The sequence below is a fragment of the Pseudophryne corroboree genome (genome assembly GCF_028390025.1).
Source record: "Pseudophryne corroboree isolate aPseCor3 chromosome 3 unlocalized genomic scaffold, aPseCor3.hap2 SUPER_3_unloc_49, whole genome shotgun sequence".
Taxonomy (NCBI): Eukaryota; Metazoa; Chordata; class Amphibia; order Anura; family Myobatrachidae; genus Pseudophryne; species Pseudophryne corroboree.
This window is the reverse complement of record NW_026967540.1, coordinates 928582-994000: the sequence shown is the minus strand read 5'-3', so window position 1 is coordinate 994000 and position 65419 is coordinate 928582. Positions and strand designations below refer to the sequence as shown.

Here is a 65419-nt window from a genome sequence, read left to right as displayed (position 1 = left end):
GGAGGGCCATGTGAGATGTGGTGGCACGTCAGACTGGTGCTCTGAAAACCAATAGAAGCCTTTCAGCCACTGTTCCGCCACTGAGAGCAAACCTAAAGTTTAACACTAATGTGACAGCTGTTTTTATGGTAATTATTTTGGGCAATAGAGTAGTACCTGCAGTATAGTGGGGTCCCTTGTCAGGGGCTGCAGGCTTAAATGCAATGAACTAAAACTCCACTGATTATTATTGTTAGTTAAAATAGTGAGTGCAAGACACATTTATGTATGTAGTAAGGCTACTGGGAGACCTTAGATTGAGCAATATTTGATCTGACCATTACATTCCCTAAGTCATAACCTCAGAACTGCACAGAGCAGGAACTATTATTCACAAGTAATTAGGAATGTGTTCATCATGAACAAGTCCACAATTACTATCTGAAGGTTACACAATTATTTCAAGTCTACACAATTGATATTTGAGAATAAAGCCTTTAACAGAAAACACCCCTGAAGAAGTCACTATTGACGAAACGCGTTGAGTGACACGCAATTTGGATTTAGAGTGAATTGGAGTGGATAAGAACAAGCCCGCCCATGCAAGGGTGACAACAAGTGCAAAACGCTTGTCTTATGATTATACAGATATGTACTTGTGATAAGCTTTTAATCTGTTTTACTAGAAGTTCTAGAATCAAATTTCATTGTATTTCTGAATCTTATACGAATTGTATTTGGTGAGCTCAGGTCTACTGTATAGCAGGAAATATTTCATACCTGCATCATCTAACAAAATGCATATAAATTAGGCACTCCACAAAAAACAATACTAATTATATTATATACACACATTTATATATAATCACTAATAATAAACTTCTGCTTGTTACTTTTAATAACATTATAGTGTTGTGTGTAATAACTCTCTACATGTGATATTTGTCATGGATAGCCTTGTGTTAGAAACACCCAACTGAGAACAGGGCTGATGGCGGAGGAGGGTGTAGGATAAGAGATTGCTGTAGTGACTGAGCAATGAGAATATGTGACTTCTGTAATAAGTGTTTATTACTCACCTGTGCTGATATCTGTAGGGATCTCCTCCTCCTTACACTGCTGATCACCCCTCACATACGTCTCTTCTTCTCCCTCTGTATCTTCTGCCTTTATATCAGTCACATACGTCTCTTCTTCTCCCTCTGTATCTTCTGCCTTTATATCAGTCACATACGTCTCTTCTTCTCCCTCTATATCTTCTGCCTTCATATCAGTCACATACGTCTCTTCTTCTCCCTCTATATCTTCTGCCTTTATATCAGACAAACGTTCTTCCTAAATAACCCAAAAAATAATACAATGGCATTTGCATAGTGTTAGATTAAACTGAGGTGAAACAGTATAATATCAGTGTATAAGACACATAGCTCGTCTACAGATCATATAGTGACAGTCACTTTGGTATATTGGCGAGACCCTAAACCCCACCTACCTGATCCTCCTGTGGGATCCTGTGATTCTCCTCTTTGCAGTACTGGGAATAGAGAGGATGGGGACATCTCTCTGGGGTATCTCTGTTACTGGGCCCATCTGTAGGAGACACACAGTGACTGAGTACAGTGTATATATGTGATTATCAGATAATGTGTGTATATAGGGGGCCCCCATACCTGCTCTCCCCTGTACAATACACGACAGTCTCCTCTTACCCAGTAATGTGAGGGGCCGGTGATTCTCCATCATCACGTCCTTGTACAGATCCCTGTGTTCCTCTATATACTCCCCCTCCTGCATGGAGACATAGACAGCGACATCCTGACACCTTATAGGAACCTGACACACACAGTGATACAGTCATCACCCAGACACGTCCCCTGGTGTTACTGTATAATGTCCCATTCCCAGCAGTCACCTCTCCAGTCATCAACCAGACACATCCCCCGGAGTTACTGTATAATGTCCCATTCCCAGTAGTCACCTCTCCAGTCATCACCCAGACACGTCACCTGGTGTTACTGTATAATGTCCCATTCCCAGCAGTCACCTCTCCAATCATCACCCAGACACATCCCCCGGTGTTACTGTATAATGTCTCATTCCCAGCAGTCACCTCTCCAGTCATCACCCAGACACGTCCCCCGGTGTTACTGTATAATGTCCCATTCCCAGTAGTCACCTCTCCAGTCATCACCCAGACACGTCACCTGGTGTTACTGTATAATGTCTCATTCCCAGCAGTCACCTGTCCAGTCATCACCCAGACACGTCCCCCGGTGTTACTGTATAATGCCCCATTCCCAGTAGTCACCTCTCCAGTCATCACCCAGACACGTCCCCCGGTGTTACTGTATAATGTCCCATTCCCAGCAATCATCTCTCCAGTCATCGCTCAGACACGTCCCCTGGTGTTACCGTATAATGTCCCATTCCCAGCAATCACCTCTCCAGTCATCACCCAGACACGTCCCCTGGTGTTACTGTATAATGTCCCATTCCCAGCAGTCACCCAGACACATCCCCTGGTGTTACTGTATAATGTCCCATTCCCAGCAGTCACCTCTCCAGTCATCACCCAGACACATCCCCAGGTGTTACTCTATAATGCCCCATTCCCAGCAGTCACCTCTCCAGTCATCACCCAGACAAGTCCCCCGGTGTCACTGTGTAATGTCAAGGGGTCAGCTTGCTGGGAGTAGCTTGCGTGGAATTTATTAAGTGTGGAATTAAGAAGTGTGTTATCCGAACCGTTACAAAAACAGTTGAACAAACATTGAGCACCATCAAGGAAAGGTAACTAACTTAAACAACTTATTCCTACACCACTTAACCCAAAATGATCTCACAAATGACCACAACATGTTCATCAAACTTCTGTTTCTTATTTCAATTCATGGAATTCTCACCAAATTTAACACATTCTACACTCACCCTAAAACTCACCCCTCTGTGCACATTACAGCTTCTATTCTCGACTCCCCTCTTCTTAACACTCATGAGCTTTATACTTACTTCTCTACAAGTATTTTGACAACCACAATTGGCCACCAGAATAAACAATCGCAAACATCCACCAATATTTATCTCACTCTTCTGCTTTTATTAGCTGGTGCCATATCACCAAATCCAGGCCCCAACCACCTGTCCCTCGCACACTCAGCTATCTCAAAACAACATAGAAATCCATCTAACCTCATAAATATCACGTATCTCCCATCCCATTCCAAGTCACTAAAATGTGGCTTATGGAATGCACGCTCTGTTTGTAACAAATTATCATCCATCCATGGTCCCTTCATATATCACAACTTTAATCTGCTGACTATAACAGAAACCTGGCTCACACAATCAGACACGGCCTCCCCTGCAGCACTGTCACATGGTGGTTTCCACTTCACACACACCCCCAAGGCCTGGTAATAGTAAAGGTGGTGGGGTTGGAATCTTACTGTCCCAATTTTTCACATACACTGTTCTACCTCAGGTTCCATCACTCGCATTCACATCATTTGAAGTTCACTCTATCAGGATTTCCCCACCCCCTTCTCTCTGCATGTTGCAGCTATTTATCGCCCTCCTGGGCATCCCAAACATCAATTTCTAGAAGAATCGCCTAGCTCCCACACATCTTATCCTCTGACATCTCCACCATCACTATGGTCAATTTCAATATAGCTCTTGACAGTCCACTATCTGTTCATGCCTCCAAACTCCTCTCTCTAATCTCCTCACCCAATGGTCTGACAACTCTACACACCAGGAAGGCCACTGCCTTGATCTTGTGTTCACCAGGCTCTGCTCAGTTTCTGAATTCATTAACACTCCTTTCCCTCTCTCTGATCACAACCTGATCACCTTCACAATCTCTTCTATTACTCTAAATTCTATGACACTAAAACCTAGCAAGCCTCCTCTAACCCGCAGAAATACTAACAATATACATTTTCAACAACTTTCCACTTCTCTGCAACAACTGCTCTCACCAATCTCTACATTTATCACACCTGACACTGCTGTATCCCACCTGCACAAGACCCTAGAGAGTGCCCTTGATGAAGTGGCTCCAGCTACCCATCACACCCCACGTAGGCTTAGATGCCAACCATGGTACTCTAAATCAACAAGACACCTACAAAAACTGTCACGTAAAGGAAAACATCAGTGGCGTAAATCTCAGAATCCAAGTGACTTCCTCACATATAAGACCACCTACCACTCCTATCATCAGGCCCTGGACACTGCCAAACAAACATATTTCCAATCTCTTATCTCTTCTCATGCCACCAACCCCAAGCGACTTATTAATACATATAAATCACTTCTTTACCCTCCCTCACCTCCCCCACTAGCTACTATCAGTGCACAAGAGCTTGCCTTCTACTTCAAGGATAAGATTGATAAAATCCGAGATGAAATGGTACGCTCTTCCTCAGCCAGTGACCTGCTCAATTCCCTACCTGAACCCTCTGGCACTTTCTCTTCATTTGATCTCACAAGTGAAGATGAAGTATCAACACTCTTTCCATCCTCCTACTACACTACCTCTCCTCTTGATCCTATACCCTCACAGGTCAGTAAAACTTTGTCTCCTGTGCTTATCCCAACCTTAACTAAAATCTGTAATCTCTCTCTCTCTCTCTACTGGCAGTGTTCGCAAATACGCGCTATAACGCATATTTTACCCCATAATTGCCGGTGGGGACTCAAAAATAAAAAAATGCAGGGTCCCTCAGGACGCGCTCTGACCAATGAGCAGCGCTGTCCTGTGCCGTCAATCAGTTCTGCTCTCCAACTGCAAAGGAAAGGGAGGAGACCATGGAGCATGTGATCTCCCTCCCTTCTCTCACCCTCCGCTCTGCTGTGCACCGGACCCGGATTCACTTGGGGGCTGTGGAGCCAGCCGCCTATCCTTACATAGGGACCGCGCTGGTCACAACAAACTGAGTTAACCCCCGGCTCCCCGGGCACATGTCTTCTGGCGCGTTGCCATGACAGCGTCCTAGCAACCGCCGGGACAGGAAGGAGCCCAGTCGTGTCACAGCTCTCCCGTGTATGTATGCAATCCAGAAATTCAGTGAGAGTGAGAGAAAGTGTGTGTGTGAGTGAGTGTGTGTGCGTGTGTGAGTGTGTTCCAGAAATGCTCACTTATATGGTGTGAGCATGGAATCAAGAGATGCTCAGTTATGGTATGTGTGTGTGTATTGAATCCATTTGGAAAACGGTTCATGATGGCGGATTACCTGATCACCGGGGGCACCTGCTATGTACTGGATGATCGTCTCTCTATGCAGCAGCTCACCTGGGCCGGAGATGGACTCACCAGCAAGTGAGTGACCCTGAGCCCTCTGCTCAATGAGGGGACGCGCCTGTCTGTCTGCTAAGAATGTTCCGTTAGACTCCTGGGAGGGACAGCAATTAAGATATGTGGTACCATAAGTCCCAGCATGACGTGCTAGGGGGTATGAGGGGACCAAAAGTCCCAGCATGATGTGCCAGCAGGGGTGATTGGACCATAAGTCCCATCACAACGTACCATGGGACCATAAGTCCCAGCATTATATGCCGGCCTCGGTGATGATACATTAAGTGTCAGCCTCTGGAACTTTTAGGTTCAGATGTGAAGTCATTGGTTGCCTAATAATGGGTATATGCCAGTCTTCTCCCAATATAAGCCGTATAACTCCATTATCAACTGGAATTATGTCTTCTGTAGTGGGGTCAAGTGAATGGGCTAGAAATAAAGGAAAACTTTTTTTTTGTTTAATCTCTTATTAGCATATTCCTGTGTGTATAAGTGCTCTACCTTGTCCAAAGTGTATACCGTGCTCTATCTGGCGCAATATGTATAACGTGCTCTACCTGGTGCAGTGTGTATAGGAGGTTCTACCTGGCGCAGTGTGTATAGGAGGTTCTATATGGTGCAGTATGTATAGGAGGTTCTACCTGGCGCAGTGTGTATAGGAGGTTCTACCTGGCGCAGTGTGTATAAGTGGTTCTACCTGGCGCAGTGTGTATAAGAGGTTCTACCTGGCGCAGTGTGTATAGGAGGTTCTGTATGGTGCAGTGTGTATAGGAGGTTCTACCTGGCGCAGTGTGTATAGGAGGTTCTACTTGGCGCAGTGTGTATAGGAGGTTCTACCTGGCGCAGTGTGTATAGGAGGTTCTACTTGGCGCAGTGTGTATAGGAGGTTCTACCTGGCGCAGTGTGTATAGGAGGTTCTACCTGGCGCAGTGTGTATAGGAGGTTCTATATGGTGCAGTATGTATAGGAGGTTCTACCTGGCGCAGTGTGTATAGGAGGTTCTACCTGGCGCAGTGTGTATAAGTGGTTCTACCTGGCGCAGTGTGTATAGGAGGTTCTACCTGGCGCAGTGTGTATAGGAGGTTCTGTATGGTGCAGTGTGTATAGGAGGTTCTACCTGGCGCAGTGTGTATAGGAGGTTCTACTTGGCGCAGTGTGTATAGGAGGTTCTACCTGGCGCAGTGTGTATAGGAGGTTCTACTTGGCGCAGTGTGTATAGGAGGTTCTACCTGGCGCAGTGTGTATAGGAGGTTCTACCTGGCGCAGTGTGTATAGGAGGTTCTACCTGGTGCAGTGTGTATAGGAGGTTCTATATGGTGCAGTGTGTATAGGAGGTTCTATATGGTGCAGTATGTATAGGAGGTTCTACCTGGCGCAGTGTGTATAGGAGGTTCTACCTGGCGCAGTGTGTATAGGAGGTTCTACCTGGCGCAGTGTGTATAGGAGGTTCTGTATCGTGCAGTGTGTATAGGAGGTTCTACCTGGTGCAGTGTGTATAGGAGGTTCTGTATGGTGCAGTGTGTATAGGAGGTTCTACCTGGCGCAGTGTGTATAGGAGGTTCTACCTGGCGCAGTGTGCATAAGTGGTTCTACCTGGCGCAGTGTGTATAGGAGGTTCTGTATGGTGCAGTGTGTATAGGAGGTTCTACCTGGCGCAGTGTGTATAGGAGGTTCTACCTGGCGCAGTGTGTATAGGAGGTTCTGTATCGTGCAGTGTGTATAGGAGGTTCTCCCTGGTGCAGTGTGTATAGGAGGTTCTGTATGGTGCAGTGTGTATAGGAGGTTCTACCTGGCGCAGTGTGTATAGGAGGTTCTACCTGGCACAGTGTGCATAAGTGGTTCTACCTGGCACAGTGTGTATAGGAGGTTCTACCTGGCACAGTGTGTATAGGAGGTTCTACCTGGCGCAGTGTGTATAAGTGGTTCTACCTGGCGCAGTGTGTATAGGAGGTTCTACCTGGCGCAGTGTGTATAAGTGGTTCTACCTGGCGCAGTGTGTATAGGAGGTTCTACCTGGCGCAGTGTGTATAAGTGGTTCTACCTGGCGCAGTGTGTATAGGAGGTTCTACCTGGCGCAGTGTGTATAGGAGGTTCTATATGGTGCAGTATGTATAGGAGGTTCTACCTGGCGCAGTGTGTATAGGAGGTTCTACCTGGCGCAGTGTGTATAGGAGGTTCTACCTGGCGCAGTGTGTATAGGAGGTTCTGTATGGTGCAGTGTGTATAGGAGGTTCTACCTGGCGCAGTGTGTATAGGAGGTTCTGTATGGTGCAGTGTGTATAGGAGGTTCTACCTGGCGCAGTGTGTATAGGAGGTTCTGTATGGTGCAGTGTGTATAGGAGGTTCTACCTGGCGCAGTGTGTATAGGAGGTTCTACCTGGCACAGTGTGTATAGGAGGTTCTACCTGGCACAGTGTGTATAAGTGGTTCTACCTGGTGCAGTGTGTATAGGAGGTTCTACCTGGCGCAGTGTGTATAAGTGGTTCTACCTGGCGCAGTGTGTATAAGTGGTTCTACTTGGCGCAGTGTGTATAGGAAATTCTACCTGGCGCAGTGTGTATAGGAGGTTCTACCTGGCGCAGTGTGTATAGGAGGTTCTACCTGGCGCAGTGTGTATAGGAGGTTCTGTATGGTGCAGTGTGTATAGGAGGTTCTACCTGGCGCAGTGTGTATAGGAGGTTCTGTATGGTGCAGTGTGTATAGGAGGTTCTGTATGGCGCAGTGTGTATAGGAGGTTCTACCTGGCACAGTGTGTATAAGTGGTTCTACCTGGTGCAGTGTGTATAGGAGGTTCTACCTGGCACAGTGTGTATAGGAGGTTCTGTATGGTGCAGTATGTATAGGAGGTTCTACCTGGCACAGTGTGTATAGGAGGTTCTACCTGGCACAGTGTGTATAGGAGGTTCTACCTGGCGCAGTGTGTATAAGTGGTTCTACCTGGCGCAGTGTGTATAGGAGGTTCTACCTGGCGCAGTGTGTATAAGTGGTTCTACCTGGCGCAGTGTGTATAGGAGGTTCTACCTGGCGCAGTGTGTATAAGTGGTTCTACCTGGCGCAGTGTGTATAGGAGGTTCTACCTGGCGCAGTGTGTATAAGTGGTTCTACCTGGCGCAGTGTGTATAGGAGGTTCTACTTGGCGCAGTGTGTATAGGAGGTTCTACCTGGCGCAGTGTGTATAGGAGGTTCTACCTGGCACAGTGTGTATAAGTGGTTCTACCTGGCGCAGTGTGTATAGGAGGTTCTACCTGGCGCAGTGTGTATAGGAGGTTCTACTTGGCGCAGTGTGTATAGGAGGTTCTACCTGGCGCAGTGTGTATAGGAGGTTCTACTTGGCGCAGTGTGTATAGGAGGTTCTACCTGGCGCAGTGTGTATAGGAGGTTCTACCTGGTGCAGTGTGTATAGGAGGTTCTATATGGTGCAGTATGTATAGGAGGTTCTACCTGGCGCAGTGTGTATAGGAGGTTCTACCTGGCGCAGTGTGTATAAGTGGTTCTACCTGGCGCAGTGTGTATAGGAGGTTCTACCTGGTGCAGTGTGTATAGGAGGTTCTACCTGGTGCAGTGTGTATAGGAGGTTCTACCTGGCGCAGTGTGTATAGGAGGTTCTACCTGGCGCAGTGTGTATAGGAGGTTCTACCTGGCGCAGTGTGTATAGGAGGTTCTACCTGGTGCAGTGTGTATAGGAGGTTCTACCTGGCGCAGTGTGTATAGGAGGTTCTACCTGGCGCAGTGTGTATAGGAGGTTCTACCTGGCGCAGTGTGTATAAGTGGTTCTACCTGGCGCAGTGTGTATAGGAGGTTCTACCTGGCGCAGTGTGTATAGGAGGTTCTACTTGGCGCAGTGTGTATAGGAAATTCTACCTGGCGCAGTGTGTATAGGAGGTTCTACCTGGCGCAGTGTGTATAGGAGGTTCTACCTGGCGCAGTGTGTATAGGAGGTTCTGTATGGTGCAGTGTGTATAGGAGGTTCTACCTGGCGCAGTGTGTATAGGAGGTTCTGTATGGTGCAGTGTGTATAGGAGGTTCTGTATGGCGCAGTGTGTATAGGAGGTTCTGTCTGGCACAGTGTGTATAAGTGGTTCTACCTGGTGCAGTGTGTATAGGAGGTTCTACCTGGCGCAGTGTGTATAGGAGGTTCTATATGGTGCAGTATGTATAGGAGGTTCTACCTGGCGCAGTGTGTATAGGAGGTTCTACCTGGCGCAGTGTGTATAGGAGGTTCTACCTGGCGCAGTGTGTATAGGAGGTTCTACCTGGCGCAGTGTGTATAGGAGGTTCTGTATGGTGCAGTGTGTATAGGAGGTTCTAGCTGGCGCAGTGTGTATAGGAGGTTCTGTATGGTGCAGTGTGTATAGGAGGTTCTACCTGGCGCAGTGTGTATAGGAGGTTCTGTATGGTGCAGTGTGTATAGGAGGTTCTACCTGGCGCAGTGTGTATAGGAGGTTCTGTATGGTGCAGTGTGTATAGGAGGTTCTACCTGGCGCAGTGTGTATAGGAGGTTCTACCTGGCACAGTGTGTATAGGAGGTTCTACCTGGCACAGTGTGTATAAGTGGTTCTACCTGGTGCAGTGTGTATAGGAGGTTCTACCTGGCGCAGTGTGTATAGGAGGTTCTATATGGTGCAGTATGTATAGGAGGTTCTACCTGGCGCAGTGTGTATAGGAGGCTCTACCTGGCACAGTGTGTATAAGTGGTTCTACCTGGTGCAGTGTGTATAGGAGGTTCTACCTGGCGCAGTGTGTATAGGAGGTTCTATATGGTGCAGTATGTATAGGAGGTTCTACCTGGCGCAGTGTGTATAGGAGGTTCTATATGGTGCAGTATGTATAGGAGGTTCTACCTGGCGCAGTGTGTATAGGAGGTTCTGTATGGTGCAGTGTGTATAGGAGGTTCTATATGGTGCAGTATGTATAAGCGGCATTACTGTGGTGTAATGTGAATTGGCATTAGTATGTGACCACGCCCCCTCCCCATGAACCAGCGCCCCTAAATTTTTGCTGCGCGCCTTCGGCGCGCACTGTCCACTGTTTTTCTTGTGGGTGGCACCAATTCACTTTCTGCCAGAGTGCACCAAAATGTCTAGTTACAGATCTGGTGCAGTGTCCTGTTTGCTAAACAGTCCAGCAGCATCGTCACCCCCTACCCCGTTGCAACACTTTTGTAGTGTCCAAATCTCTGGTTTTATATTTGAATCATTAATAAGAACCTTGATTCCGATGGGACCCGGAGAAGGACAGGTAGGACCCCAATTTTGTAAAAGTGAGGGGTCCCTGGGACCCACTTTTTGTTGGGCTCAGCGCGATCACTGACTGGTATGTTTCCTTTTCTGTTTAAGCATGCAGTGATTACTCCCATTCTAAAAAAACACAACTCTGACCCAAACACACTCTCTAACTACCGTCCCATTTCTCAGCTACCATATCCCTCCAAGCTACTTAAGAGACTTGCCTACACTCGCCTCACACACATTCTCAACTCCCACAACTTATTGGACCCACTTCAGTCAGGCTTTCATGCCCAACACTCCACAGAGACGGCACTGACCAAAGTAGTGAATGATCTGGTCACTGCTAGATCTAAAGGCCATTACACACTACTCATTCTTCTAGATCTCTCTGCTGCTTATGACTCTGTTGACCACTCTCTTCTCATACAAATACTACAATCTCTAGGTCTTCAGGACACAGCACTCTCCTGGTTCTCATCCTACCTATCTAATCACTCTTTCAGTGTTCACTTCTCTGATTCTACCTCTTCTTCTCTACCTCTATCAGTTGGAGTACCGCAAGTCCTCTGCTGTTCTCAATCTATACCTCATCTCATCGCTGGGAGATCATATCATACAACCCATTAAGAAACTGGCAAGCTGGTGGACCATTATGCAACAGGTAGCATCTATCCTTGTGTATCAATGCCTATTCCCCCATAAATTGTAAGCTTGCGAGCAGGGCCTTCCTAACTCTATGTCTGTCTGTTTTTACCCTGTTTTGTTCTATTACTGTTGTTCTGATTGTAAAGCGCAACAGAATATGCTGCGCTATATAAGAAACTGCTAATAAATAATAACTACAAAACAGGCCGCTCCCCCTGTATACTATGACAGCACAGAAAGCTACCCCTGTATATTATGACAACACAAGCCGCTCCCCCTGTATACTATGACAGCACAGAAAGCTACCCCTGTATACTATGACAGCACAGGCTGCAGCCCCTGTATATTATGACAACACAGGCCGCTCCTCCTGTATATTATAACAATACAGGCTGTTCCCTCTATATACTATGACAACACAGGCCGCTCCCCCTGTATATTATGACAACACAGGATGCTACCCCTGTATACTATGACAACACAGGCCGCTCCTCCTGTATATTATGACAATACAGGCTGCTCCCTCTATATACTATGACAACACAGGCCACTCCCCCTGTATATTATGACAGCACAGACCGCTCCCCCTGTATATTATGACAACACAGGAAGCTACCCCTGTATACTATGACAACACAGGCCGCTCCTCCTGTATATTATGACAATACAGGCTGCTCCCTCTATATACTATGACAACACAGGCCACTCCCCCTGTATATTATGACAGCACAGGCTGCTCCCCCTGTATATTGACACACAGGCCGCTCCCCCTGTATATTATGACAACACAGGCCGCTCCCCCTGTATATTATGACAACACAGGAAGCTACTCCTATATACTATGACAGCACAGGCCACTCCCCCTGTCTATTATGACAAAACAGGAAGCTACCCCTATATACTATGACAGCACAGGCCGCTCCTCCTGTATACTATGACAGCACAGGCCGCTCCTCCTGTATACTATGACAGCACAGGCCGCTCCCCCTGTATATTATGACAGCCCAGGAAGCTACCCCTGTATATTATGACAACACAGGATGCTCCCCCTGTACATTATGACAGCCCAGGAAGCTATCCATGTATATTATGACAGCACAGGAAGCTACCCCTGTATACTATGACAACACATGCTGCTTCCCCTGTATACTATGACAACACAGGCAGCTCCCACTGTATATTATGACAGCACAGGATGCTACCCCTGTATATTATGACAACACAGGCTGCTCCCCCTGTATACTATGACAGTACAGGATGCTACCCCTGTATATTATGACAACACAGGCCACTCCTTCTGTATAGAAAGACAATACATGTCACTCACCCTATATAATAATAGTAACAAGACACCACAGGCCACTTACCCTGTATAAAAGGGCAACACAGGCTGCTCCCCCTGTATAGTAGGATGTCATAATCCACTACCCCTGTATAGAAGGATGCCCAAGGTCGCTCCCCCTGTACAGTAGGACAACACATGCCACTCCCGTTTTTTAATACAGCTCCCCTGAATATTAATACAACATATGCCGCTCCACCTGTATAGTACAATGCCACAGGACACAACACCTGTAATGTCCCGTTTATAGAATTACGGTAACGGTGGGTTCTGCGCCACCTGCATTACGGTAATAGGACACTAGAGTCATAGTTGCCTACCTGCCCCTCTCCATGAGGGAGAAAATGCTCTGTTCCTGGACTTTCCTGGTAATGTATGATTGCCATCACCTGTGGTGAGCTGGGTAATTGATAAGAAAGGTGTTTCACCACAGGTGCTGGCAATCATACATTACCAGGAAAGTCCAGGAACAGAGCATTTTCTCCCTCATGGAGAGGGGCAGGTAGGCAAGTATGCACTAGAGTGTCAGCCACCTGTACAGGGATAATGCAGCACCAGAGGCTGCTCCAGCTGCACTATAACAAGGCACCAGAGGCTGCTCCCCCTGTAGTACAGAACCTGACACCAGAGCTGCTCAGCCTATAGAATAATAATAATAATATCATTACCTGCTGCCAGACACAGCAATGGCTGCTCTCTGCTCCTGCTGCCTTGTGGGAATGATAGAAGGAAGGCGGAGCTCAGACCAGGGGGAAATGGCCGCCGCTCCTGACGTCACTACACGGCCAGGGAACCTATTGCTTCTGCCGGACTGGTCTACAGGAAAATGGCCGCCGGCCTCCTGCACTGAGGACATGTATGGTAAGAAGGATTACAGAGGGCGAGGCTGTGGGCGGGGTGAAGGAGGGGAGAGGCCAATAACCAGTAAGCAGCTTTTGTCAATCATGCCCTACTTCCTGCCTGTGCGTTCCACCTTCCGGATTGTGCGTTCCATGATGAGAGTGGCCGCGGCCAATGGACAGGAGAGTGATAGAATACGGCGGCCAATAGACAGGAGAGTGAACGGGGCTAGAGGTAAATGAGCGACGGAGTATTGCGACCTATAAGAAGAGGGCGTAAGGGCGGGGCTGTGTTTAACTGTGACTGGAAGCTGCGACCTATGAGCAGTGAGTGGGCGGGGCTGCTCCTGGTTGCCGAGTTGCCGTGGTAGTCACTACCCATAATCCCATGCGTTATGCTGACGATCCCACGAAAATTCCGCCCCGCCCACTTCCTGTACACAAGGTGTGAGCTGCTGCCTTATCCTCCAGGTAATGTCCCCTCATCCCTCCTGTCTCCTGCCCCCATCCTCTCCTAATACCCCCTCTCCTGCCCCATCCTCTCCTAATATACCCCCTCTCCTGCCCCATCCTCTCCTGCCCCATCCTCTCCTAATACCCCCTCTCCTGCCCCATCCTCTCCTAATATACCCCCTCTCCTGCCCCATCCTCTCCTGCCCCATCCTCTCCTAATACCCCCTCTCCTGCCCCATCCTCTCCTAATATACCCCCTCTCCTGCCCCATCCTCTCCTGCCCCATCCTCTCCTAATACCCCCTCTCCTGCCCCCACCTCTCCTAATACCCCCTCTCCTGCCCCCATCCTCTCCTAATACCCCCTCTCCTGCCCCCATCCTCTCCTAATACCCCCTCTCCTGCCCCATCCTCTCCTAATACCCCCTCTCCTGCCCCCATCCTCCCCTAATACCCCCTCTCCTGCCCCCATCCTCTCCTAATACCCCCTATCCTGCCCCATCCTCTCCTAATACCCCATCTCCTGCCCCAACCTCTCCTAATACCCCCTCTCCTGCCCCCATCCTCTCCTAATACCCCCTCTCCTGCCCCATCCTCTCCTAATACCCCCTCTCCTGCCCCATCCTCTCCTAATACCCCCTCTCCTGCCCCCATCCTCTCCTAATACCCCCTCCTGCCCCAACCTCTCCTAATACCCCCTCTCCTGCCCCCATCCTCTCCTAATACCCCCTCTCCTGCCCCATCCTCTCCTGCCCCAACCTCTCCTAATACCCCCTCTCCTGCCCCCATCCTCTCCTAATACCCCCTCTCCTGCCCCAACCTCTCCTAATTCCCCCTCTTCTGCCCCCATCCTCTCCTAATACCCCCTCTCCTGCCCCCATCTCTCCTAATACCCCTCTCCTGCCCCAACCTCTCCTAATACCCCCTCTCCTGCCCCATCCTCTCCTAATACCCCCTCTCCTGCCCCCATCCTCTCCTAATACCCCCTCTCCTGCCCCCATCCTCTCCTAATACCCCCTCTCCTGCCCCATCCTCTCCTAATACCCCCTCTCCTGCCCCCATCCTCTCCTAATACCCCCTCTCCTGCCCCCATCCTCTCCTAATACCCCCTCTCCTGCCCCAACCTCTCCTAATACCCCCTCTCCTGCCCCCATCCTCTCCTAATACCCCCTCTCCTGCCCCATCCTCTCCTGCCCCAACCTCTCCTAATACCCCCTCTCCTGCCCCCATCCTCTCCTAATACCCCCTCTCCTGCCCCAACCTCTCCTAATTCCCCCTCTTCTGCCCCCATCCTCTCCTAATACCCCCTCTCCTGCCCCCATCTCTCCTAATACCCCTCTCCTGCCCCAACCTCTCCTAATACCCCCTTTCCTGCCCCATCCTCTCCTAATACCCCCTCTCCTGCCCCCATCCTCTCCTAATACCCCCTCTCCTGCCCCCACCTCTCCTAATACCCCTCTCCTGCCCCCATCCTCTCCTAATTCCCCCTCTCCTGCCCCCAACCTCTCCTAATGCCCCCTCTCCTGCCCCAACCTCTCCTAATGCCCCCTATCCTGCCCCATCCTCTCCTAATACCCCCTATCCTGCCCCATCCTCTCCTAATACCCCCTATCCTGCCCCATCCTTTCCTAATACCCCTCACCTGCTGCCCCTGCATTCTCCTAATACCCCCTCAGCTGCTGCCCCTGCATTCTCCTAATGCCCCCCTCAGCTGCTGCCCCTGCATTCTCCTAATGCCCCCCTCAGCTGCTGCCCCTGCATTCTCCTAATGCCCCCCTCAGCTGCTGCCCCTGCATTCTCCTAATGCCCCCTCGCCTGCTGCCCCTCACATTCTCCTAATGCCCCCTCACCTGCTGCCCCTCACATTCTCCTAATGGCCTCTCACCTGCTGCCCCCTGCCTGTCACCTGCTACCGACTGCCTGTACCTTACCACCCCGTCTGTCACCCGCCTCTCCTGCCACCCCTTGCCTCTACCCTGCCACTCCTGCCTGTCACCCACCTCTCATGCCATCCCCTGCCTGTCATCTGTTACTCCCTGTATGTCACTCCCCTCTGCTGCCACCCCTGCCAGCCCCTGCCTGTCACCCACCTCTCATGCCACCCCCTGCATGTCATCTGCCTCCCCCTGCCACTCGCTGCCTGTCATCCACCTTTCCTTCCACCCCCTGCCTGTACCCTGCCACCCACTGCCTGTCACCCACCGCTCCTGCCACCCCCTGCCTGTACCCTGCCACCCCGTCTGTCACCTGCCTCTCCTGCTGCCCCCAGTCTATACCCTACCACCCCGTCCTGTACCTTACCACCCCCTGTCTGTCACCCACTTCTCATGCCATCCACTGCCTGTCATCTGCCACTCCCTGTATGTCACCTGCCTCTCCTGCAACCCCCTGCATGTCACCCACCTCTCATGCCATCCGTTGCATGTCATCTGCCACTCCCTGTATGTCACCCACCTCTCCTGCCACACCCTGCCTCTACCCTGCCACCCGCTGCCTGTCACCCACTCTCCTTCCACCCACTGCTTGTACCCTGCCACCCACTGCCTGTCACCCACCGCTCCAGCCACCCCCTGCCTGTACCCTGCCACTCCGTCTGTCACCTGCCTCTCTTGCCACCACCTGCCGTCCTCAGTCTATACCCTACCAACCTGTCCTGAACCCTGCCGCCCTCTTCCTGTACCCTGCCAGTCGCCTGGCACTCCTGCTGCCCCCTGCCTCTCCTACCACCCTGTCGGTCACCTGCTACGACCTGCCTCTCCTACCACCCCCCTGCCCATCACCTGCCACTTTCCTGCCTGTAACCTGCCTCTACTACCACCCGCTGTCTTTCACCTGCCATTGCCTGTCTTACCTGTGCCTCTCTGCCTGTACCTTTCCTCCATTGCCTCTTCTACCACCCCCTGCCCGTCATCTTCCACCACCTGCATCTCCTGCCACTCACATGTCCGTCACCTGGCTCTCCTGCTTGCACCCTGCTGCCTCACCTGCAGCCCCCTACTCATCACCTGCCTCTCCTGCTTCTGCCTGGCTGTACCCTGACACATCTTCCTCTCCTGCCACCCCCTTTTCATCACCTGCCATGTCACCTGGCGTCCCCCCCCCGTCGTCCCCCCCCTGGCAGTCACCTGTCGTGTGTCCCCCCCCCCCCCCCCCCCCTAGCTGTCACCTGTCGTCGTCCGTCCCCCCTGGCCGTCACCTGTCGGCGTGACCGGTGGCTGCATGGGGGTGAGGTTCCGTGACCGGTGGCTGCATGGGGGTGAGGTTGCGTGACCGGTGGCTGCATGGGGATGTGGTTGCGTGACCGGTGGCTGCATGGGGGTGAGGTTGCGTGACCGGTGGCTGCTTGGGGGTGAGGTTGCGTGACCTGTGGCTGCATGGGGGTGAGGTTGCGTGACCTGTGGCTGCATGGGGGTGAGGTTGCGTGACCGGTGGCTGCATTGGGGTATAACCAGCAGGCACAGCATAGTGAGGGTGGGATGTGTGACCGGTGGCTGCATGGGGGAGGGGTGTGTGGGCTGCATGGGGGAGGGATGCGTGACCGGTGGCTGCATGGGGGAGGGGGGCGTGACCGGTGGCTGCATGGGGGAGGGGGCGTGACCGGTGGCTGCATGGGGGAGAGGGGCGTGACCGGTGGCTGCATGGGGGAGGGGGCGTGACCGGTGGCTGCATGGGGGAGGGGGGCGTGACCAGTGGCTGCATGGGGGAGGGGGCGTGACCGGTGGCTGCATGGGGGAGGGTGGGGCGTGACCGATTGCTGCATGGGGGAGGGTGGGGCGTGACCGATGGCTGCATGGGGGAGGGTGGGGCGTGACCGGTGGCTGCATGGGGGAGGGGTGTGTGTCGGGTGGCTACATGGGTGCGGGGTAGGTGACCAGTAGGCACATCAGTGAGGGTGGGATGTGTGACCGGTGGCTGCATGGGGGAGGGGTGTGTGTCAGGTGGCTACATGGGTGCGGGGTAGGTGACCAGTAGGCACATCAGTGAGGGTGAGATGTGTGACCGGTGGCTGCATGGGGGAGGGGTGTGTGACCGGTGGCTGCATGGGGGAGGGGTGCGTGTCAGGTGGCTACATGGGTGCGGGGTAGGTGACCAGTAGGCACATCAGTGAGGGTAGGATGCGCACAGATCACAGTTTGGTTGTGGTGGGAGAAGTGTGCACAGCAGAAGTGAGGGTAGAACGCTCCGCACACACGGGGTTGGGTGTACCTGTGCATCAGTGACGTGCGGGGAGACGGAGCTTTTCCTGTCATACTAACATATACGCCACAGTTTTGACAGTATATAAAAAATACAAAGAACATATAAATATCATATTTGTATTATTCTAATCATTTCTGTAGTCAAAGGTCTGAAGTAAAAATTCTATGGTAGGTGAGGCAGTGCTCTCCCCCCCCCCCCCCCCCCCCCCCCTCAACCTACCTTACCCGCACTCACCAAATTTATACTACTCCTCCTGTGTATAATGTCCAGATGTATATACTGCTGCACCTGTGTACAATGCTCACGTGTGTATACCTCTGCACCTGTGTATAATGTCCACATGTATATACCGCTGCACCTGTATATAATGCCCAAATGTGTATATACCACTGCACCTGTATATATCCACATGTATACACTGCTGCACCTGTGTATAATGCCCACATGTATATACTACTGCACCTGTGTATAATGCCCACGTGTATATACTACTGCACCTGTGTATAATGTCCACGTGTATATACTGCTGCACCTGTGTATAATGCCCACGTGTATATACTACTGCACCTGTGTATAATGTCCACGTGTATATACTGCTGCACCTGTGTATAATGTCCACGTGTATATACTACTGCACCTGTGTATAATGCCCACGTGTATATACTACTGCACCTGTGTATAATGCCCACGTGTATATACTACTGCACCTGTGTATAATGTCCACGTGTATATACTACTGAACCTGTGTATAATGTCCACGTGTATATACTGCTGCACCTGTGTATAATGTCCACGTGTATATACTGCTGCACCTGTGTATATAGCCCACGTGTGTATACCACTGCACCTGTGTCTAATGCCCACGTGTGTATACCACTGCACCTGTGTCTAATGCCCACGTGTATATACCACTGCACCTGTGTCTAATGCCCACGTGTATATACCACTGCACCTGTGTCTAATGCCCACGTGTATATACCTCTGCACCTGTGTCTAATGCCCACGTGTATATACCTCTGCACCTGTGTCTAATGCCCACGTGTATATACCACTGCACCTGTGTCTAATACCCACGTGTATATACCTCTGCACCTGTGTCTAATGCCCACGTGTATATACCTCTGCACCTGTGTATAATGCCCACGTGTATATACCTCTGCACCTGTGTCTAATGCCCACGTGTATATACCTCTGCACCTGTGTCTAATGCCCACGTGTATATACCTCTGCACCTGTGTATAATGCCCACGTGTGTATACCTCTGCACCTGTGTCTAATGCCCACGTGTATATACCTCTGCACCTGTGTCTAATGCCCACGTGTATATACCTCTGCACCTGTGTCTAATGCCCACGTGTATATACCACTGCACCTGTGTCTAATGCCCACGTGTATATACCACTGCACCTGTGTATATAGCCCACGTGTGTATAATGCCCACGTGTGTATACCTCTGCACCTGTGTATAATGCCCACGTGTATATACCACTGCACCTGTGTCTAATGCCCACGTGTATATACCACTGCACCTGTGTCTAATGCCCACGTGTATATACCGCTGCACCTGTGTCTAATGCCCATGTGTATATACCACTGCACCTGTGTATCATGCCCACGTGTATATACTGATAAAGCTGAATATTTATCTTACTTAAATCCCTCTAAAAGGTTAAAGAACACAGTACGCTATTGGCGTATGGACTACCGTAAGAGTACGCACGTTGCGTACCAAACGCTTTAGCCGTGGTCGAGACGCACGAGCGGCACGTTCTCTCACGGCTAAGAGCGTACAGGCAAGCACGCTATAGGCTGCCGACTAACGTAATGGTATGCTATCAGCGTAGCGGACGCTTGAGACCACGAGGAGATCACCAGCGGCGCAGACGCTCACAGACTTAAACCTTAACAACTATACCTTGAACAATGTATCTATACAGTAAACCTTCGTGCAATGATAGGGTGTAAATGCAACACAGTGTAACCTTATTAGTTTAAAAGCTGTATGAGCGTATGTGACGCTCTGAGAACCCCTTAGTAATACAATAATCAACCAAATACCGGTCTAAGGTTCTAACGCCTTTAGTGAGAGAATGAGAACGTTCACTTTGCAAAAGAATACACTTTACAATTTATACACTACCAAGATAACATAGAATATCTAACCAAGTAACTACACATAAAATACAATAAAGACACAAGTACGTTTAAGGGAGAGGGGAGAGAGAGGGGGAGAGAGAATGGCTAACAATAACAATAAGACAATATGGTTGCAGAGAAACTTACACATGTGAGAAACAATCGCTGCGCAGTTAGTCAATGCTGAGAATCTTTGTGGAGAGAATACTTGAGCTTACCCAGGCTGCCTGTCCCTATATACACAACACCCAGCAACAACACAATTGTCCCTACAATACCGCATGGGGCAGAAGCTAGACTCCATTTTGGGAAAAACCTCCCATGATTCCAAAGACTGCAACACATGGTTCAAAGGGGAGGGGGAGGGGGGGGGGGGGGGAACACCCAGCAGCAGCCATCTTCTACAAACCAACTAATTATATTCCACATTCCAATCCAACTAATTATATTCCACATTCCAATCCAACTTCCTAGAACCATCTTATTCAATTTCACAATTTTAAACCAACTTCGTTTATTGCCTACAGTCCATGTTATATGAATCACCATATCACAATGTAACCACACATCCCAGCATGCCATTGCTACAAAACCCATATTCACAAGTAACTGCATGGCGGTATTCATGATTGACAAGTTATATTATAAAAAACCAGCACAATCTATTTTAAATCACCATAGGCAAACAAATACCACATATGCTATGCTACAGGTTGTCTAATGTCCCAGCTACCATCACAGATTCCCAAACAAGTTACAATATCCTAATTAAACCAGCACCATTGACCTTAAAGCCATCTGTCTATATTTCCTTATCTAGCCATGTGAATTCAATACTTAGCCTTTCGCTTGGAGGTCAGTCCTGGGGATGAACCAGCCATGCTGCTGGCTGCTAGCTTGGTTCTGAGTGAGTGTCTGTGCCCTGTGATTTCCAGTGGATATCAGCCTGCCATTCCAGCTGTGGGGGGGTGTCAACCACAGGATGTGTGTCTTTCACAGCATGTGAGCTAGCTGTAATCAGTGAGCTGAGCATGTGAGCTTGGTTATGCAAAACGTTGGGTGATGACTAACACATTCCTGTCTTGTGGAAAGCTATTGTTTGGCGAATACAAAACAAAACCCTGTCTCTGGGTTTTGTTCGGTATTCTCAATGTCCACTTTCAGTTGAGACAATGACATCTCAGCAATCATTCTTCTGGAGACAAACCCTAAACCCATTCGTATACACAGAGGTGTTAGCCCTCTATTCAATCTCAAAGCTTAGTGTAATTAAAGGCTATTGTATTCCGTCTGCGGGAGAGAAACTGACTTGTCTCAGGTGTAATTTATTCGGAATACAATTAATCTTCAATTACTATTCCTGTGCTTAACTATGCATAAGAACACGTGAAGCCCTCCCAACATGCAAACTATTGTTTGGGGAATCTCTAAGGTCAAAGAGCCATTTGAGACCCACTGATACCTGCTGGACTCAGGGGAATATTAACTTATAAAATACATTATTTTGATTAAATATGCAGCTGTTATGCACACCAGTGCCTGCAGGAAAGTACTGGTGTCAGAACTGTTATGCACTCCAGTGCCTGCAGGAATGTACTGGTGTTTGGACTGTTATGCACACCAGTGCCTGCAGGAATGTACTGGTGTCTGAACGGATAGGTATGCAAAACAAATGGACTCACAGACAGACTGGGTAATATGACATTACGTACACAGAAGGTGATAGGGTAACAAAATACACACAAAGTGAACAGAGAAGCCCAGAGGCTAAGGAACTGGGTGTCTCCCTTGTATTAGTAATGCTCAGATGGAAAAAGCAAGATGTTGTGTTTTAATACGTAGAGAACCCAAAATGCTGTTGCTAAGGGCAACAGCAAAACCCTAAAGGGTTACCAACGGGTGTGGCAGTAAACTCCTTGGTCAGAGATGGAATGATAGACACAAGGAGAGTCTCCACAATCATAATTCTCACTTGCAGTGCACAGGTTCAGCTTACTGCCACTAAACTGACCCCTGACACCTAGCACAGTGAGACAGGATTAGACAGGCAAGTCTTAGAATACAGCCGCAAACTTGCTAAATTCACAGAGTAGTAACAGAACCCCAGCAAGCTAAACGACTGACTCCAGTCTTACTGCTAGGTCTGGATTGGTAGAGTGTAATACCAAATCCCCAGGCCTATTTGCAGTAAGCAACAAACAAATACAAAGCTACACAGTACTGGCTAACTTTCAGGAACTGACTAACCAACAAAGATTCAGCAGCATCTGCTTAATCTGAGAAGAGGCCTTATAAAGCAGGTGCTGTCCACGCCCCACTCAGACCTCACAGACTGTGAGCACAAAAACCAGCACTGGATCCCCTGCCGTGCACAGAGCCTATAACCACTGCACAGCAAAAGACCCGAACCGGAGTATCAGCTGCGCTCAGGTTACTCCGCTAGCACTTGTCTCCCGGTTGCCATGACGATGTGGCAGCACAGGGCAGGAGACCCTAACAGTACCCCCCCTCTGACGAGGGGTCAAAGAACCCCTACCACCGGGTTTATCGGGGAACTGCGAGAAGAAAGAGCGTATCAGTCTGGGGGCATGAAGATTACAACTGCGCACCCACGACCGCTCCTCCGGGCCATACCCCTTCCAGTGCACCAAAAATGACAGCCGACCCCGAACCACCTTGGAGTCCAGAATCCTTTCAACAACAAACTCCCTCTGGCCACGTATCAGAAGAGGGGAAGGTCTTCCACTGGAAGAAGGATTACTAATCGCCCGTTTTAAAAGGGAACAATGAAATGTTTTATTCATACCCAAAGAACGGGGCAGATCTAACTGAAATGCCACCGGATTGATAACCCTGGTGATCTTATAAGGGCCGATGAACCGGGGGCCTAACTTATGAGATGGCTGTCTCAACTTCAAATTCTTGGTAGACAACCAGACGAAGTCTCCTAATTTGAAGCTGCAGGGTCTTTTCCGCTTATCAAAAACCCTTTTGGTCACTAATGACACAGACACAAGGGCTTTCTTCACTTTCCGCCAAATACCTCTAAGGACCGAAACCACAGAGGAACCACCAGGCGTGGAGTTCAGGGGTCAAAAGAATTGGCCTTAGGATGATGCCCATACACACAAAGGAAGGGAGAGATCCCTGTAGCAGTGAGCCGCGTTGTTATAGGCAAACTCCGCTATGGACAGATGAGCAACCCAGTCAGTCTGACACTTGGAGAAATAACACCTGAGGAACTGCTCCAAGGACTGGTTCACCCTTTCAGTCTGCCCATTAGACTGTGGATGGTAGCCTGACGACAAGCTGACAGAAATCTGGAGATCGGAACAAAATGCCCTCCAGAATTTGGCCACAAACTGGGATCAGCGGTCAGAGACCACATCAAGTGGCAACCCGTGGAGACGCACAACATGCAGCATAAATAATTCAGACAGGCGTCTGGCCGATGGCAGCCCAACCAGTGGAACGAAGTGCGCCATCTTCGAAAACCTGTCAACGACAACCCAGATGGCTGTCATCCCCGAGGATTTGGGCAAGTCCACCACAAAATCCATTGAAATGTGGGTCCATGGCTTAGATGGGATAGAGAGTGGATGTAATGGGCCAACAGGAACCCCTCTAGGAGTCTTATTTCGGGCACAGATGTCACATGCACGAACCCACTGATCCACATCCTTAGCCACCGAGGGCCACCACACCACCCTAGACAGCAACTCCCGAGTTCTGGCAATACCCGGGTGACCTGCCGACTTCTTGGCATGGAATTCCAGGAACACTCGCTGTCTTAACCTAGGAGGCACAAACAAAAGACCTACCGGAAGGTCTGGAGGAGCCTGCTCCTGTGCTCTAAGGACTAATGATAAGAGGTCCTGGGTAATGCCCACTTTAATACATGATGGGGAAACAATGGGCAACGGCTCCTCTGTGGTCTCCTGGATTGGAGCAAAACTCTGAGAGAGCGCATCAGCCTTGATGTTTTTTGACCCAGGGCGATATGTTATCAAAAAATTAAAGCAAGCAAAAAACAAAGCCCATCGTGCCTACCTGGCATTGAGACGCTTCGCTGACTCTAAATATGCCAGATTCTTATGGTCAGTGAGAATTGAGACCACAAACTTAGCCCCCTCAAGCCAGTGTCTCCACTCCTCGAGTGCATCCTTAATAGCCAACAATTCCCGGTTACCCACGTCATAATTCATCTCGGCAGGCGAAAATTTACGGGAAAAGTAAGCACAGGGATGAAGGCGATTATCAGATACTCCCATCTGAGAAAGCACTGCCCCAATACCCATCTCAGAGGCATCCACCTCCACCACAAAAGGACGCTCTGGATCTGGGTGTCGCAGCACCTTGGCCGAAACAAATGCCCTTTTGAGACGGGCAAAAGCCGCTTTAGCCTCACAAGACCAGCGAGCAACATCCGCCCCTTTCTTAGTGAGTGCCACCAAGGGCGCCACTATAGACGAAAATCCAGCGATAAATCGTCTATAAAAATTAGCAAATCCCAGGAAACGCTGAAGCGCCTTCAAACTAGTGGGCTGCACCCAATCCAGGACTGCCTGTACCTTGGAACCCTCCATTTGGAAACCTTCTGGGGAGATAATATATCCTAGAAATGCGATTTGCTGAACTTCAAATTCGCACCTCTCCAGCTTCGCCACAAGCCGGTGGTCTCTGAGTTTCTGGAGGACTAAGCGTACATGCTTCCGATGTTCCTCCAGGGAATGGGAGAAGATTAGGATGTCATGTAAGTATACAACTAAGAATCTATCCAAATATTCCCTGAGCACATCATTCATGAAATCCTGGAAGACTGCCGGGGCATTACAGAGCCCAAAAGGCATCACCAAACATTCATAATGCCCTGAGTGGGTATTAAAGGCAGTCTTCCATTCATCCCCCTCTCTTATTCGGATTAGATTGTACGCACCGCGTAGGTCAATCTTAGAAAAAATGGTGGCAGTACGAAGCTGGTCAAACAAGACCGAAATGAGAGGCAGTGGGTATGAGTTTTTAATCGTGATACGGTTCAATTCCCTGAAGTCGATGCAGGGTCGCAACGAACCGTCCTTTTTACCCACGAAGAAGAACCCCGACCCAACTGGAGACTGTTAAGGTCTGATAAATCCCTTAGCCAAGTTCTCCTGAATGTACTCTGCCATAGCCTGAGTCTCAGGACGTGACAGGGAGTACAACCTGCTCTTGGGAAGCTTAGCATTTGGCAACAAATCAATGGCACAGTCATAGGGGCGATGGGGAGGTAGTACCTCTGCAACTTTTTTGGAGAACACGTCCGCAAAATCTGCATAACACCCTGGCAATCCTGGCAAACTTAGCTGCGAGAGCCTGACTGGAAGGCTCAAGCAACTCCTGAAACAATCAGTACCCCAACTAAGAATCTCCCCAGAGACCCAGTCAAATTGAGGATTGTGGGCCCTTAACCAGGGTAACCCCAACACCAATGGGGCAAAAGTACAGACAGTCACATAAAAGGACAATTTTTCAGAGTGTGTGGCTCCAATAAACAAAGAAATCTGGCTAGTGCAAGAGGTAATTTTACCTTGGGATAATGGTTCCCCGTTTAACCCACAAATCTCAATTTCCGATGCCAAGGGTACTAAGGGAACAGAGTGTTTCAGGGCGAATTGGCGGTCCATAAAAACCCCGTCGGCCCCACTGTCCACAAAGGCCTCAGTCTTGACAGTTTGACCGAGGATCTTCAAGGTCACCGGAATGATAAAAGTCTTCTTGGGAAATTCTGACTTCTGGCCTGACAGGATATTTCCCATCACCCTCAGGCCCTGAAGTTTTCCGGCTTTTCTGGGCATGATACTACCACATGACCTTTATTCCCACAGTACAAACACAACCCCTGCTGTCTCCTCCGCGTCTTCTCACGCGAGGAGAGGCGGGTAGACCCAATCTGCATAGGCTCCTCGGAAAATTCCTCAGAGTCTGAGGTTCCCTTGGGAAAGAAGGAAATCTCAGTCTCCCTTTCAAGCCTACGCTCTCTCAGCCGTCTATCCACCCGGATGGATAACTGCATGAGCTGATCCAAGCTATCAGGCAAGGGATATTGTACCAGTTGGTCTTTTATCTGGTTAGAAAGACCTCTTCGGTACTGGTGTCTCAGGGCTGGGTCATTCCACTGGGTATCATGGGCCAACCTCCGAAACTCCGTACAGTAAACCTCAACTGGCCTTTGCCCTTGCTTAAGGATCGAAATCTGAGCCTCGGCTGAGGCCGTCTTGTCAGGGTCATCATACAACATGCCCAGTGCCGTAAAAAAAGCATCAACACTTTTAAGCGACGGACAGTCAGGCTGCAACCCATATGCCCAGACCTGTGGGTCTCCTTGTAGCAAGGAAATCACTATGCCCACCCGCTGAATCTCCGACCCAGAAGACTGAGGCCTAAGCCGGAAGTATAGCTTGCAGCTCTCCTTGAAACAAAAGAACTGTGAGCGATCTCCAGAAAAACGATCCGGGAGATTTACTTTCGACTCCTTAACCCCTGCAGGTGCTGCTGCTGCTGGAGCTCCGCCAGCAGCCTGGGAGGTGTGCATTTTAATGGACAAATCATTAAATTGTCGAGTCAGGACCTGCACCTGATCGACCACCTGTTGCAACGTATTTTGAGGAGTATGCTCCATATTCCCACAAAATTTCAACAGGAGTATTAGGCTGCTGAATATGTTATGCACACCAGTGCCTGCAGGAAAGTACTGGTGTCAGAACTGTTATGCACTCCAGTGCCTGCAGGAATGTACTGGTGTTTGGACTGTTATGCACACCAGTGCCTGCAGGAATGTACTGGTGTCTGAACGGATAGGTATGCAAAACAAATGGACTCACAGACAGACTGGGTAATATGACATTACGTACACAGAAGGTGATAGGGTAACAAAATACACACAAAGTGAACAGAGAAGCCCAGAGGCTAAGGACCTGGGTGTCTCCCTTGTATTAGTAATGCTCAGATGGAAAAAGCAAGATGTTGTGTTTTAATACGTAGAGAACCCGAAATGCTGTTGCTAAGGGCAACAGCAAAACCCTAAAGGGTTACCAACGGGTGTGGCAGTAAACTCCTTGGTCAGAGATGGAATGATAGACACAAGGAGAGTCTCCACAATCCTAATTCTCACTTGCAGTGCACAGGTTCAGCTTACTGCCACTAAACTGACCCCTGACACCTAGCACAGTGAGACAGGATTAGACAGGCAAGTCTTAGAATATAGCCGCAAACTTGCTAAGTTCACAGAGTAGTAATAGAACCCCAGCAAGCTAAACGACTGACTCCAGTCTTACTGCTAGGTCTGGATAGGCAGAGTGTAATACCAAATCCCCAGGCCTATTTGCAGTAAGCAACAAACAAATACAAAGCTACACAGTACTGGCTAACTTTCAGGAACTGACTAACCAACAAAGATTCAGCAGCATCTGCTTAATCTGAGAAGAGGCCTTATAAAGCAGGTGCTGTCCACGCCCCACTCAGACCTCACAGACTGTGAGCACAAAAACCAGCACCGGATCCCCTGCCGTGCACAGAGCCTGTAACCACTGCACAGCAAAAGACCCGAACCGGAGTATCAGCTGCACTCAGGTTACTCCGCTAGCACTTGTCTCCCGGTTGCCATGACGACGTGGCAGCACAGGGCAGGAGACCCTAACAGCAGCGTGCACACACGCATGAAGTGCTTATATGGCAGCGTGATATTTTTCTGACTTTGACAATACCTCTGCACCTGTGTATAATGCCCACGTGTGTATACTACTGCACCTGTGTATAATGCCCACGTGTGTATACCGCTGCACCTGTGTATAATGCCCACGTGTGTATACCACTGCACCTGTGTATAATGCCCACGTGTATATACTACTGCACCTGTGTATAATGCCCACGTGTATATACTACTGCACCTGTGTATAATGCCCACGTGTATATACCGCTGCACCTGTGTATCATGCCCACGTGTATATACCGCTGCACCTGTGTATCATGCCCACGTGTATATACCGCTGCACCTGTGTATAATGCCCACGTGTATATACCGCTCCACCTGTGTATAATGCCCACGTGTATATACCGCTGCACCTGTGTATAATGCCCACGTGTATATACCGCTCCACCTGTGTATAATGCCCACGTGTATATACCGCTCCACCTGTGTATAATGCCCACGTGTATATACCGCTGCACCTGTGTATAATGCCCACGTGTATATACCGCTGCACCTGTGTATAATGCCCACGTGTATATACCGCTGCACCTGTGTATAATGCCCACGTGTATATACCGCTGCACCTGTGTATAATGCCCACGTGTATATACCGCTGCACCTGTGTATAATGCCCACGTGTATATACCGCTGCACCTGTGTATAATGCCCACGTGTATATACCGCTGCACCTGTGTATAATGCCCACGTGTATATACCGCTGCACCTGTGTATAATGCCCACGTGTATATACCGCTGCACCTGTGTATAATGCCCACGTGTATATACCGCTGCACCTGTGTGTAACGCCCACGTGTGCATACCGCTGCACCTGTGTATAATGCCCACGTGTGCATACCGCTGCCCCTATGTTTAATCCTTGGGCTCATATATTGTGTGGAAATCTGGCTCTGGTACTAGCCATTGCCTCCTGATAAATGTACCTCATCGCACATCCCTGGTGTGTATGTCTGGTAGGTACATTGAGTAGAAAGGAGGTAACCATAATGCAGAGGTAAGGGTGCCCGTTACAGGACAGGTGCACTGTGTGGGTTGGGATGAGTGTGTCTATTGGCACAGTAGAAATACAGGGACATGACTGGGGACGTGAGGGGAACTGGGAGTGGCACAGTGACATCACATATCTATATTAATAATACAGGGACATGACTGGGGAGGTGAGGGGATCTGTGAGTATTTACAGTGATGTCTCCCCCATTTCGCAGGGTTACACAGTAGTGAAGAAGACATCCGGTGAGTGTGAGACACCGAGCAGCCATCCCCGTGTGTCAGGAGGACTGCGCAGGACCCAGAGCCCCAACACGGTGCCTCCACCTCACTCACTGACACATGAGACACATTGACCAGAAGATCCTGGAACTCCCTAAAAAGATCATTCAGCTGCTGACTGGAGAGGTGACTGCTGGGAATGGGACATTATACAGTAACACCAGGGAACATGTCTGGGTGATGACTGGAGAGATGACTGCTGGGAATGGGACATTATACAGTAACACCAGGGAACATGTCTGGGTGATGACTGGAGAGGTGACTGCTGGGAATGGAGCATTATACAGTAACACCGGGGGATGTGTCTGGGTGATGACTGGAGAGGTGACTGCTGGGAATGGGACATTATACAGTAACACCAGGGGACGTGTCTGGGTCATGACTGGAGAGGTGACTGCTGGGAATGGGGCATTATACAGTAACAGCGGGGGATGTGTCTGGGTGATGACTGGAGAGGTGACTGCTGGGAATGGGACATTATACAGTAACACCAGGGGATGTGTCTGGGTGATGACTGGATAGGTGACTGCTGGGAATGGGGCATTATACAGTAACACCAGGGGACGTGTCTGGGTCATGACTGGAGAGGTGACTGCTGGGAATGGGACATTATACAGTAACACCAGGGGATGTGTCTGGGTGATGTCTGTATCACTGTGTGTCAGGTTCCTATAAGGTGTCAGGATGTCACTGTCTATGTCTCCATGCAGGAGGTGGAGTATATAGAGGAACACAGGGGTCTGTACAAGGACGTGATGATGGAGAATCACCGGCCCCTCACATCACTGGGTAAGAGGAGACTGTCATGTATTGTACAGGGGAGAGCAGGTATGGGGGCCCCTATATACACACATCACCTGATAATCACATATATACACTGTACTCAGTCACTGTGTGTCTCCTACAGATGGGCCCAGTAACAGAGATACCCCAGAGAGATGTCCCCGTCCTCTGTATTCCCAGGATTGTACAGAGGAGAATCACAGGATCCCACAGGAGGATCAGGTAGGTGGGATTTAGGGTCTCACCCATACACCAAAGTGACTGTCACTATATGATCTGTAGAGGAGCTGTGTGTCTTATACACTGATATTATACTGATTCACCTCAGTTTAATCTGACTGTATTTAAATATCATTACAGGTTGAGTATCCCATATCCAAATATTCCGAAATACGGAATATTCCGAAATACGGACTTTTTTGAGTGAGACTGAGATAGTGAAACCTTTGTTTTTTGATGGCTCAATGTACACAAACTTTGTTTAATGCACAAAGTTATTAAACATACTGTATTAAATGACCTTCAGGCTGTGTGTATAAGGTGTATATGAAACATACATGCATTCTGTGCTTAGACTTGGGTCCCATCACCATGATATCTCATTATGGTATGCAATTATTCCAAAATACAGAAAAATCCCATATGCAAAATACCTCTGGTCCCAAGCATTTTGGATAAGGGATACTCAACCTGTATAGTGTTTTTTGTTTTTCTCGAACGTCCTAAGTGGATGCTGGGGACTCCGTAAGGACCATGGGGAATAGACGGGCTCTGCAGGAGACTGGGCACTTTAAGAAAGATTTAGTACTACATCTGGTGTGCACTGGCTCCTCCCTCTATGCCCCTCCTCCAGACCTCAGTTAGAATCTGTGCCCGGCCAGAGCTGGTTGCACTCTAGGGGGTCTCCTGAGCCTCCTAGATAAAGAAAGTATTTGTAAGGTTTTTTATTTTCAGTGAGCTCTGCTGGCAACAGACTCACTGCTACGAGGGACTGAGGGGAGAGAAGCAAACCTGCCTGCTTGCAGCCGGGTTGCGCTTCTAGGCTACTGGACACCATTAGCTCCAGAGGGATCGAACACAGGCGGTCCGTTCCCGGAGCCGCGCCGCCGTCCCACTCACAGAGCCAGAAGCACTGAAGTCCGGGAGAAGCAAGAAGACTTCGAAATCGGCAGCATGAAGACTTCTGTCTTCACTAAAGTAGCGCACAGCACTGCAGCTGTGCGCCATTGCTCCCCAGCACACTTACACACTCCGGTCACTGTAGGGTGCAAGGCGCTGGGGGGGGGGGGGGGGGGGCGCCCTGGGCAGCAATAATGTACCTTTTGGCAAAAAGCACCCATATATACAGTCCTAGACTGTATATAGGGATACCCCCGCCATTTTTCCTCACAGTTTAAGTGAGACAGAAGCCCGCCGCTGAGGGGGCGGGGCCTTCTTCCTCAGCACACCAGCGCCATTATTCCTTCACAAGCAGGAAGCAGCTCCCCAGGCTCTCCCCTGCAGTATCCAGGTACTCCAAGGGCAAAAAGAGAGGGGGGGGGCACATAAATTTAGGCGCAAAACTGTATAAATCAGCAGCTACTGGGTAAACATATTATAGTGTGTATCCCTGGGTTATATAGCGCTGGGGTGTGTGCTGGCATACTCCTTCTCTGTCTCCCCAAAAGCCTTAGTGGGGTCCTGTCCTCAGTCAGAGCATTCCCAGTGTGTGTGCGCGGTGTGTCGGTACGTCAGTGTCGACATGTTTGATGAGGAAGGGTATGTGGAGGCGGAGCAGGTGCAGATGGATGTGGTGTCGACACTGCCGGTGCCGACACAAAGTTGGATGGATATGTGGAAGGTGCTAAATGATAATGTGAACTCCTTACATAAGAGGTTGGACAAAGCTGAAGCCTTGGGACAGTCAGGGTCTCACCCAGTGCCTGATCCCACAGTGCAGGGGCCGTCAGGGTCTCACAAGCGTCCACTGTCTGTTAATCGAAATGGAGTCTGACTCCAGTGTCGACGACGATGAGGCCAAATGGCAGCCTAAAATGACTAAAGCCATCCGATACATGATTATAGCAATGAAAGATGTGTTGCACATTGCTGAGGAAATCCCGGTCCCTGACAAGAGGATTTATATGTTTGGGGAGTAAAAAACAAGAGGTTACTTTTCCCCCTTCACATGAGTTAAATGAATTATGTGAGAAAGCCTGGGAATCCCCTGAAAAGAAGGTCATAATTCCCAGGAGGCTACTTATGGCGTATCCTTTCCCGACAACGGATAGGTCACGCTGGGAATCTCCTCCCAGGGTAGACAAGGCGTTGACACGCTTATCCAAGAAGGTGGCCCTAATGTCTCTGGATATGGCCGCCCTCAAGGATCCTGCAGATAGAAAGCAGGAATCAGAGGCGTGGCCTGGATGCAGAGAGCAGCAGACGTGCTGCACATGGGCTCCTGCTGCTAAAAGCTTAAAAATACTATTATAAGGTTCTTTCCTGCCACCTCTACTAAATAAAAAGAACCTAAGCCCCTTATATCTCCGCTGGTGCACCCCTGTTAGAACCGCGGAATCGGGGAGCACCTTTCGGAGCTCCCACGGATTGCGGCCTACAGGCACCTCTCAGACCGGGGCCTCAATTTCCGCACCGGCCTGGAGGGCCTCCCGGGACCGGAGTGACTTTACCCCAGATCCTTCCACTACAGCTGAGGAACGGGGGTGACGCCGAACACAGCCTGAGGCAGACACCGGAACAGTGCGGCTGAGCCCTGGACCCGGGCGGCTGGAGCCATCGGAGGAAGGCCGGAGCTGTGCGGCGCTTGACGACCGGACGGGAGGAGGACACCGCTCCAGGCCTAGAGCTTAGACCCGCGCACTGCTGAGGAGACGGATCGCGCACACAGCACGGAGCTGTGCCGCCCGGCGGGAAATCGTCTCCTGGAAGAACACCCCGCTGCCCTGAGCCTACCCTCCGTCCGGAAGCCGGGACCTAAAGCCAGCAGGTGAGCCCCAGCGCTGTGGTGCACCCCTCTCTCTGAATCTCCTGCACCGTCCCTCCTGCACGCTCCTACCTTCCCTAGTGCTCTCAGGAGGCCCCCTCTGCTTCTACTGTGGCCAGTACTCCGGTGCCCATCGATCCTCCCTCACTGCCACCTGGCCCTGGGGGTGCCCTGGCCGCCGGCTAGACCTTGGCCGGACCTCACCTTGCGGGTGGGCTCCCGGTATCGATCCTGGAGGGGGATAAGCAAGCCAGGCACCACACTGTATTCTTAGCACCTGTCGTCCCTGCTTGTCTGGCTCCCCCTGGTGGAGATTAGGTCTCATTGCATGAAATTGGGTGCACTCCATTAAAACTCCCACCTGCATGCCTCTTTATACCATCCAAGACCCTACCAGTATCGTGGATCTGTCTCTCCCTCAGCTCTCTATTGACGCTCTCATAGCTCCACCCTGAACCTGCTATTCCACTCCCCCTGGCTCTGTGACAAACGGCTGGAGCTCCCTTTCTACCTCCTATCTTGCCGACTACCCCTGTTTCCACCCCCACAGGATTCTTGGAGGTGGCAACAACTCCACACATAGTAACATCCTGGGCTCTGAACACCCCTGGATCATCGAAGAGAAGGAGTCGCCGCTGGCCGGGGCTCAGGCTCACTCTGTGTAGCCCCTCCGTGATGTCCATGTGAGGCGCCTTTCCCTCTCTGCAAGGCACTGGGCTCTACCCCACTCCTCTCACAGTTTTCTCTATACATCCATACATTACCGCTCTGAAATATTGTGGTCATGTCTAACAGAAACCGTAAAGCTCCTCCTGGAGACTCATCGTCATTCTTTGGCCCTAAAAGGGGCAAAAGTGCGAATCAACACCCGGCTTCGCCTGGGACTCTACAGGATGCGGGATCCTCTCCCTCCAGATCCAACTCAGCTCTCACTGTTGACTCTGACCACTATGATTCCTTGGTACAGAGGATTGCGACCACATTCAGAGTTGAACTACGTGCGGCCATTCAGGAACTTAAAACGGAGATATCCTCCCTGGGCTCGCGTACTGACGCTTTAGAACGTAAGACTGATATCTGCAACTACCAAGATGTGGTCACTCAGGAAGTCTCGGAACTGCGGTCGGAAGTTGACCTCATGCGCGAACAAGTCGAGGACCTGGAGAATCGCTCGCACAGAAACAATTTGCGAATACGCAACGTGCCAGAGTCGATAGATACACCTGCGCTACCTGAGTATCTCCTAGGTCTCTTTCAACAACTACTCCCGGATCACTCGGAGGAACAATTTCTGCTGGATAGAGCACACAGGACTCTCCGTGCAAAACCCCCCCCCGGACCAACCTCCGAGAGATATTGTCCTCCGCATGCACTATTTTCACATCAAAACTAAGGTACTCAACGCCTGCCGAGGCACTCCTGCTATCCCATACCAGGGATCTAACCTCATTTACCAGGATCTGGCCCCCTCCACGCTCAAAAAGCGAAGAGAGATGTTACCCGTCACTAAGGCCCTACGCAACCGTCAGATCCTATATAGATGGGGATTTCCGTTTGCTCTTCAGTTCACCTTCAACGGTCGGAATCACTCGGTGAAGAACCCTGGCGATGGCTTGTCGGTCCTGCGGCGACTGGGGCTCTTCTCGACGTCTCCTCCTGCACCATCCTCAGATTCTCCTGGGAACCCGAGGTCGAGATCCCCTCCGCGTGCTGAATGGTCGACCGCCCGCTGAGTATACTACTCGACCTCAGGACTCTCAGGTTTTTGTTACATGGACTTTCAAAATATCTTTCTCTGACATCCTAGTGGATGCTGGGGACTCCGTAAGGACCATGGGGAATAGCGGCTCCGCAGGAGACTGGGCACAAAAGTAAAGCTTTAGGACTACCTGGTGTGCACTGGCTCCTCCCCCCCATGACCCTCCTCCAAGCCTCAGTTAGATTTTTGTGCCCGGCCGAGAAGGGTGCACACTAGGGGCTCTCCTGAGCTTCTTAGTGAAAAGTTTAGTTTTAGGTTTTTTATTTTCAGTGAGACCTGCTGGCAACAGGCTCACTGCATCGAGGGACTAAGGGGAGAAGAAGCGAACTCACCTGCTTGCAGAGTGGATTGGGCTTCTTGGCTACTGGACATTAGCTCCAGAGGGACGATCACAGGTACAGCCTGGATGGGTCCCGGAGCCGCGCCGCCGGCCCCCTTACAGAGACAGAAGAGGTCCGGAAAATCGGCGGCAGAAGACGTCCTGTCTTCAACAAGGTAGCGCACAGCACGGCAGCTGTGCGCCATTGCTCTCAGCACACTTCACACTCCGGTCACTGAGGGTGCAGGGCGCTGGGGGGGGGGCGCCCTGAGACGCAATAGAAACACCTTGGATGGCAAAAAATGCATCACATATAGCTCCTGGGCTATATGGATGAATTTAACCCCTGCCAGAATACACAGAAAAACGGGAGATAGGCTCCGCCCCCTTCTCGGCAGCCTTATCTCCTCAGCACACCGGCGCCATTTTCCCTCACAGCTCCGTTGGAGGGAAGCTCCCTGGCTCTCCCCTGCAGTCACTACACTACAGAAAGGGTTAAAAAAGAGAGGGGGGCACTAATTACGCGCAGTATTAAAAATACAGCAGCTATAAGGGGAAAAACACTTATATAAGGTTATCCCTGTGTGTGTGTGTGTGTGTATGTATGTATGTATGTATATATATAATATATATAGCGCTCTGGTGTGTGCTGGCAAACTCTCCCTCTGTCTCCCCAAAGGGCTAGTGGGGTCCTGTCCTCTATCAGAGCATTCCCTGTGTGTGTGCTGTGTCGGTACGTTTGTGTCGACATGTATGAGTAGAAAAATGATGTGGAGACGGATTGCCTGTAATAGTGATGTCACCCCCTAGGGGGTCGACACCTGAGTGGATGAACTGTTGGAAGGAATTACGTGACAGTGTCAGCTCTGTATAATAGACAGTGGTTGACATGAGACAGCCGGCTACTCAGCTTGTGCCTGTCCAGACGTCTCATAGGCCGTCAGGGGCTCTAAAGCGCCCGTTAACTCAGATGGCAGATATAGACGCCGACACGGATACTAACTCCAGCGTCGACGGTGAAGAGACAAATGTGACTTCCAGTAGGGCCACACGAGGCAATGAAAAATCTTTTACACATTTCTGATAATACGAGTACCACCAAAAAGGGTTATTATGTTTGGTGAGGGAAAACTACCTGTAGTTTTCCTGAATCTGAGAAATTAAATGAGGTGTGTGATGATGCGTGGGTTTCCCCCGATAACAACTGATAATTTCTAAAATGTTATTGGCATTATATCCTTTCCCGCCAGAGGTTAGGGTGCGTTGGGAAACACCCCCTAGGGTGGATAAACCGCTCACACGCTTGTAAGAACAAGGGCTCTACCCTCTCCTGAGATGGCCGCCCTTAAGGATCCTGCTGATAGAAAGCAGGAGGGTATCCAAAAATTTATTTACACACATACTGGTGTTATACTGCGACCAGCAATCGCCTCAGCCTGGATGTGCAGTGCTGGGTGGGCGTGGTCGGATTCCCTGACTGAAAATATTGATACCCTAGATAGGGACAGTATATTATTGCCTATAGAGTATTTCTATATATGCGTGATGCACAGCGGAATATTTGCCGACTGGCATCAAGTCTAAGTGCGTTGTCCATTTCTGCCAGTAGAGGGTTATGGACACGACAGTGGTCAGGTGATGCGGATTCCAAACGGCATTTGGAAGTATTGCCTTATTAAGGGGAGGAGTTATTTGGGGTCGGTCTTTCAGACCTGGTGGCCACGGCAACAGCTGGGAAATCCACGTTTGTACCCCAGGTCGCCTCTCAACATAAGAAGACGCCGTATTATCAGGCGTAGTCCTTTCGTGGGCAAGCGGGCAAAAGGTTCCTCATTTCTGCCCCGTGACAGAGGGAGAGGAAAAAGGCTGCAGAAATCAGCCAGTTCCCAGGAACAGAAGCCCTCTCCCGCCTCTGCCAAGCCCTCAGTATGACGCTGGGGCTTTACAAGCAGAATCAGGCACGGTGGGGGCCCGTCTCAATGAATTTCAGCGCGCAGTGGGCTCACTCGCAAGTAGACCCCTGGATCCTTCAGGTGATATCTCAGGGGTACAAATTGGAATTCGAGACGTCTCCCCCTCGCCGTCTCCTAAAGTTGGCTTTACCGATGTCTCCCTCTGACAGGGAGGCAGTTTTGGAAGCCATTCACAAGCTGTATTCCCAACAGGTGATAATCAAGGTACCCCTCCTGCAACAGGGAACGGGGTATTATTCCACACTGTTGTGGTACCGAAGCCGGACGGCTCGGTGAGACCGATTCTAAATCTAAAATCTTGAACACTTACATACGGAGGTTCAAATTCAAGATTGAGTCACTCAGAGCAGTGATTGCGAACCTAGAAGAAGGGGACTACATGATGTCTCGGGACATCAAGGATGCTTACCTTCCTGTCCCAATTTACCCTTCTCACCAAGGGTACCTCAGGTTTGTGGTACAGAACTGTCACTATCCGTTTCAGACGCTGCCGTATGGATGGTCCACGGCACCCCGGGTCTTTACCAAGGTAATGGCCGAAATGATGATACTCCTTCGAAGGAAGGGAATTTTAGTTATCCCTTACTTGGACGATTCCCTGATAAGGGTAAGATCCAGGGAACAGTTGGAGGTCGGTGTAGCACTATCTCAGGTATTGTTGCAGCAGCACGATTGGATTCTCAATATTCCAAAAATCGCAGCTGATTCCAACGACTCGTCTTCTGTTCCTAGGGATGATCCTGGACACAGTCCAGAAAAAGGTGTTTCTCCCGGAGGAAAAAGTCAGGGAGTTATCCGAGCTAGTCGGGAACCTCCTATAACCGAGCCAAGTCTCAGTACATCAATGAAAGGGTTCTGGGAAAAATGGTGGCTTCCTACGAAGCAATCCCATTGGGCAGATTCCACGCAAGAACTTTCCAGTGGGACCTGCTAGACAAATGGTCCGGGTCGCATCTTCAGATGCATCAGCGGATAACCCTGTCACCAAGGACAAGGGTGTCTCTCCTGTGGTGGTTGCAGAGTGCTCATCTTCTAGAGGGCCGCAGATTCGACATTCAGGACTGGGTCCTGGTGACCACGGATGCCAGCCTGCGAGGCTGGGGAGCAGTCACACAGGGAAGGAATTTCCAGAGCTTATGGTCAAGTCTGGAGACATCACTTCACATAAATATCCTGAAGCTAAGGGCCATTTATAATGCTCTAAGCTCAGCAAGACCTCTGCTTCAAGGTCACCCGGAGTTGATCCATTCGGACAACATCACGGCAGTCACCCACGTAAACAGACAGGGTGGCACAAGAAGCAGGAGGGCAATGGCAGAAGCTGCAAGGATTCTTCGCTGGGCGGAAAATCATGTGATAGCACTGTCAGCAGTATTCATTCCGGGAGTGGACAACTGGGACGCAGACTTCCTCAGCAGACACGACCTCCACCCGGGAGAGTGGGGACTTCACCCAGAAGTCTTCCACATGTTTATAAAACTCGACAAGTATTGCGCCAGGTCAAGGGACCCTCAGGCAATAGCTGTAGACGCTCTGGTAACACAGTGGGTGTACCAGTCAGTGTATGTGTTCCCTCCTCTGCCTCTCATACCCAAGGTACTGAGATTGATAAGATGGAGAGGAGAAAGCACTATATTCGTGGCTCCGGATTGGCCAAGAAGGACTTGGTAACCGGAACTTCAAGAGATGCTCACGGAGGATCCGTGGCCTCTACCTCTAAGAAGGGACCTGCTCCAGCAAGGACCCTGTCTGTTCCAAGACTTAGCGCGGCTGCGTTTGACCACAAAACATTATCACCGCATTTGGCGAAAATATGTTGCGTGGTGCGAGGCCAGTAAGGCCCCGACGGAGGAATTTTCAACTAGGTCGATTCCTACATTTCCTGCAAACAGGAGTGTCTATGGGCCTGAAATTGGGGTCCATTAAGGTACAAATTTCGGCCCTGTCAATTTTCTTCCAAAAAGAACTAGCTTCAGTCCCTGAAGTTCAGACGTTTGTAAAAGGGGTACTGTATATACAGCCTCCTTTTGTGCCTCCAGTGGCACCTTGGGATCTCAATGTAGTTTTTGGGTTTGAACCACTTAAATATGTGGAGTTAAAATATCTCACATGGAAAGTGGTCATGCTGTTGGCCCTGGCCTGGGCCAGGTGCGTGTCAGAATTGGCGGCTTTATCCTGTAAAAGCCCTCCATCTGATTTTCCATTCGGACAGGGCGGAATTGAGGACTCGTCCTCAGTTTCTCCCTAAGGTGGTTTTCAGCGTTTTCACCTGAATCAACCTATTGTGGTGCCTGCGGCTACTAGGGACTTGGAGGACTCCAAGTTGCTAGACGTTGTCAGGGCCCTGGAAATATAGGTTTCCAGGACGGCTGGAGTCAGAAAAATCTGACTCGTTGTTTATTCTGTATGCACCCAACAAGCTGGGTGCTCCTGCTTCTAAGCAGACTATTGCTCGTTGGATTTGTAGTACAATTCAGCTTGCACATTCTGTGGCAGGCTTGCCACAGCCAAAAATCTGTAAATGCCCACTCCACTAGGAAGGTGGGCTCATCTTGGGCGGCTGCCCGAGGGGTCTCGGCTTTACAACTTTGCTGAGCAGCTACTTGGTCAGGAGCAAATACGTTTGTAAAATTCTACAAATTTGATACCCTGGCTGAGGAGGACCTGGAGTTCTCTCATTTGGTGCTGCAGAGTCATCCGCACTCTCCCGCCCGTTTGGGAGCTTTGGTATAATCCCCATGGTCCTTACGGAGTCCCCAGCATCCACTAGGACGTCAGAGAAAATAAGAATTTACTTACCGATAATTCTATTTCTCGTAGTCCGTAGTGGATGCTGGGCGCCCATCCCAAGTGCGGATTGTCTGCAATACTGGTACATAGTTATTGTTACCAAAAAATCGGGTCATTGCTGTAGTGAGCCATCTTTTCTAGAGGCTCCTCTGTTATCATGCTGTTAACTGGGTTTAGATCACAAGTTATATGGTGTAATTGGTGTGGCTGGTATGAGTCTTACACGGGATTCAAAATCCTTCCTTATTGTGTACGCTCGTCCGGGCACAGTATCCTAACTGAGGCTTGGAGGAGGGTCATAAGGGGAGGAGCCAGTGCACACCAGGTAGTTCTAAAGCTTTACTTTTGTGCCCAGTCTCCTGCGGAGCCGCTATTCCCCATGGTCCTTACGGAGTCCCCAGCATCCACTACGGACTACGAGAAATAGAATTATCGGTAAGTAAATTCTTATTTTTTCTAATCTAAGGTTGTAGAGATGTTGTTTATGTCTTTGTTTATACTGCATTTGTGCCTAGGGCCCATCCTTCCTGCGCAGCGGCATGTGGCTCCCCTTATACACCCTCACATCCTGCCTCCCCGGCCCACTATCAAACTGACTCTGTGATGTCCCCATATGACAACCCCGGGGTCGCCCCATGCCGCTGTTCGGTGATGTTATGATTGTCTTTGTTGATGATAAATACCTATCTCTCTTAGCTGTTATACGTTTAAATCCTATTATATTCGAATGTTATAATGTGATACTCTAACCTGACACCACAGGGTATAGTCTGCCCCTCTGCTAGGATCATTCCATCACTGGAATGGACCCTCCCTAGTTGGAGTACACTCAGACCCGGTCAACAAGTTACTGGGGTATCCCCCTCACCCTTTTCTGCCTTGCAGACCACCCTCCCCCCCCCATGCCCTCGTTAATGGTCCACGTTCTACTGTTACTCTGGTTGGTGGACAGTTGGTATGCCTCTGTTCTCCTCCCGGCCTCACCCCCACAACACCAGGTCTCCCTCCTGTGCGGATCGGGCCCTATAGAGATGTTGTACGTCGTGTCCTTCAGACTGCGACTTTTTCTGGATACTCGGTTGGCCGCATGGCCTCCAATCCCCTTGTTTCTTGTCCCTAATTTCTCCCGTCCCCCTTACACCCTCCCTACGCAGCTTTGCACTACACCCTGGGTGGTTAGACCCCCCTCGCGCAGTGTTTTGCCCTGGAACCCCCCATGACTCTTAACATTATATCACTGAATGTCAACGGACTCAACTCCCCCCAAAAACGTACTATGGCCATCCAATTTTTAAAAAAACAGAAAGCGGACATAATTCTTTTACAAGAAACTCACTTTAAAACTGAACACCCATCCTTGGCCTCAAAGGCTTACCCTCAGGCCTTCTACTCCACAACCCCCCAAAAACGTAAAGGTACTGCTATCCTGCTTCATGCCTCCCTTCAGTACACTATTGAGATCTCCTTCTCGGATCCCAAGGGTCGTTTTACTATTGTTGTCCTACAGCTTGGAGGCTCCTTTTTAACTATAGCCTCGATTTACTCCCCTAGTATGGAGCAGGGTGCCTTCCACAACGATTTCCGTAGCCAACTCGATATACTATCGAGGGGACGGGTGATCATTGGTGGAGACTTTAATGCCGTACCAGATCTAGTGTGGGACCGTACTCAGTCTCGTAACCCTAGTCCGTCGACAGTTAGGGAATCCAGACGATTAGCTGAATACATAACGTCCTCTGGATATTACGACGCTTGGAGGGTACTATACCCATGTGAACGAACGTACACTCACTACTCTATCCCCCATGACCTCCACTCTAGACTTGACCTTTTCCTAGTAGACTCTTCCACTGTACAAGGCCTGATTAAAGCCTCGGTCTCCCCTGTGGTGTGGTCAGATCATCTGGCAGTTTGCTTGACTATTGATTCCTCCCCTACACCCCCCATAACCTTCCGTTGGAGATTAAACTCTGCTCTCCTCCTGAAAAAGGAATATATCGTACAAACTACTGAAGTCCTGAGGGAATTCTTTTCCTTGAATGCCACGGACGAGATATCTCCCGCAATAGTCTGGGAAGCACACAAAGCTACCATCCGGGGACACTTTATTTCTTTAACTAAAGCCCAAAAATTAAAGGATCGCAGGGCAGTTGCGGATCTTGAGAACCAAATCAAAGAGCTAACGACCCGACACCAACAGACGCCCAGACGCTCTATATATAGCAAACTCCTGGCTCTCAAAGGCCAATTATACCAAATATTATCGGCCAAAGCAGCTAAGACCATGCGATGGTTACAACATAAGTTCTATTCCAAGGGTGACAAAGCTGACTCCCTCTTAGCCTCCCGCCTACGCGCCCATAAACAGAGGAATAGAATCCTCTCACTGAAGGACCAACGCCACAAGCTGACCTATGATCCTCAACAAATTGCCCACTGTTTCAAGGAATACTACCAGTCCTTGTATAACCTACCCACTCTTGATGACCCCGTTAGTTTGCAAGAGCGCATAGACAACTTCCTCTCTTCCTGCCCCCTTCCGACACTCTCTAAACAACAGATGGACTTACTCAACACCGAGATATCCGCAGAGGAAGTGGATATCACAATCAAATCATTGAGGAATGCCTCAGCTCCGGGTCCGGATGGACTGCCGGCTTTATACTATAAGAAATTTAATGGTACGCTGACCCCGGCCCTGACGGTACTAGAGCAGAAATAGTCATCATACCTAAACCCGGACGTGATCCCACAGACTGTAGCAGCTATCGCCCAATATCCCTGCTAAATTCTGACCTGAAATTATTTGCGAAAATACTTGCTATCCGGCTTGCGGGGATGATCGCTTCCCTGGTTCACCCGGACCAGGTCGGTTTCATCCCCGGCAGACAGGCCTTTGACAACATTAGAAGGGCGATCGATACCCTGCACTTCGCTGACTCCTCTGGGATCCCCTCCCTGGTGATGGGGTTGGACACTGAAAAAGCGTTCGACCGCATATCATGGATATACATGGATTGCACCCTTCGACGCTTTGGTCTTTCGGGCTGTTTCCTCACGGGCATTGAATCTCTCTACGCCTCCCCGTCAGCTTGTGTCCTAGTGAACGGTCTACTATCCCCTCCATTCTCAATTGCGAATGGCACGAGACAGGGCTGTCCTTTGTCACCCTTAATTTTCGCTCTAATGATGGAGCCTCTGGTGTCAAGAATCCGCAGCTGCCCGGATATCTCGGGGATCACAGTGGGCTCTTCTCAGTTCAAGATCTCTCTATATGCGGATGATATTTTGCTTACTCTCTCGAATCCACATATCTCTCTCCCAAACCTTTTCAAAATCATACAGGAGTTTGGTGTTATTTCCAATTTCAAAGTTAACGCATCTAAGACAGAGGTATTAGGCTTCCACCTACAAACCCCGTTGAAAGCCACCCTATGTAACAATTTCAAATTTGACTGGAAAAATCCCGACTGAAATACCTGGGCGTATATCTCACCAGACAATATTCCCAACTATATGCAGCTAACTACCCTGAGTTGATTCACAGTATTACTGGTGATCTCCAGAGATGGTCTGGCCAATTCATTTCTTGGTCTGGCCGAGCTAACGCTCTGAAAATGAATATCCTACCTCGCCTCTTGTACATCTTTCAGTCGCTTCCGGTGCGGATTCCCTCACAAGTGTTCTTAGATTTACAGAAGAAATTCTCACACTTTCTATGGTCAGGCAAAAGGCCCCGAGTTAGATTCAAGACGCTCTATAACAGGGCCAGGGAGGGTGGACTTGGAGTGCCCAACATTAAATTGTACTATTATGCGGCCCATCTATCACAGGCCGTTCTCTGGCACTCGCACATACCTTCTCGTAGATGGGTTAAATTGGAATCCGAACTTGTTCGTGTGCGCTCCGTCTCCACCCTTCTATGGATCCCACGTTCTCACAGACCCCCTGATTATACTAATTTCCCATCCATAACATTCACCATCTCACTATGGGATAGGCTCACTAAGACCTTTGCTCTATTATCCTGCCCTCCCGCTCTTGCCCCCCTTTGGGACAATCCACTGTTCGCCGAAGGGCGGTCGTCACATGCCTTCCAGCACTGGTCGGCTCATGACCTTCTGTTTATCAACGATATTGCACTGACTCGCTCTTTCCCAGCATTCGCAGATTTACAGAATCGATGTGGACTCCCTCCGCAATGCTTCTTCCAATACCTGCAGTTACGTAGCTTTCACATAGCATTTCTCCAATCACACAACTCTCTGTCCCGATCCCCTCTGGAATCGTTATGCTTCCTGCGCTCTCCCTCTAAGGGCCTACTGTCATCAATATATCGCCTCATGCTTACACATAACCTACCCACATTGGCCCCTCACGAAATAGCTTGGGAAGCTGACTTACAGGAACACATAGAGACGGACACCTGGGAGCAGATTAAGCAGAATCTGGTTTCCTCTGCGACCTCTATTAGACACAGAGAGAACTCGTTTAAATTATATGTCCGTTGGTACCTGGTCCCGACGCGACTGAGTAGAATATTCCCTTCCGCATCAGATAGATGTTGGAGGGGCTGCGGATCGGAGGGTACCCTGCTCCATATATTTTGGGATTGTCCCGGGATAGCATCACTCTGGAAGGTCACCCGGAGATTGATCTTGCGAATCACCGGAGTGAATATGCCCTTTTCCCCGTCCTTCTTCCTTTTCCCGAGACCTATTCCCGGAACACCGAAACCCTCACAAAAGCTCATCTGGCACATCGCGACCGCACTGAGATGTAAAATCGCTTTCCACTGGAAATCGCACACACTCCCATCCATAGCGGCTGTGATTGCTGCTGTCTGGGATACATACCATATGGAGTTCCTCTCTAGTGTGATCGAGAGCGATGCAGTTTCATTTTCTGAGATTTGGTCCCCATGGCTGGCGTACTACAAATGCCCCCCTCCCTTGACATACGGTTTTTGATATATTTGCCTATTTGACATCATATGTTTGCATTGCTGTACCCCATTCTCTTTCCCTCCCCTCCCATTTTTCCTTCTGTCTTCCCCTCCCCCCACCCTTATGTACATTGCGTATTGTACTTTAGTAAAAACTTTCAATAAACAGTACTTAAAAAAGAAAGAAAAAAAAGAAAGCAGGAATCAATTCTGAAAGCCATGTATACACATTCAGGTACTATCCTGAGGCCTGCCATTGCGTCGGCATGGATGTGCAGCGCAGTAGCAGCCTGGACAGATTCTCTGTCTGAGGAGTTAGACACCCTGGATAGAGATAATATCTTACTGACCCTGGGGCATATCAAAGACGCGGTTCTGTATATGCGGGATGCTCAGAGGGACATTTGTTCTCTCAGCTCTAAAGTAAATGCAATGTCCATATCCGCCAGAAGGGTCCTATGGACTAGGCAGTGGACAGGGGATGCTGATTCGAAAAGACATATGGAAGTTTTACCATATAAGGGTGAGGAATTATTTGGGGACGGTCTCTCAGACCTGATTTCCACGGCGACCGATGGGAAGTCAAAATTCTTGCCGTATGTTTCCTCACAGCCTAAGAAAGCACCGTATTATCAAATGCAGTCCTTTCGTCCCCCAAAGACCAAAAAGGTCAGAGGTGCTTCTTTCCTTGCCAGAGGTAAGGGAAAAGGAAAAAAGCTGCATCAGGCAGCCAGTTCCCAGGAGCAGAAGTCCTCCCCGGCCTCCTCTAAATCTGCCGTATGACGTTGGGCTCCACAGACAGAGCCAGGAGCGGTGGGGGCACGTCTCAAGAATTTCAGCCACCACTGGGTGTGTTCACAGGTGGATCCTTGGGCGATACAAATTGTGTCTCAGGGATGCAAGCTGGAATTCGAAGAGACGCCCCCTCTACGTTTCCTAAAATCTGCCTTGCCGCTTCCCCCATGGAGAGGGAAGAAGTGCTGGCGGCAATTCACAAACTATATCTCCAGCAGGTGGTGGTGAAGGTTCCCCTACTTCAGCAGGGAAGGGGTTACTACTCCACCATGTTTGTGGTACCGAAAACGGACGGTTCCGTCAGGCCCATTTTGAATTTAAAGTCCCTGAACATTTATCTAAAGAAATTCAAATTCAAAATAGAATCGCTCAGAGCGGTCATTGCAAGCCTGGAGGAGGGGGATTACATGGTGTCGCTGCACATCAAGGATGCTTACTTGCATATCCCCATTTTTCCTCCTCATCAGGAGTACCTCAGGTTTGTGGTACAGGACTGTCATTACCAATTCCAGACGTTGCCGTTTGGCCTGTCCACGGCACCGAGAATATTTACCAAGGTGATGGCGGAGATGATGATACTCCTTCGGAAGCAAGGAATTACAATTATCCCATACTTGGACGATCTCCTCATAAAGGCGAGGTCCAGAGAGCAGTTGCTGATCAACGTGGCACACTCTCAGGAAGTGTTGAGACAGCACGGCTGGATCCTGAATATTCCAAAGTCGCAGCCCTTCCTGGGCATGATTCTGGACATAGACCAGAAGAAAGTGTTTCTCCCGGAGGAGAAGGCTCAGGAGCTCGTGACTCTGGTCAGAGGGCTCCTAAAACCAAAACAGGTATCGGTGCATCATTGCACGCGAGTCCTGGGAAAGATGGTGGCGTCTTACGAGGCCATTCTATTCGGCAGGTTCCATGCAAGGATATTTCAGTGGGACCTGTTGGACAAGTGGTCCGGATCGCATCTTCAGATGCACCGGCTAATCTCCCTGTCCTCCAGGACCAGGGTGTCTCTTCTGTGGTGGCTGCAGAGTGCTCACCTACTAGAGGGTCGCAGTTTCGGCATACAGGACTGGGTCCTGGTGACCACGGATGCAAGCCTCCGAAGGTGGGGGGCAGTCACTCAGGGAAAAAACTTCCAAGGACTGTGGTCAAGTCAAGAGACTTGTCTGCACATCAATATCCTGGAACTAAGGGCAATATACAACGCCCTGACTCAAGCCAGTGCTGATCCAGTCAGACAACATCACTGCGGTCGCTCATGTAAACCGCCAGGGCGGCTAAAGAAGCAGGGTGGCAATGGCGGAAGCCACTAGGATTCTTTGTTGGGCGGAGAATCACGTACAAGCACTGTCAGCAGTGTTCATTCCGGGAGTGGACAACTAGGAAGCCGATTTCCTCAGCAGACACGACCTACACCCGGGAGAGTGGGGACTTCATCCAGAAGTCTTCTCGCAGATTGTAAATCGATGGGAACTGCCACAGGTGGACATGATGGCGTCCCGTCTCAACAAAAAGCTAAAAAGGTATTGCGCCAGGTCAAGGGACCCTCAGGCAATAGCTGTGGACGCTCTGGTAACACCGTGGGTGTTCCATTTAGTCTATGTGTTTCCTCCTCTACCTCTCATACCCAAGGTGTTGAGGATCATAAGGAAAAGAGGAGTAAGAACAATACTCATTGTTCCGGATTGGCCAAGAAGAACTTGGTACCCAGAACTGCAAGAGTTGCTCTCAGAGGACCCGTGGCCTCTGCCTCTCAGACAGGACCTGTTGCAACAGGGGCCCTGTCTGTTCCAAGACTTACCGCGGCTGCGTTTGACGGCATGACGGTTGAACGCCGGATCCTAGCAGAAAAGGGAATTCCGGAGGAAGTTATCCCTACGCTAATAAAGGCTAGGAAGGACGTGACAGCAAAGCATTATCACCGGATATGGCGAAAATATGTTGCTTGGTGTAGGGCAGGAAGGCCCCTACAGAGGAATGCCAGCTTGGGAGATTCCTACATTTTCTGCAGGCAGATGTAACTATGGGCCTTAAACTGGGATCCATAAAGGTCCAGATTTCGGCCCTATCCATTTTCTTTCAAAAAGAACTTGCTTCACTGCCTGGGGATCAGACATTTGTTAAAGGAGTGCTGCATATTCAGCCCCCTTTTGTGCCACCAGTAGCACCGTGGGATCTCAATGTAGTTTTGGATTTTCTGAAATCGCACTGGTTTGAGCCTCTTAAGACTGTGGAGCTGAAGTATCTCACTTGGAAGGTGGTCATGCTGTTGGCTTCGGCTAGGCGTGTGTGAGAATTGGCGGCTTTGTCCTGTAAAAGCCCCTACCTGATTTTCCATGAAGATAGGGCAGAATTGCGTACCCGCCCGCAGTTTCTTTTCACCTAAACCAACCTATTGTGGTACCTGCGGCTACTAGTGACCTGGAGTACTCCAAGTTACTCGATGTAGTCCGGGCTTTGAAGATGTATGTTTCTAGAACGGCTGGAGTCAGAAAAACTGATGCGCTGTTCATTCTGTATGCACCCAACAAACTGGGTGCACCTGCTTCAAAGCAAACTATTGCTCGCTGGATCTGTAACACGATTCAGCAAGCTCATTCTGCGGCAGGATTGCCGCATCCAAGATCAGTAAAGGCCCATTCCACAAGGAAGGTGGGCTCTTCTTGGGCGGCTGCCCGAGGGGTCTCGGCATTACAACTTTGCCGAGCAGCTACTTGGTCGGGTTCAAACACTTTTGCTAAGTTTTACAAGTTTGATACCCTGGCTGAGGAGGACCTCGAGTTTGCTCATTCGGTGCTGCAGAGTCATCCGCACTCTCCCGCCCGTTTGGGAGCTTTGGTATAATCCCCATGGTCCTTACGGAGTCCCCAGCATCCACTTAGGACGTTAGAGAAAATAAGATTTTACTCACCGGTAAATATATTTCTCGTAGTCCGTAGTGGATGCTGGGCGCCCGTCCCAAGTGCGGACTTTCTGCAATACGTGTATATAGTTATTGCGTAATACAGGGTTTTTGGTTACGAGCCATCTGTTCAGTTAGGCTCAGTTTATGTTCATACTGTTAACTGGGTAAGTTTACCACAAGTTGTACAGTGTGGCTGGAATGAGTCTTACCCTGGGTTCCAAATCCTTTCCTTATAATGTCAGCTCTTCCGGGCACAGTTTCCTTAACTGAGGTCTGGAGGAGGGGCATAGAGGGAGGAGCCAGTGCACACCAGATATAGTATTAAATCTTTCTTAAAGTGCCCAGTCTCCTGCGGAGCCCGTCTATTCCCCATGGTCCTTACGGAGTCCCCAGCATCCACTACGGACTATGAGAAATAGATTTACCGGTGAGTAAAATCTTTTTTTTTTTTTTTTTAGGTAGAACGTCTGTCTAATATTAAAACAGAAGATATAGAGGGAGAAGAAGAGACGTATGTGACTGATATAAAGGCAGAAGATACAGAGGAAGAAGACGAGACGTATGTGACTGATATAAAGGCAGAAGATACAGAGGGAGGAGAAGGGACGTATATGACTGATATAAAGGCAGAAGATATAGAGGGAGAAGAAGAGACGTATGTGACTGATATAAAGGCAGAAGATACAGAGGGAGAAGAAGAGACGTATGTGACTGATATAAAGGCAGAAGATACAGAGGGAGAAGAAGAGACGTATATGACTGATATAAAGGCAGAAGATATAGAGGAAGAAGAAGAGACGTATGTGACTGATATAAAGGGAGAAGATACAGAGGGAGAAGAAGAGACGTATGTGAGGGGTGATCAGTGTAAGGAGGAGGAGATCCCTACAGATATCAGCACAGGTGAGTAATAAACACTTATTACAGAACAGAGTCACATAGTGACATATTCTCCTTGCTCAGTCACTACAGCAATCTCTTATACTACAGCCTCTGTTAGTACAAACTAATGAGGAATATGTATTTTCCCCGTTGGGGAGTCAGGAGACATCAACCCCTATTATACTCCTGCTCTTCTCCTTACATCATGTCACTGTGTGTTTTACCAGCCCAGACGTCTGACCAGTCCCAACTCCACACTCTAAGGGCAACAGGATGTTAGACAGATCAGTCATGCTTTGCCTGAACACCCAAACATTCTAGAAAGGTATTATGAAACGTAACAGTGGAAAGAATATCAGACCATATAGCAATTAAATAGCACAGGAAATAAAGATAAAAATATACGCTTTATACCCATAACAAGAACAAATAAATCTGTCCCAAAAATAGATCCATGCCCAGTAACTTAGTCCCAGTTGGCACATGTTACAGCAGGAAACAAACTCTGAGTGTCTGTAACAGTCTTACTCCTTTATCATATTACTTCGAGACGGAAGACAACTCCTCCGGAATTGGTTTAGGTAAAGTATCATGAAGGACTGTCCAGGAATATCCCACTTTTTCAGAATAGCAGGGCCATCCTCGGGTGAAGGTATCACTGTGAAGGCGCTGTTTCGCATCACAATAACCTTAGTAGGAAAGCCCCATTTGTATTGCACATTTCCTTGGGTGGAATAGACGCCTTTTGGCCATCGTCACAGGAGAAATATCCAGATAAAGCTGCAGATTATCCAGGCACTCAGCCGTGGATGAGGAAGACAAAGCGACTTGTAGAATGCATTCTTTAATATGAAAAATGGACCCTGAGCAGAGTGTGCCTTGGTGCCTGGATAGGGGCCTGTTTGGACTTTGGGAGCCTATGGATCATATCAGTAAGAAGGTGTGACAGGACGGTACTGTACGGAAGCACTCGCAGCTTCCGCGTCCCGTTGACTGCACACAGAATGGAAGGTCAAGCCGCACGAGGCCTGACCACATAGGGGATTCCCGCTTACCGTCAGTAACCGCCTGTTACTGACTCCACCCACTGCGCTGTGGGCGGGTTCTCGCTGCCACCACCAAACTCCTAACCTGCCGTGGCGTTTGGAACCACGGTTCTGCTCTGTATGTGCCGACGCACTGCTTTACCACACCTGTGTGGTGTCGACGAATCCCCACTAGCCACTTGCTAGGCCTCTACCGGTAGCTGGCGGAAGGCGGAGCTTGGAGACGTCAGGTGCTTCCCTGGACAGCCGGAGGACGGGGCTAGGTTTGGCCTAACCCTGTTGGTCACAAGATGAAGCAGTCTTCTTGAGGCAAAGGTGTTTATTGCTCAAATAACCTTTAAAAAGGCTCCTCCCTATTGCTAGGGGCAACAGCATACAATCAAGATGTTTCAGCAGAAGAAGATGTTACAATACACAATCCTATGGGCCAACTGCCCTTCTTTTATCCCTCTCCAAGACCCCTTACCACAGGGGGTAAGCCCGCCCTGTGGTGTACAACCAATCAATGTTTACCCATGAGCTGTGCATGCTCTGGTCTCATGCACACCCAACATTGTTCCCTATGGACAGTGGGGAGTGGTCGGTCTCCTTTGACGCTCCTACCTTGGAGAATCAGGATACTCCCCGGTGCCGTCCAGTCTGGCTGGGGGGAAGTTTTCCCTCCTAAATCTGACTTCCAGAAACCTGCCCGGGACCCCTCTCACTGCCTGCAGCCTGGATTTGGGCTCCAGAGCTGGGCAGCCGGGCTCCCCGGTCCAGGTTTCTTGGCACTACGGCTGATCTCCATGGAGCTCCAAGAAACCACTCAGCTTGTTTTATAGCTAAGCTGCTTCTCTTTCTCCCTGGGCACATTGGAACTGTGAGGCTGGATGGGAAAGCATTCCGTTTTTAGGGAAAAGGTCTGGGAGAATCCATCAGCCTGCACAGCTATGGATTCCCCCCTCCTGGGACATACAATCAAGTAAGTGCATTTTACCTTTACATACATTACATTTAAATCACACTGTACATGTTTATACATTTAAATACACTCTGAGCCTGCACAGGCTCCACATACCTAGGCACTGCATGTTTTACACAATGTCCTAACTACTGTGCCTTCCCTAGCCCTGCAGCCTGGCTGCTAGGGCTCTCCCTCTCAGTGCTGGAGGTATGGGGCTGGCTTCCCCCATCCTCCAGCCTGCCTTTCTGCCTCTGGGGTTCCAGGGAGCTGGCTCTCCCTGTCCCCCCAGGGTGGCACTAACCAGTGGCCTCGCCGCACGCAGCGGCGCACCCCCCTGTACCTAAGCCCGGCGGCCCGGGACACTTGTCCCGGCCGCCGTGACTCTGGCTTTGTTTCAGCGCTGAGGCGCCTGGGAGCGTAGCTCCCGGACCCCAGCGCTCACCATCCTGCTGGGCAGCCTATTTTCCCCCACGCCGCTAGGGAGCCGGCTAGCCCGGTCCCCCATGAGCGGCGCCTGTCTGTCTTGTGGCCTCGCTGCAGCGTCCGGCGGGGAGCCGGGCTGCAGCGCACCCCCCTCGCCGGCTAGCAGCCCGGGACGTCCGTCCCGGCTGCTGCGGCTGGCCACCTGTGCTGGGCTGAGGCGCTGGGAGCAGAGCTCCCGGCCCCCAGCGGCGGCTCTCACAGAGAGCACTGCAGCGGGAGCCGAGCTCCCAGCCGCAGCGCTCACCCTTCTCCCCGGCGCGCACACTCCAGTGCGCCCGGGGCTACACTGACTGCTGCCGGGAGCGGAGCTCCCGGACTCCGGCGGTCAGCGGCTGCCTCCTCTCCCCCGGCGCGCACAGTCTGCTGAGCGCGCCGGGGGCTGTCCTCCCTGCCGTGGTCTCCGGAGGGGTCCGGGACCACGGCACAGTTTAAAAATACGATTTAAACACATTTTTACAAACACGGCGCCTAGCGCCCAACACAATTCAAATTTGGCGCCAAGCGCCCCTTTGTCTTTAAAAATGGCGCCGGGCACTAGGGGTTAACCCCTTCAGTGCCGCAGGCGGCCATTTGCCTTGTGGCTGGGGCTCTCCGGCCACACACCTCCCCCCCATTCAAGCGGGTCAACCAGGGACCCATGTCCCAACGATTTGGGTCCTGGTCCCGCAGTCCGTTGGGGTGAAGGGGACGCTACCTGGGGGGTGTAGGCTCTGGCCTTGACAGTTCATCCATAGTGTAGTGGGCCTCTCTTCGTGGGTGCACAATGTTCAAATAGTCCACCTGAAGTCCAAGTTCAAGGCTCCACCACAAAAGTCTGTCCAATTCCCCCAAGGTAGGTTGCAGCCACCTAACAGGTAGGTGGTAAGTCACCACGGTGGGGGGCCGGCTACAAACAAGTGCCACCCACGGTGTCCCAACTGTGGCATTCCCCACCTCCCACAATAGCAGTTTCCTGCTCAAACAGACCACAGGGTGCTCCTGCCCATATGGCTCTGTCTGGCTCGGTACTGCTCCCAGTCCGTGCAGTGGCGCAATAGTTCGTAACACACAGTCCTGGTCAAGAATGTGCGCCATCAGCACTGGAGCGGGTACCCGAGCCTCCTTCAATGACTGGAATGCCAACTCGCAAGCGGGTGCAAAGACCACTGACTTGGGAATGCCCTTCCTAGCCATCTCTGTCAAGGGGTTCACTACAGGACTAAAGTCAATGACAACATGTCCGTAGGGCCTTACAGGTTCTAAGGTCAGTACCGGTCTGGGTGATGTGGGTCGGGGACAGCCTCTGGTTGCCTCCACCCCCTCTGGGTTGGGCCTACCCCTGTCTCCTCCCACATGGTGCCCCAGGCACTGCACCTCCGTCATACCTATCTGGCAACTGTCTGCCCTAACTGTCAGACCTGCCCTCCAATCCTCCTCTGTCGACCTATGACTCGGGAAACCTACCCTGTCACCTAGGCCTACTCCTTCCTCCTCGTCCGCTATCTGTGCCACAGTGATGGCGGCCAGACCACCAGCCTCTGGATCCTGTGTGGCATCCACTACAGGGAGGCTGCGTGTCTTCCCCGATCTACTGTGCACAGGCAAGGGACCTGCTATGTCCACAGCAACTTGCTGCAAGGGTTCTCCTATGGGCAGAGGCCCAGAGACAACACAACCGCTGGAGTGCCCCGGCTGCCAACGCATGGCACCAGCCTTACAGTTGGTCTGGGCGTCATCCGACATTCCAGACCAGGGTAAGCTCTGTGTCAGGCACTTCAGGGTACGGTCTGTCTCCGGGTTACTGTCCAAAGGGGTTTCACTGGCAACCGACACCGGTTGCGCAGGAACTTTCCCTGAGGGGACCAGTTGGACACATTCCCTATCTGGTCTATCCCCTCCCACTTTCCTGTCTACCCTGTACCTTAACCCTTCCCGCCCGGCCAAACTTCCTGCCCCAACCCTGTCAAGGCCGCTGCCAGAGTGGCGCCTCATGCCTTTCGGGGATGGGTCAGAGAGTTGAGCCTCCCTAAACTCCTGCCTGTGGCCCTCAATCTCTCCTAAATTGGGACACTCTACAGGGGGATCTAGGTGGGGACTACTAGGGTCAGTCTGGTAGGGGTCAGTCATGGAAAAATCAGTGTGGTTTCTCATACTCACCGCCGGAGTTGGCAAACCACTTGGGTCAGGAGCATCATTGGGCACCCCCACAGGATCAAACGAGCTGGAACCGACATCCTCTGCGTTGCTAGTGGACGTGGGCATACCAGAGGCAAAAGGCATGCGGGGTCGATGTGCTGATCTAGCCGCTGTAATCTTTTCCTCTGGGCTGGTTGATGCTGTGGTTGGCTGTGCTGGCAGTTGTCTAGCAGCTGTAGTCTTTTCCTCTGGGCTGGGCTGTGCTGGAGTAGCTGATGTCAACGGTGGGTTTGGAACTGGACTCCGGGGAATGGCGCCAACAAACGTAGTGACGATCCCACCACCCAGATCATTTCCTAGGACCACATCAGTTGGGAGACCATCCATGACGGCAACTTCTCGCAACTCTGGTCCAGCTCCCCAGTCCAGGTAGACTCTTGCCATGGGAACCGCTTTTTCTGTTCCTTCTGCCAGTGTGACCGTGGCAGTGCGACCCTGCAATACTGCAGTAGGATCTATGAGGTGGGGGCTCACCACAGTGATTGAGGCCCCAGAGTCTCTTAGGCCTTCTCCCTGCAGGGGTCCCACGTGGACCGGCTGCAGGTGCCTCCACATGTTGTGGAGGGGCTGTTTGGCCATGCAGGTGACTCTCTCTCCGCAGAGTGCACCTGTCTCTCGCCACACTCCATCAGACTGACTATAGGGGGAACAGTCTCTGTAGGCTCATCTCCTCTCGTCAAACAAGCGATCCGGGCTCCAGCACTCGGATTTGGGGCACGAGTCTGGGGTGCTTGGGATGCAGGACAGTTCATCCTCAGATGTCCGATTTTCCCACAGCCGTAGCACTTCTTCTCCAGTCGTGGCACCGATGATCTCTGATCAGTTGCAGGGACGCTGCGGTGCGGTTGCTGGCCAAGAGCACCCGGGTTGGAAGATGCTTGTCTTTGGGGGTGATGAGCTGAAGAGGGGGGTCCCCTTGGTGGTACAGTCTGTTGGAGCTGGCTGCTGGCGGGCGCTTCTGCCCCCGTGGCCGAATTGCCACATATTTGTCGGCTAATTGGGCAGCCATTTTTAAGCTGGGTGGCTCCCGATCTAGCACCCACTCCTTCACTTCTGGGGCGCACCTATAATAGAACTGCTCCCTGCAGATCAGGTCGATCAGTGCGTCCCATGTAGTGGCTTCAGAATCCTTCACCCACTTCACCACGTACTGCCGCAGCTGGGTGGCGAACTGCTCATGGGTGCTGCTAGGATTCTTGGGCAAGTCTCTGAATTTCTTCCTGTAAGACTCGGGAGTGATGAAGAATCGCTGGAGGAGGGCTTTCGCGACTTCGTCGTAGTTCCCACAGTCCTCCGTCGCCACTCCTCGATAGGCCTCCAAGGCCTCTCCATGCAGAGTGGGCACAAGGTGTCTCACCCACTCTGACTTGGGTAGATCGTGTAGTTTACAAGTCCTTTCAAAAACTTGCAAATGTCCATCAATGTCCCCATCACTGTCTGCAAACTTGGCAAACTGTATACGTCCTGATCTGTGTACAACAGCTGACAACGGCTCCCGGGGTACCACGGCCTGTGGTGCCCGCTCATCACGCCACATCTGGATGATGATCAAGCGCTCTTGCTCCGTTGCCCTTTCCCCCAATTCCGCTAGCCGATCTGCTAGGGTATCCGGGCCGCCCCCCCTGGGACGTTGGGATCCTGGCCCTGCTAGGGATTGCTGGGAAACATTGCTGCTGTGAGAGAGGGCGGGGCTTGTGGTTCTCACCGGTTCCTTACGAAGGTCCACTGTTGGGCCGTCCTCTGCGATGCTGACGCCGTCAGTGCTTTCCACCTCCGCCCGATGAGACTCCTCCACTCTCCTGAGCGCCGCCTGCATGACGCTCCTGGATGCGTTGGAAGGGATATCCACACATCCCTTGTGCGTTCTCCTGCGCTGCAGTTACTCCTCTCCTGAGTAACTCTGCTTCTCCAATCGGGTGATGAAAAGCCGCCTGGGATTATCCCACTGCTGCCACCAATTTCTGTGACAGGACGGTACTGTACGGAAGCACTCGCAGCTTCCGCGTCCCGTTGACTGCGCACAGAATGGAAGGTCAAGCCGCACGAGGCCTGACCACATAGGGGATTCCCGCTTACCGTCAGTAACCGCCTGTTACTGACTCCACCCACTGCGCTGTGGGCGGGTTCTCGCTGCCACCACCAAACTCCTAACCTGCCGTGGCGTTTGGAACCACGGTTCTGCTCTGTATGTGCCGACGCACTGCTTTACCACACCTGTGTGGTGTCGACGAATCCCCACTAGCCACTTGCTAGGCCTCTACCGGTAGCTGGCGGAAGGCGGAGCTTGGAGACGTCAGGTGCTTCCCTGGACAGCCGGAGGACGGGGCTAGGTTTGGCCTAACCCTGTTGGTCACAAGATGAAGCAGTCTTCTTGAGGCAAAGGTGTTTATTGCTCAAATAACCTTTAAAAAGGCTCCTCCCTATTGCTAGGGGCAACAGCATACAATCAAGATGTTTCAGCAGAAGAAGATGTTACAATACACAATCCTATGGGCCAACTGCCCTTCTTTTATCCCTCTCCAAGACCCCTTACCACAGGGGGTAAGCCCGCCCTGTGGTGTACAACCAATCAATGTTTACCCATGAGCTGTGCATGCTCTGGTCTCATGCACACCCAACATTGTTCCCTATGGACAGTGGGGAGTGGTCGGTCTCCTTTGACGCTCCTACCTTGGAGAATCAGGATACTCCCCGGTGCCGTCCAGTCTGGCTGGGGGGAAGTTTTCCCTCCTAAATCTGACTTCCAGAAACCTGCCCGGGACCCCCCTCACTGCCTGCAGCCTGGATTTGGGCTCCAGAGCTGGGCAGCCGGGCTCCCCGGTCCAGGTTTCTTGGCACTACGGCTGATCTCCATGGAGCTCCAAGAAACCACTCAGCTTGTTTTATAGCTAAGCTGCTTCTCTTTCTCCCTGGGCACATTGGAAATGTGAGGCTGGATGGGAAAGCATTCCGTTTTTAGGGAAAAGGTATGGGAGAATCCATCAGCCTGCACAGCTATGGATTCCCCCCTCCTGGGACATACAATCAAGCAATTGCATTTTACCTTTACATACATTACATTTAAATCACACTGTACATGTTTATACATTTAAATACACTCTGAGCCTGCACAGGCTCCACATACCTAGGCACTGCATGTTTTACACAATGTCCTAACTACTGTGCCTTCCCTAGCCCTGCAGCCTGGCTGCTAGGGCTCTCCCTCTCAGTGCTGGAGGTATGGGGCTGGCTTCCCCCATCCTCCAGCCTGCCTTTCTGCCTCTGAGGTTCCAGGGAGCTGGCTCTCCCTGTCCCCCCAGGGTGGCACTAACCAGTGGCCTCGCCGCACGCAGCGGCGCACCCCCCTGTACCTAAGCCCGGCGGCCCGGGACACTTGTCCCGGCCGCCGTGACTCTGGCTTTGTTTCAGCGCTGAGGCGCCGGGAGCGTAGCTCCCGGACCCCAGCGCTCACCATCCTGCTGGGCAGCCTATTTTCCCCCACGCCGCTAGGGAGCCGGCTAGCCCGGTCCCCCATGAGCGGCGCCTGTCTGTCTTGTGGCCTCGCTGCAGCGTCCGGCGGGGAGCCGGGCTGCAGCGCACTCCCCTCGCCGGCTAGCAGCCCGGGACGTCCGTCCCGGCTGCTGCGGCTGGCCACCTGTGCTGGGCTGAGGCGCTGGGAGCAGAGCTCCCGGCCCCCAGCGGCGGCTCTCACAGAGAGCACTGCAGCGGGAGCCGAGCTCCCAGCCGCAGCGCTCACCCTTCTCCCCGGCGCGCACACTCCAGTGCGCCCGGGGCTACACTGACTGCTGCCGGGAGCGGAGCTCCCGGACTCCGGCGGTCAGCGGCTGCCTCCTCTCCCCCGGCGCGCACACTCTGCTGAGCGCGCCGGGGGCTGTCCTCCCTGCCGTGGTCTCCGGAGGGGTCCGGGACCACGGCACAGTTTAAAAATACAATTTAAACACATTTTTACAAACACGGCGCCTAGCGCCCAACACAATTCAAATTTGGCGCCAAGCGCCCCTTTGTCTTTAAAAATGGCGCCGGGCACTAGGGGTTAACCCCTTCAGTGCCGCAGGCGGCCATTTGCCTCGTGGCTGGGGCTCTCCGGCCACAGAAGGTCAGTGGAAGAAGCCTTTGGAAGCTTCTGAAAAGAGGACCGTGGCATAATCATAAAGCTCAGCATTTGTAACAGAATTCAGAATGCCCATTATTCTGATATTATTTCTCCGAGACCTGTCTTCTAAATCAATGACTTTATCACGAATAGAGACCGTGTCTTCCTGAAGGGTGTCATGTGCTGAAATCAGATCTTTGTGAGACACAACAATCTTTCATTTTAGTCTGTACGAGTGCCAATCTCACTGATACTGGACCTCAAAGCTTGAATATTAGAGCTAAGTTCTGAATATATTTCAGTCCCTAAATGTAGATAACATAGAATGTATAGAGCGTAGAGTAATAGGATCATCTAGGATGTCTTAAGATGTCTTCAGCCATTACAGCTGGGCTGTGCATCTGACAAGAAGAAGCAGATGATGTTTTAGCGGTCTCAGATGGACCACCTGAATTCGAGATACCAAAGAGGGGTGGTATTCATGTGACCGCCGGTCAGCTGACCGACAGTCACATGACCTCCTCCACGAGCCCGACGGCTCACTTTCCCGATGGTCGGCATGCCTTCCAACAGGGACTATTTCCACTCGTGGGTGTCCACGACACCCATAGAGTGGAAATAGAACCCGTGGCGATCGCAGGTCGCCACCGAGCCCGCAATGGGCTTGCTGCACTCGCCCCTCCCCGCTGGGATCCTGGCGTCGGTATGCTGCCGGGATCCTGGCGTCGGTAAGCTGACCGGCGGTCAGCCATACTACACCCCAAAGAGATGGACAGGTGGGGCCGATTGGGTATCTTTTAACCTTTCTTGGAGGTATGGAAAGCCGGCTACAAAGAGACTGACCTCTCGGAGATAGGAAAATACAAACGATCTATAAATAAAAGGAGCAGTAGTACGCTGTCAGGAGGTTACATCAAGATGACTCCTTTCACAATGACATTCTTGGAGTGACAGGGGTTTTTGAGCCAAAATTTCAAGTAAACATGATGTAATGCAACTCAAATAACACAGTAATGAGCGAGATATTCCACTAGAGGTCAGCGTGATCACAGACGTGAAGTACTCGTCACAGAGATACACAAATGGCAAAATATATTCAGTGAATAAATCCACAAAATAATATACTGTGAGGTTGTAATCAGTGTAATGTGCTGTACTCAAAAGATACTTGATACTGGGCTCTGCGTGTAGACTGAGAGGAAGTAGATTATAGTGGTAACATATAAATAGAAGGTAGTGTCACCTCCAGGCAAATGCCTCAATTTAGTGTAGTGACCCCGGTCCAGCCATCAGGACATTTATTTAGCAGCTTATATCAATTTTACACCTTATTGAAGGCAAAGCATGCGATGGGCGGGTGCCAGGATTCAAAATGGCAGCCACCTCACTTTCCAATATCATTGCCGGGCTCGTTGACACTGGGCAGACCGGTCTGTCCCCAGCAATAGTGGGAGCTGCGCACCCATGTGAGTGGGAGAGCATTTGCTCCCACCTGAGGAAAAATTGCCCCCAAGTCAGGTGTGTGTGGAGCGTGCAGGAAAGACTGGGCGCACTTATCCCCAAATTCAGCCCGTGGCTTCAGCGGCGTCGCTAGGCTGCGACAGTGAACAGTGCTCGGAGTGAGCAGAGCGAGCGGCTTTAGGGCAGTAGGAGTAGTGGACTTAATAGATTGGGTCTTGGTCCCAGCGGCGGCTGAGAGCTATCAGGTAGATAAGAAGCCACTTACTGAGGAGAGCTCCAGAAAGCACGTCTGGATAGACTCAGGCCACGCCCCTCTTATTTATTATTTTATATAATAACAGGGGTGACAGGTGTGGTACATCCCTGCAAAGGCAGATCCAATCTTTCTCATCAGACTCTGCTGTCTTCCCTGCACTCTCACTCAGATGTTCACTGCTACCAGTAGCACACGTATGAGAAGCAGAAGTATGGCGGCAGCTGTATAGATTCTGATATGTAATTCTCTATATCATACTTACTGTACACACATCATCCTTATTACTATTGAGAGAATAGAGGTAAGACACTGATGATGGGGGTGTAAGACTGGATTATAACCTAGCAAATGATGATGATTACAGGGTATCATATGGTGTATTGCATGTCTACTCTGCTGTAGCAATATACCTTATATAAGGGTGAGTAGTACATGTACAGGCTTACCAGCGTATGAGCACACACATAAAGGAATGCTACCTTACCAATGCTCCAGGAGTAACGTTAGGAGACATTTCTCTGATCCATCAGCTCATATGACTGATGTTATTGTTCATCTAGAATCTCCAATTCAAACAATATGTTCCCCATCCATTGGTGCTGACATAGGACATGGCGAGTGACTACATCTCCATTTATACTTCATGGATAGTTACCAGTACAAGAGAGCGATATATCTAAGTCTTATTATAATATTACATTTGTTATTGTGAGTGTTCTCAGGAGGGTGGACACAATGATAGTCTGAGACACAATATTATAAAGCCTTCATTAAAAGTTATGTTTTATTATACACACACATTTACAATTAAGTGTCCCAGACAGTCGTCTTCTCTTATTGTTTACAAGATTAATATTGTTACAGAAAATGTCACATTTCCATAATGTATTTTATTTCCAGCAGATGGACACACAAGCAGAAATATCTCAGAAGGACATCTAATGTTATCCCCGGATTGTGAAACAAATGATGACAGTAGACAGGATTCTCCAGGAGCTAACCCCATTACCCCAATTATACATCCAGCTCTATCCGCTGATCCCTCTGATACTGGGAAATGTTCTCCTGATCACTCTGATATTGGTGCATCTGTTACAGCTCTGACAGTAGATACAGTGTTTCCCTGTTCTATAGATGCCAAATGTTTTACACAGAACACAAAGCGTATTAACCCACACACAGGTAAGGAAGGTGAGAGGCCACTGATATGTTCAGAGTGTGGGAAATCTTTTGCACATAAATCAGATCTTGTTATACATCAGAGAAGTCACACAGGTGAGAAGCCATTTCCATGTTCTGAGTGTGGGAAATGTTTTGCACGGAAATCGCATCTTGTTATACATCAGAGAAGTCACACAGGTGAGAGGCCGTTTTCTTGCTCTGAGTGTGGGAAATGTTTTTCCCAGAAATCACATCTTGTTCTACATCAGAGAAGTCACACAGGTGAGAGGCCGTTTTCTTGCTCTGAGTGTGGGATATGTTTTTTCCAGAAATCACATCTTCTACATCAGAGAAGTCACACAGGTGAGAAGCCATTTTCTTGCTCTGAGTGCGGGAAATGTTTTTCCCAGAAATCACCACTTGTTACACATCAGCGAAGTCACACAGGTGAGAAGCCATTTTCTTGCTCTGAGTGTGGGAAATGTGTTAGATGGAAATCACAACTTGTTACTCATTACAGAAGTCACATAGGTGAGAATATATTTCCATGTTCTGAGTGTGGGAAATGTTTTTCCCAGAAATCACATCTTGTTCTACATCAGAGAAGTCACACAGGTGAGAGGCCGTTTTCTTGCTCTGAGTGTGGGAAATGTTTTTCCCAGAAATCACATCTTGTTCTACATCAGAGAAGTCACACAGGTGAGAAGCCATTTTCTTGCTCTGAGTGTGGGAAATGTGTTAGATGGAAATCACAACTTGTTACTCATTACAGAAGTCACACAGGTGAGAATATATTTCCATGTTCTGAGTGTGGGAAATGTTCTGCACACAAATCAGATCTTAGAAACCATGAGAGAAGTCACACAGGTGAGAAGCCATTTCTCTAACGTCCTAAGTGGATGCTGGGGACTCCGTAAGGACCATGGGGAATAGGCGGGCTCCGCAGGAGATAGGGCACTCTAGAAAAGAATTAGGACTACTGGTGTGCACTGGCTCCTCCCTCTATGTCCCTCCTCCAGACCTCCGTTAGAATCTGTGCCAGAACGAGAAGGGTGCAACTTCGTGGGCTCTCCTGAGATGGCTGTGAAGAAAAGTATTTTGTTAGGTTTTATTATTTTCAGAGAGCATTCTGCTGGCAACAGACTCTCTGCTACGTGGGACTGAGGGGAGAGAAACAAACCTTACCAACTGCTGGATCGATTGCGCTTCTTAGGCTACTGGACACCATTAGCTCCAGAGGGATCGAACACAGGTACTGACCATTGGCGGTCCGATCCCGGAGCCGCGCCGCCGCCCCCCTCGCAGAGCCAGAAGCAAGAAGCACGGCGTGGAGTTGAGATCGGCGGCAGAAGACTCCTGTCTTCAGATAAGGTAGCGCACAGCACTGCAGCTGTGCGCCATTGCTCCCACAGCACACCACACACTCCGGTCACTGTAGGGTGCAGGGCGCAGGGGGGGCGCCCTGGGCAGCAATAAGGTACCTTTGAAAATAGTTTTGCAGACATACAGGTAGGCACTGTATGTCTGCATGAGCCCCCGCCATTTTTTACACACAAAAACGCGGGACAGAAAGCCGCCAGAAAGTGGCGGGGCTTCTTCCTCAGTACTCACCAGCGCCATTTTCTCTTCAAAGCTCCGCTGGAAGGAAGCTCCCTAGACTCTCCCCTGTAGAATCACGGTAGAGGGGTGAAAAAGAGGGGGGGGCACACAAATTTAGGCGCAAAACAGATATTACAGCAGCTACTGGGTAAACACTGAGGTACTGTGTTTGTTCCTGGGTTATATAGCGCTGGGGTGTGTGCTGGCAGACTCTCTCTCTGTTTCCCCAAAAGGCCTTGTGGGGGAATTGTCTTCAAAAGAGCTTTCCCTGTGTGTATGGTGTGTCGGTACGTGTGTGTCGACATGTTTGACGAGGAAGGCTATGTGGAGGTGGAGCGAGAGGAAACGAGCGTGGTGTCGCCGACACCGGATTGGATGGATATGTGGAAGGTTTTAAATGAGAATGTTAATTCCTTACACAAAAGGCTGGATAAAGCAGAAGCCTTGGGACAGTCTGGGTCTCAGCCCTTGCCTGATCCTACTACGCAGGGGCTGTCAGGGTCTCAAAAGCGTCCACTATCCCAGGTTGTTGACACAGATATCGACACGGAGTCCGACTCCAGCGTCGATGATGAGGAGGCCAGGTTACAACCTAAAATGGCCAAAGCTATACGTTATATGATTATAGCTATGATGGAGGTGTTACACATCTCCGAGGAGAGCCCTGTCCCTGACAAGAGGGTTAATATGTTTGGGGAAAAGAGACAAGTGGTGACCTTTCCCCCGTATCATGAATTAAATGAGCTATGTGAGAGAGCTTGGGAATCACCAGATAAGAAACTGCTGATCCCTAAAAGGATGCTAATGGCGTACCCCTTCCCGCCAACGGACAGGTTACGCTTGGAATCCGCCCCAAGGGTAGACAAAGCGCTGACATGCTTGTCAAAAAAGGGGGCCCTACTGTCACAGGATACGGCAGCCTTAAAAGATCCTGCAGATAGAAAGCAGGAAGCTATCCTTAGGTCCATATACACACATTCTGGTACCGTTCTTAGACCGGCCATTGCGTTGGCATGGATGTGTAGTGCAGTAGCAGCATGGGCTGACATGTTATCCGAAGAAATGGATACACTGGACAAGGATACTATAATACTGACATTGGGGCATATCAAAGACACTGTCCTGTATATGAGAGATGCTCAGAGGAATATTGCCATGCTGAGCTCTAGAATAAATGCTATGTCGATTTCAGCCAGAAGGGGCCTATGGACTCGACAGTGGACAGGTGATGCCGACTCTAAGCGGCACATGGAGGTTTTACCTTACAAGGGTGTGGAATTATTTGGGGAAGGTCTGTCGGACCTAGTTGCCACAGCTACGGCTGGGAAGTCAAATTTTTTACCGTTTATTCCATCACAACATAAGAAAGCACCGTATTATCAGATGCAGTCCTTTCGTTCACAGAAGGGTAAGAAAGTCCGAGGTGCGTCCTTTCTTGCCAGAGGCAAGGGTAGAGGAAGGAAGCTGCATAACACAGCTAGTTCCCAGGAACAGAAGTCCTCCCCGGGTTCAACTAAGTCCACCGCATGACGCTGGGGCTCCACAGGTGGAGCCAGGGTCGGTTGGGGCGCGGCTTCGAAATTTCAGCCACCAGTGGGTTTGCTCACAAGCAGATCCCTGGGTTTTACAGATAGTATCTCAGGGGTACAGGCTGGAATTCGAGGAGACGCCTCCTCGCCGCTTCCTAAAATCGGCTCTGCCGACATCCCCCATAGAAAGGGAGTTGGTACTAGCGGCGATCCAGAAATTGTACATCCAGCAGGTGGTGGTGGAGGTCCCCCCCCCCCGCAACGGGGGAGAGGGTATTATTCCACGTTATTTGTGGTACCGAAACCGGACGGATCGGTCAGGCCCATTCTGAACTTAAAATCCCTGAACGTTTACCTGAAACGGTTCAAGTTCAAGATGGAATCGCTAAGAGCGGTCATTGCGAGCCTGGAAGAAGGGGATTTTATGGTGTAGCTGACATAAAGGATGCTTACCTGCATGTCCCGATTTATCCACCTCATCAAGAGTACCTTAGATTTGTGGTACAAGATTGTCACTACCAATTCCAGACGCTGCCGTTTGGTCTCTCAACGGCACCGAGGATATTTACCAAGGTAATGGCAAAAATGATGGTGATCCTGCGGAAGCAGGGAATCACAATTATCCCATACTTGGACGATCTCCTTATAAAGGCAAGGTCCAGGGAACAGTTGCTGATCAGTGTAGCATGCTCTCAGGAAGTGTTGCAGCAACGCGGCTGGGTTCTAAATCTCCCAAAGTCGCAGTTGATCCCTATGACTTGTCTGCCTTTCCTGGGCATGATTCTGGACACAGACCAGAAGAGGGTGTATCTCCCGACGGAGAAGGCACAGGAACTCTTGACCCTTGTCAGAGAATTATTGAAGCCAAGACAGGTGTCGGTGCATCAGTGCACGCGAGTCCTAGGAAAGATGGTGTCATCATACGAGGCCATTCCCTTTGGAAGGTTCCATGCAAGGACCTTTCAATGGGATCTGTTAGACAAGTGGTCCGGATCACATCTACAGATGCATCGGCTGATCACCCTATCCCCCAGGGCAAGGGTGTCTCTGCTGTGGTGGCTGCAGAGTGCTCACCTTCTCGAGGGCCGAAAATTCGGCATTCAGGACTGGTTCCTGGTGACCACGGATGCGAGCCTCCGAGGGTGGAGAGCAGTCACACAGGGAATAAATTTCCAAGGCCTGTGGTCAAGTCAGGAGACTTGTCTGCACATAAACATTCTGGAAATAAGGGCCATATACAACGCCCTAAGACAGGCAGTAAACCTGCTTCAAGACAAATCGGTGCTGATTCAATCAAACAACATCACGGCAGTGGCTCATGTAAACCGTCAAGGTGCGGCACAAGGAGCAGGGTGGCGATGACAGAAGCCACCAGGATTCTTCGTTGGGCGGAGAATCGCGTAAAAG

General features: G+C 50.5%; 1 protein-coding gene and 1 long non-coding RNA gene across 2 annotated transcripts; both read left to right on the top strand.

Annotated features, from left to right (window-relative positions):
• The first annotated feature begins 13695 nt into the window (after positions 1-13695).
• Positions 13696-29921, top strand: LOC134984321 (uncharacterized). Its single transcript, XR_010191733.1, has 3 exons — positions 13696-13803; positions 29069-29258; positions 29843-29921. It is a non-coding gene; the product is annotated as an uncharacterized LOC134984321 (long non-coding RNA).
• An 18929-nt stretch (positions 29922-48850) lies between these two features.
• LOC134984322 (zinc finger protein OZF-like) lies at positions 48851-61836 on the top strand. Its single transcript, XM_063949929.1, has 2 exons — positions 48851-49287; positions 60627-61836. The coding sequence occupies exons 1-2, from the start codon at positions 48996-48998 to the stop codon at positions 61769-61771; spliced, it is 1437 nt and encodes a 478-aa protein (XP_063805999.1). The 5' UTR covers positions 48851-48995; the 3' UTR covers positions 61772-61836.
• The last annotated feature ends 3583 nt before the right edge of the window (positions 61837-65419 follow it).

What these genes read in the sequence shown, in the direction of transcription:
- LOC134984322 (XM_063949929.1), top strand. Translation starts at nt 48,996, where the DNA reads ATGACTGATATAAAGGCAGAAGATATAGAGGGAGAAGAAGAGACGTAT. An exon ending in CCCTACAGATATCAGCACAG is followed by an intron (nt 49,288 to 60,626) that starts GTGAGTAATAAA and finishes TATTTCCAGCAG; the next exon opens with ATGGACACACAAGCAGAAAT.